Raw genomic sequence first — 72,089 nt, forward strand, 5'->3', positions numbered from 1 at the left:
TTAGAATTCTATGTGCCTATTGTACTGGTGGCATCACACCCTGCCCTCCAATTAGAATTATATGTGCCTATTGTATTGGTGGCAACACATCCTGCCCTCCAATTAGAATTCTATGTTCCTACTGTATTGGTGGCAACACACCCTGCCCTCCAATTAGAAGTCTATGTGCCTACTGTATTGGTGGCAACACACCCTGCCCTCCAATTAGAATTATATGTGCCTATTGTATTGGTGGCAACACACCCTGCCCTCCAATTAGAATTCTATGTGCCTACTGTATTGGTGGCAACACACCCTGCCCTCCAATTAGAATTCTATGTGCCTATTGTACTGGTGGCAACACACCCTGCCCTCCAATTAGAATTCTATGTGCCTATTGTACTGGTGGCAACACACCCTGCATCCAATTAGAATTCTATGTGCCTATTGTACTGGTTGCAACACACCCTGCCCTCCAATTAGAATTTTATGTGCCTATTGTACTGGTGGCATCACACCCTGCCCTCCAATTAGAATTATATGTGCCTATTGTACTGGTGGCAACACACCCTGCCCTCCAATTAGAATTCTATGTGCCTAGTGTACTGGTGTCATCAGACCCTGCCCTCCAATTAGAATTCTATGTGCCTATTGTACTGGTGGCAACACACCCTGCCCTCCAATTAGAATTCTATGTGCCTATTGTACTGGTGGCAACACACCCTGCCCTCCAATTAGAATTCTATGTGCCTATTGTACTGGTGGCAACACACCCTGCCCTCCAATTAGAATTCTATGTGCCTATTGTACTGGTGGCATCACACCCTGCCCTCCAATTAGAATTCTATGTGCCTACTGTATTGGTGGCAACACACCATGCCCTCCAATTAGAATTCTATGTGCCTACTGTATTGGTGGCAACACACCCTGCCCTCCAATTAGAATTATATGTGCCTACTGTATTGGTGGCAACACACCCTGCCCTCCAATTAGAATTCTATGTGCCTACTGTATTGGTGGCAACACACCCTGCCCTCCAATTAGAATTCTATGTGCCTATTGTACTGGTGGCATCACACCCTGCCGTCCAATTAGAATTCTATGTGCCTATTGTACTGGTGGCATCACACCCTGCCCTCCAATTAGAATTCTATGTGCCTATTGTACTGGTGGCATCACACCCTGCGATCCAATTAGAATTCTATGTGCCTATTGTACTGGTGGCATCACACCCTGCCCTCCAATTAGAATTATATGTGCCTATTGTATTGGTGGCAACACATCCTGCCCTCCAATTAGAATTCTATGTTCCTACTGTATTGGTGGCAACACACCCTGCCCTCCAATTAGAAGTCTATGTGCCTACTGTATTGGTGGCAACACACCCTGCCCTCCAATTAGAATTATATGTGCCTATTGTATTGGTGGCAACACACCCTGCACTCCAATTAGAATTCTATGTGCCTACTGTATTGGTGGCAACACACCCTGCCCTCCAATTAGAAGTCTATGTGCCTACTGTATTGGTGGCAACACACCCTGCCCTCCAATTAGAATTATATGTGCCTATTGTATTGGTGGCAGCACACCCTGCCCTCCAATTAGAATTCTATGTGCCTACTGTATTGGTGGCAACACACCCTGCCCTCCAATTAGAATTCTATGTGCCTATTGTACTGGTGGCAACACACCCTGCCCTCCAATTAGAATTCTATGTGCCTATTGTACTGGTGGCATCACACCCTGCCCTCCAATTAGAATTCTATGTGCCTATTGTACTGGTGGCATCACACCCTGCCCTCCAATTAGAATTCTATGTGCCTACTGTACTGGTGGCATCACACCCTGCCCTCCAATTAGAATTCTATGTGCCTATTGTACTGGTGGCATCACACCCTGCGATCCAATTAGAATTCTATGTGCCTATTGTACTGGTGGCATCACACCCTGCCTTCCAATTAGAATTATATGTGCCTACTGTATTGGTGGCAACACACCCTGCCCTCCAATTAGAATTCTATGTGCCTATTGTACTGGTGGCATCACACCCTGCCCTCCAATTAGAATTACATGTGCCTATTGTACTGGTGGCATCACACCCTGCCCTCCAATTAGAATTCTATGTGCCTATTGTACTGGTGGCAACACACCCTGCCCTCCAATTAGAATTATATGTGCCTACTGTATTGGTGGCAACACACCCTGCCCTCCAATTAGAATTCTATGTGCCTACTGTATTGGTGGCAACACACCCTGCCCTCCAATTAGAATTCTATGTGCCTATTGTACTGGTGGCACCACACCCTGCCGTCCAATTAGAATTCTATGTGCCTATTGTACTGGTGGCATCACACCCTGCCCTCCAATTAGAATTCTATGTGCCTATTGTACTGGTGGCATCACACCCTGCGATCCAATTAGAATTCTATGTGCCTATTGTACTGGTGGCATCACACCCTGCCCTCCAATTAGAATTATATGTGCCTATTGTATTGGTGGCAACACATCCTGCCCTCCAATTAGAATTCTATGTTCCTACTGTATTGGTGGCAACACACCCTGCCCTCCAATTAGAAGTCTATGTGCCTACTGTATTGGTGGCAACACACCCTGCCCTCCAATTAGAATTATATGTGCCTATTGTATTGGTGGCAACACACCCTGCCCTCCAATTAGAATTCTATGTGCCTACTGTATTGGTGGCAACACACCCTGCCCTCCAATTAGAATTCTATGTGCCTATTGTACTGGTGGCAACACACCCTGCCCTCCAATTAGAATTCTATGTGCCTATTGTACTGGTGGCAACACACCCTGCATCCAATTAGAATTCTATGTGCCTATTGTACTGGTTGCAACACACCCTGCCCTCCAATTAGAATTTTATGTGCCTATTGTACTGGTGGCATCACACCCTGCCCTCCAATTAGAATTATATGTGCCTATTGTACTGGTGGCAACACACCCTGCCCTCCAATTAGAATTCTATGTGCCTAGTGTACTGGTGTCATCAGACCCTGCCCTCCAATTAGAATTCTATGTGCCTATTGTACTGGTGGCAACACACCCTGCCCTCCAATTAGAATTCTATGTGCCTATTGTACTGGTGGCAACACACCCTGCCCTCCAATTAGAATTCTATGTGCCTATTGTACTGGTGGCAACACACCCTGCCCTCCAATTACAATTCTATGTGCCTATTGTACTGGTGGCATCACACCCTGCCCTCCAATTAGAATTCTATGTGCCTACTGTATTGGTGGCAACACACCATGCCCTCCAATTAGAATTCTATGTGCCTACTGTATTGGTGGCAACACACCCTGCCCTCCAATTAGAATTATATGTGCCTACTGTATTGGTGGCAACACAACCTGCCCTCCAATTAGAATTATATGTGCCTACTGTATTGGTGGCAACACACCCTGCCCTCCAATTAGAATTCTATGTGCCTATTGTACTGGTGGCATCACACCCTGCCGTCCAATTAGAATTCTATGTGCCTATTGTACTGGTGGCATCACACCCTGCCCTCCAATTAGAATTCTATGTGCCTATTGTACTGGTGGCATCACACCCTGCGATCCAATTAGAATTCTATGTGCCTATTGTACTGGTGGCATCACACCCTGCCCTCCAATTAGAATTATATGTGCCTATTGTATTGGTGGCAACACATCCTGCCCTCCAATTAGAATTCTATGTTCCTACTGTATTGGTGGCAACACACCCTGCCCTCCAATTAGAAGTCTATGTGCCTACTGTATTGGTGGCAACACACCCTGCCCTCCAATTAGAATTATATGTGCCTATTGTATTGGTGGCAACACACCCTGCCCTCCAATTAGAATTCTATGTGCCTACTGTATTGGTGGCAACACACCCTGCCCTCCAATTAGAAGTCTATGTGCCTACTGTATTGGTGGCAACACACCCTGCCCTCCAATTAGAATTATATGTGCCTATTGTATTGGTGGCAGCACACCCTGCCCTCCAATTAGAATTCTATGTGCCTACTGTATTGGTGGCAACACACCCTGCCCTCCAATTAGAATTCTATGTGCCTATTGTACTGGTGGCAACACACCCTGCCCTCCAATTAGAATTCTATGTGCCTATTGTACTGTGGCATCACACCCTGCCCTCCAATTAGAATTCTATGTGCCTATTGTACTGGTGGCAACACACCCTGCCCTCCAATTAGAATTCTATGTGCCTATTGTACTGGTGGCATCACACCCTGCCCTCCAATTAGAATTCTATGTGCCTATTGTACTGGTGGCATCACACCCTGCCCTCCAATTAGAATTCTATGTGCCTACTGTACTGGTGGCATCACACCCTGCCCTCCAATTAGAATTCTATGTGCCTATTGTACTGGTGGCATCACACCCTGCGATCCAATTAGAATTCTATGTGCCTATTGTACTGGTGGCATCACACCCTGCCTTCCAATTAGAATTATATGTGCCTACTGTATTGCTGGCAACACACCCTGCCCTCCAATTAGAATTCTATGTGCCTATTGTACTGGTGGCATCACACCCTGCCCTCCAATTAGAATTACATGTGCCTATTGTACTGGTGGCATCACACCCTGCCCTCCAATTAGAATTCTATGTGCCTATTGTACTGGTGGCAATACACCCTGCCCTCCAATTAGAATTCTATGTGCCTATTGTACTGGTGTCATCAGACCCTGCCCTCCAATTAGAATTCTATGTGCCTACTGTACTGGTGGCAACACACCCTGCCCTCCAATTAGAATTCTATGTGCCTATTGTACTGGTGGCATCACACCCTGCCCTCCAATAAGAATTCTATGTGCCTATTGTACTGGTGGCAACACACCTTGCCCTCCAATTAGAATTCTATGTGCCTATTGTACTGGTGTCATCAGACCCTGCCCTCCAATTAGAATTCTATGTGCCTATTGTACTGGTGGCAACACACCCTGCCCTCCAATTAGAATTATATGTGCCTATTGTACTGGTGGCAACACACCCTGCCCTCCAATTAGAATTCTATGTGCCTATTGTACTGGTGGCAACACACCCTGCCCTCCAATTAGAATTCTATGTGCCTATTGTACTGGTGGCATCACACCCTGCCCTCCAATTAGAATTCTATGTGCCTATTGTACTGGTGGCAACACACCCTACCCTCCAATTAGAATTATATGTGCCTACTGTACTGGTGGCATCACACCCTGCCCTCCAATTAGAATTATATGTGCCTACTGTATTGGTGGCAACACACCCTGCCCTCCAATTAGAATTCTATGTGCCTACTGTATTGGTGGCAACACACCCTGCGATCCAATTAGAATTCTATGTGCCTATTGTACTGGTGGCATCACACCCTGCCCTCCAATTAGAATTCTATGTGCCTATTGTACTGGTGGCATCACACCCTGCCCTCCAATTAGAATTCTATATGCCTATTGTACTGGTGGCATCACACCCTGCCCTCCAATTAGAATTCTATGTGCCTATTGTACTGGTGGCATCACACCCTGCGATCCAATTAGAATTCTATGTGCCTATTGTACTGGTGGCATCACACCCTGCCTTCCAATTAGAATTATATGTGCCTACTGTATTGGTGGCAACACACCCTGCCCTCCAATTAGAATTCTATGTGCCTATTGTACTGGTGGCATCACACCCTGCCCTCCAATTAGAATTACATGTGCCTATTGTACTGGTGGCATCACACCCTGCCCTCCAATTAGAATTCTATGTGCCTATTGTACTGGTGGCAACACACCCTGCCCTCCAATTAGAATTCTATGTGCCTATTGTACTGGTGTCATCAGACCCTGCCCTCCAATTAGAATTCTATGTGCCTATTGTACTGGTGGCAACACAACCTGCCCTCCAATTAGAATTCTATGTGCCTATTGTACTGGTGGCAACACACCCTGCCCTCCAATTAGAATTATATGTGCCTATTGTACTGGTGGCATCACACCCTGCCCTCCAATTAGAATTCTATGTGCCTACTGTATTGGTGGCAACACACCCTGCCCTCCAATTAGAATTCTATGTGCCTACTGTATTGGTGGCATCACACCCTGCCCTCCAATTAGAATTCTATGTGCCTATTGTACTGGTGGCAACACACCCTGCCCTCCAATTAGAATTCTATGTGCCTATTGTACTGGTGGCAACACACCCTGCCCTCCAATTAGAATTCTATGTGCCTATTGTACTGGTGGCATCACACCCTGTGATCCAATTAGAATTCTATGTGCCTATTGTACTGGTGGCATCACACCCTGCCCTCCAATTAGAATTCTATGTGCCTATTGTATTGGTGGCAACACACCCTGCCCTCCAATTAGAATTCTATATGCCTATTGTACTGGTGGCATCACACCGTGCCCTCCAATTAGAATTCTATGTGCCTATTGTACTGGTGGCATCACACCCTGCCCTCCAATTAGAATTACATGTGCCTATTGTACTGGCGGCAACACACCCTGCCCTCCAATTAGAATTCTATGTGCCTATTGTACTGGTGTCATCAGACCCTGCCCTCCAATTAGAATTCTATGTGCCTATTGTACTGGTGGCAACACACCCTGCCCTCCAATTAGAATTCTATTTGCCTATTGTACTGGTGGCAACACACCCTGCCCTCCAATTAGATTTCTATGTGCCTATTGTACTGGTGGCAACACACCCTGCCCTCCAATTAGAATTCTATGTGCCTATTGTACTGGTGGCATCACACCCTGCCCTCCAATTAGAATTCTATGTGCCTATTGTACTGGTGGCAACACACCCTGCCCTCCAATTAGAATTCTATGTGCCTACTGTATTGGTGGCAACACACCATGCCCTCCAATTAGAATTCTATGTGCCTATTGTACTGGTGGCATCACACCCTGCCCTCCAATTAGAATTCTATGTGCCTATTGTACTGGTGGCATCACACCCTGCCCTCCAATTAGAATTCTATGTGCCTATTGTACTGGTGGCATCACACCCTGCCCTCCAATTAGAATTCTATGTGCCTATTGTACTGGTGGCATCACACCCTGCGATCCAATTAGAATTCTATGTGCCTATTGTACTGGTGGCATCACACCCTGCCTTCCAATTAGAATTATATGTGCCTACTGTATTGGTGGCAACACACCCTGCCCTCCAATTAGAATTCTATGTGCCTATTGTACTGGTGGCATCACACCCTGCCCTCCAATTAGAATTACATGTGCCTATTGTACTGGTGGCATCACACCCTGCCCTCCAATTAGAATTCTATGTGCCTATTGTACTGGTGGCAACACACCCTGCCCTCCAATTAGAATTCTATGTGCCTATTGTACTGGTGTCATCAGACCCTGCCCTCCAATTAGAATTCTATGTGCCTATTGTACTGGTGGCAACACAACCTGCCCTCCAATTAGAATTCTATGTGCCTATTGTACTGGTGGCAACACACCCTGCCCTCCAATTATATTTCTATGTGCCTATTGTACTGGTGGCAACACACCCTGCCCTCCAATTAGAATTCTATGTGCCTATTGTACTGGTGGCATCACACCCTGCCCTCCAATTAGAATTCTATGTGCCTATTGTACTGGTGGCAACACACCCTGCCCTCCAATTAGAATTCTATGTGCCTATTGTACTGGTGTCATCAGACCCTGCCCTCCAATTAGAATTCTATGTGCCTATTGTACTGGTGGCAACACACCCTGCCCTCCAATTAGAATTCTATGGGCCTATTGTACTGGTGGCAACACACCCTGCCCTCCAATTAGAATTATATGTGCCTATTGTACTGGTGGCAACACACCCTGCCCTCCAATTAGAATTCTATGTGCCTATTGTACTGGTGGCATCACACCCTGCCCTCCAATTAGAATTCTATGTGCCTATTGTACTGGTGGCAACACACCCTACCCTCCAATTAGAATTATATGTGCCTACTGTACTGGTGGCATCACACCCTGCCCCCCAATTAGAATTCTATGTGCCTATTGTACTGGTGGCATCACACCCTGCCCTCCAATTAGAATTCTATGTGCCTACTGTATTGGTGGCAACACACCATGCCTTCCAATTAGAATTCTATGTGCCTACTGTATTGGTGGCAACACACCCTGCCCTCCAATTAGAATTCTATGTGCCTACTGTATTGGTGGCAACACACCCTGCCCTCCAATTAGAATTCTATGTGCCTACTGTATTGGTGGCAACACACCCTGCGATCCAATTAGAATTCTATGTGCCTATTGTACTGGTGGCATCACACCCTGCCCTCCAATTAGAATTCTATGTGCCTATTGTACTGGTGGCATCACACCCTGCCCTCCAATTAGAATTCTATGTGCCTATTGTACTGGTGGCATCACACCCTGCCCTCCAATTAGAATTCTATGTGCCTATTGTACTGGTGGCATCACACCCTGCGATCCAATTAGAATTCTATGTGCCTATTGTACTGGTGGCATCACACCCTGCCTTCCAATTAGAATTATATGTGCCTACTGTATTGGTGGCAACACACCCTGCCCTCCAATTAGAATTCTATGTGCCTATTGTACTGGTGTCATCAGACCCTGCCCTCCAATTAGAATTCTATGTGCCTATTGTACTGGTGGCAACACAACCTGCCCTCCAATTAGAATTCTATGTGCCTATTGTACTGGTGGCAACACACCCTGCCCTCCAATTAGAATTCTATGTGCCTATTGTACTGGTGGCATCACACCCTGCCCTCCAATTAGAATTCTATGTGCCTACTGTATTGGTGGCAACACACCCTGCCCTCCAATTAGAATTCTATGTGCCTACTGTATTGGTGGCATCACACCCTGCCCTCCAATTAGAATTCTATGTGCCTATTGTACTGGTGGCAACACACCCTGCCCTCCAATTAGAATTATATGTGCCTATTGTACTGGTGGCAACACACCCTGCCCTCCAATTAGAATTCTATGTGCCTATTGTACTGGTGGCATCACACCCTGTGATCCAATTAGAATTCTATGTGCCTATTGTACTGGTGGCATCACACCCTGCCCTCCAATTAGAATTCTATGTGCCTATTGTATTGGTGGCAACACACCCTGCCCTCCAATTAGAATTCTATATGCCTATTGTACTGGTGGCATCACACCGTGCCCTCCAATTAGAATTCTATGTGCCTATTGTACTGGTGGCATCACACCCTGCCCTCCAATTAGAATTACATGTGCCTATTGTACTGGTGGCATCACACCCTGCCCTCCAATTAGAATTCTATGTGCCTATTGTACTGGCGGCAACACACCCTGCCCTCCAATTAGAATTCTATGTGCCTATTGTACTGGTGTCATCAGACCCTGCCCTCCAATTAGAATTCTATGTGCCTATTGTACTGGTGGCAACACACCCTGCCCTCCAATTAGAATTCTATGTGCCTATTGTACTGGCGGCAACACACCCTGCCCTCCAATTAGAATTCTATGTGCCTATTGTACTGGTGTCATCAGACCCTGCCCTCCAATTAGAATTCTATGTGCCTATTGTACTGGTGGCAACACACCCTGCCCTCCAATTAGAATTCTATGTGCCTACTGTATTGGTGGCAACACACCATGCCCTCCAATTAGAATTCTATGTGCCTATTGTACTGGTGGCATCACACCCTGCCCTCCAATTAGAATTCTATGTGCCTATTGTACTGGTGGCATCACACCCTGCCCTCCAATTAGAATTCTATGTGCCTATTGTACTGGTGGCATCACACCCTGCCCTCCAATTAGAATTTTATGTGCCTATTGTACTGGTGGCATCACACCCTGCGATCCAATTAGAATTCTATGTGCCTATTGTACTGGTGGCATCACACCCTGCCTTCCAATTAGAATTATATGTGCCTACTGTATTGGTGGCAACACACCCTGCCCTCCAATTAGAATTCTATGTGCCTATTGTACTGGTGGCATCACACCCTGCCCTCCAATTAGAATTACATGTGCCTATTGTACTGGTGGCATCACACCCTGCCCTCCAATTAGAATTCTATGTGCCTATTGTACTGGTGGCAACACACCCTGCCCTCCAATTAGAATTCTATGTGCCTATTGTACTGGTGTCATCAGACCCTGCCCTCCAATTAGAATTCTATGTGCCTATTGTACTGGTGGCAACACAACCTGCCCTCCAATTAGAATTCTATGTGCCTATTGTACTGGTGGCAACACACCCTGCCCTCCAATTAGATTTCTATGTGCCTATTGTACTGGTGGCAACACACCCTGCCCTCCAATTAGAATTCTATGTGCCTATTGTACTGGTGGCATCACACCCTGCCCTCCAATTAGAATTCTATGTGCCTATTGTACTGGTGGCAACACACCCTGCCCTCCAATTAGAATTCTATGTGCCTATTGTACTGGTGTCATCAGACCCAGCCCTCCAATTAGAATTCTATGTGCCTATTGTACTGGTGGCAACACACCCTGCCCTCCAATTAGAATTCTATGGGCCTATTGTACTGGTGGCAACACACCCTGCCCTCCAATTAGAATTATATGTGCCTATTGTACTGGTGGCAACACACCCTGCCCTCCAATTAGAATTCTATGTGCCTATTGTACTGGTGGCATCACACCCTGCCCTCCAATTAGAATTCTATGTGCCTATTGTACTGGTGGCAACACACCCTACCCTCCAATTAGAATTATATGTGCCTACTGTACTGGTGGCATCACACCCTGCCCCCCAATTAGAATTCTATGTGCCTATTGTACTGGTGGCATCACACCCTGCCCTCCAATTAGAATTCTATGTGCCTACTGTATTGGTGGCAACACACCATGCGATCCAATTAGAATTCTATGTGCCTACTGTATTGGTGGCAACACACCCTGCCCTCCAATTAGAATTCTATGTGCCTACTGTATTGGTGGCAACACACCCTGCCCTCCAATTAGAATTATATGTGCCTACTGTATTGGTGGCAACACACCCTGCCCTCCAATTAGAATTCTATGTGCCTACTGTATTGGTGGCAACACACCCTGCCCTCCAATTAGAATTCTATGTGCCTATTGTACTGGTGGCATCACACCCTGCGATCCAATTAGAATTCTATGTGCCTATTGTACTGGTGGCATCACACCCTGCCCTCCAATTAGAATTATATGTGCCTATTGTACTGGTGGCATCACACCCTGCCCTCCAATTAGAATTCTATGTGCCTATTGTACTGGTGGCATCACACCCTGCCCTCCAATTAGAATTCTATGTGCCTATTGTACTGGTGGCATCACACCATGCGATCCAATTAGAAATCTATGTGCCTATTGTACTGGTGGCATCACACCCTGCCTTCCAATTAGAATTATATGTGCCTACTGTATTGGTGGCAACACACCCTGCCCTCCAATTAGAATTCTATGTGCCTATTGTACTGGTGGCATCACACCCTGCCCTCCAATTAGAATTACATGTGCCTATTGTACTGGTGGCATCACACCCTGCCCTCCAATTAGAATTCTATGTGCCTATTGTACTGGTGGCAACACACCCTGCCCTCCAATTAGAATTCTATGTGCCTATTGTACTGGTGTCATCAGACCCTGCCCTCCAATTAGAATTCTATGTGCCTATTGTACTGGTGGCAACACAACCTGCCCTCCAATTAGAATTCTATGTGCCTATTGTACTGGTGGCAACACACCCTGCCCTCCAATTAGATTTCTATGTGCCTATTGTACTGGTGGCAACACACCCTGCCCTCCAATTAGAATTCTATGCGCCTATTGTACTGGTGGCATCACACCCTGCCCTCCAATTAGAATTCTATGTGCCTATTGTACTGGTGGCAACACACCCTGGCCTCCAATTAGAATTCTATGTGCCTATTGTACTGGTGTCATCAGACCCTGCCCTCCAATTAGAATTCTATGTGCCTATTGTACTGGTGGCAACACACCCTGCCCTCCAATTAGAATTATATGTGCCTATTGTACTGGTGGCAACACACCCTGCCCTCCAATTAGAATTCTATGTGCCTATTGTACTGGTGGCAACACACCCTGCCCTCCAATTAGAATTCTATGTGCCTATTGTACTGGTGGCATCACACCCTGCCCTCCAATTAGAATTCTATGTGCCTATTGTACTGGTGGCAACACACCCTACCCTCCAATTAGAATTATATGTGCCTACTGTACTGGTGGCATCACACCCTGCCCTCCAATTAGAATTCTATGTGCCTATTGTACTGGTGGCATCACACCCTGCCCTCCAATTAGAATTCTATGTGCCTACTGTATTGGTGGCAACACACCATGCCTTCCAATTAGAATTCTATGTGCCTACTGTATTGGTGGCAACACACCCTGCCCTCCAATTAGAATTCTATGTGCCTACTGTATTGGTGGCAACACACCCTGCCCTCCAATTAGAATTATATGTGCCTACTGTACTGGTGGCAACACACCCTGCCCTCCAATTAGAATTATATGTGCCTATTGTACTGGTGTCATCTAACCCTGCCCTCCAATTAGAATTCTATGTGCCTATTGTACTGGTGGCAACACAACCTGCCCTCCAATTAAAATTCTATGTGCCTATTGTACTTGTGGCAACACACCCTGCCCTCCAATTAGATTTCTATGTGCCTATTGTACTGGTGGCAACACACCCTGCCCTCCAATTAGACTTCTATGTGCCTATTGTACTGGTGGCATCACACCCTGCCCTCCAATTAGAATTCTATGTGCCTATTGTACTGGTGGCAACACACCCTGCCCTCCAATTAGAATTCTATGTGCCTATTGTACTGGTGTCATCAGACCCTGCCCTCCAATTAGAATTCTATGTGCCTATTGTACTGGTGGCATCACACCCTGCCCTCCAATTAGAATTACATGTGCCTATTGTACTGGTGGCATCACACCCTGCCCTCCAATTAGAATTCTATGTGCATATTGTACTGGTGGCATCACACCCTGCCCTCCAATTAGAATTCTATGTGCCTACTGTATTGGTGGCAACACACCCTGCCCTCCAATTAAAATTCTACGTGCCTACTGTATTGGTGGCATCACACCCTGCCCTCCAATTAGAATTCTATGTGCCTATTGTACTGGTGGCAACACACCCTGCCCTCCAATTAGAATTCTATGTGCCTATTGTACTGGTGGCAACACACCCTGCCCTCCAATTAGAATTCTATGTGCCTATTGTACTGGTGGCATCACACCCTGTGATCCAATTAGAATTCTATGTGCCTATTGTACTGGTGGCATCACACCCTGCCCTCCAATTAGAATTCTATGTGCCTATTGTATTGGTGGCAACACACCCTGCCCTCCAATTAAAATTCTATGTGCCTATTGTACTGGTGGCATCACACCGTGCCCTCCAATTAGAATTCTATGTGCCTATTGTACTGGTGGCATCACACCCTGCCCTCCAATTAGAATTACATGTGCCTATTGTACTGGTGGCATCACACCCTGCCCTCCAATTAGAATTCTATGTGCCTATTGTACTGGTGGCAACACACCCTGCCCTCCAATTAGAATTCTATGTGCCTATTGTACTGGTGTCATCAGACACTGCCCTCCAATTAGAATTATATGTGCCTATTGTACTGGTGGCAACACACCCTGCCCTCCAATTAGAATTATATGTGCCTATTGTACTGGTGGCAACACACCCTGCCCTCCAATTAGATTTCTATGTGCCTATTGTACTTGTGGCAACACACCCTGCCCTCCAATTAGAATTATATGTGCCTATTGTACTGGTGGCATCACACCCTGCCCTACAATTAGAATTCTATGTGCCTATTGTACTGGTGGCAACACACCCTGCCCTCCAATTAGAATTCTATGTGCCTATTGTACTGGTGGCAACACACCCTGCCCTCCAATTAGAATTCTATGTGCCTATTGTACTGGTGGCAACACACCCTGCCCTCCAATTAGAATTCTATGTACCTATTGTACTGGTGGCAACACACCCTGCCCTCCAATTAGAATTATATGTGCCTATTGTACTGGTGGCATCACACCCTGCCCTCCAATTAGAATTATATGTGCCTATTGTACTGGTGGCATCACACCCTGCCCTCCAATTAGAATTCTATGTGCCTACTGTATTGGTGGCAACACACCCTGCCATCCAATTAGAATTCTATGTGCCTACTGTATTGGTGGCATCACACCCTGCCCTCCTATTAGAATTCTATGTGCCTATTGTACTGGTGGCAACACACCCTGCCCTCCAATTAGAATTCTATGTGCCAATTGTACTGGTGGCATCACACCCTGCCCTCCAATTAGAATTCTATGTGCCTACTGTATTGGTGGCATCACACCCTGCCATCCAATTAGAATTCTATGTGCCTACTGTATTGGTGGCAACACACCCTGCCCTCCAATTAGAATTATATATGCCTATTGTACTGGTGGCATCACACCCTGCCCTCCAATTAGAATTCTATGTGCCTACTGTATTGGTGGCAACACACCCTGCCCTCCAATTAGAATTCTATGTGCCTACTGTATTGGTGGCAACACATCCTGCCCTCCAATTAGAATTCTATGTGCCTACTGTATTGGTGGCAACACACCCTGCCCTCCAATTAGAATTCTATGTGCCTATTGTACTGGTGGCATCACACCCTGCCCTCCAATTAGAATTCTATGTGCCTACTGTATTGGTGGCAACACACCCTGCTCTCCAATTAGAATTCTATGTGCCTACTGTATTGGTGGCATCACACCCTGCCCTCCTATTAGAATTGTATGTGCCTATTGTACTGGTGGCAACACACCCTGCCCTCCAATTAGAATTCTATGTGCCTATTGTACTGGTGGCATCACACCCTGCCCTCCAATTAGAATTCTATGTGCCTACTGTATTGGTGGCATCACACCCTGCCCTCCAATTAGAATTCTATGTGCCTACTGTATTGGTGGCAACACACCCTGCCCTCCAATTAGAATTCTATGTGCCTATTGTACTGGTGGCATCACACCCTGCCCTCCAATTAGAATTCTATGTGCCTACTGTACTGGTGGCAACACACCATGCCCTCCAATTAGAATTCTATGTGCCTACTGTATTGGTTGCAACACACCCTGCCCTCCAATTAGAATTCTATGTGCCTACTGTATTGGTGGCAACACACCCTGCCCTCCAATTAGAATTCTATGTGCCTACTGTATTGGTGGCAACACACCCTGCCCTCCAATTAGAATTCTATGTGCCTACTGTATTGGTGGCAACACACCCTGCCCTCCAATTAGAATTCTATGTGCCTATTGTACTGGTGGCATCACACCCTGCCCTCCAATTAGAATTCTATGTGCCTATTGTACTGGTGGCATCACACCCTGCGATCCAATTAGAATTCTATGTGCCTATTGTACTGGTGGCATCACACCCTGCCCTCCAATTAGAATTCTATGTGCCTACTGTATTGGTGGCAACACACCCTGCCCTCCAATTAGAATTCTATGTGCCTATTGTACTGGTGGCATCACACCCTGCCCTCCAATTAGAATTACATGTGCCTATTGTACTGGTGGCATCACACCCTGCCCTCCAATTAGAATTCTATGTGCCTATTGTACTGGTGGCAACACACCCTGCCCTCCAATTAGAATTCTATGTGCCTATTGTACTGGTGGCATCACACCCTGCCCTCCAATTAGAATTCTATGTGCCTATTGTATTGGTGGCAACACACCCTGCCCTCCAATTAAAATTCTATGTGCCTATTGTACTGGTGGCATCACACCGTGCACTCCAATTAGAATTCTATGTGCCTATTGTACTGGTGGCATCACACCCTGCCCTCCAATTAGAATTACATGTGCCTATTGTACTGGTGGCATCACACCCTGCCCTCCAATTAGAATTCTATGTGCCTATTGTACTGGTGGCAACACACCCTGCCCTCCAATTAGAATTCTATGTGCCTATTGTACTGGTGTCATCAGACACTGCCCTCCAATTAGAATTATATGTGCCTATTGTACTGGTGGCAACACACCCTGCCCTCCAATTAGAATTCTATGTGCCTATTGTACTGGTGGCAACACACCCTGCCCTCCAATTAGATTTCTATGTGCCTATTGTACTTGTGGCAACACACCCTGCCCTCCAATTAGAATTCTATGTGCCTATTGTACTGGTGGCATCACACCCTGCCCTCCAATTAGAATTCTATGTGCCTATTGTACTGGTGGCAACACACCCTGCCCTCCAATTAGAATTCTATGTGCCTATTGTACTGGTGTCATCAGACCCTGCCCTCCAATTAGAATTCTATGTGCCTATTGTACTGGTGGCAACACACCCTGCCCTCCAATTAGAATTCTATGTGCCTATTGTACTGGTGGCAACACACCCTGCCCTCCAATTAGAATTCTATGTACCTATTGTACTGGTGGCAACACACCCTGCCCTCCAATTAGAATTATATGTGCCTATTGTACTGGTGGCATCACACCCTGCCCTCCAATTAGAATTATATGTGCCTATTGTACTGGTGGCAACACACCCTGCCCTCCAATTAGAATTCTATGTGCCTACTGTACTAGTGGCATCACACCCTGCCCTCCACTTAGAATTCTATGTGCCTACTGTATTGGTGGCAACACACCCTGCCCTCCAATTAGAATTCTATGTGCCTACTGTATTGGTGGCATCACAGCCTGCCCTCCTATTAGAATTCTATGTGCCTATTGTACTGGTGGCAACACACCCTGCCCTCCAATTAGAATTCTATGTGCCAATTGTACTGGTGGCATCACACCCTGCCCTCCAATTAGAATTCTATGTGCCTACTGTATTGGTGGCATCACACCCTGCCGTCCAATTAGAATTCTATGTGCCTACTGTATTGGTGGCAACACACCCTGCCCTCCAATTAGAATTCTATGTGCCAATTGTACTGGTGGCATCACACCCTGCCCTCCAATTAGAATTCTATGTGCCTACTGTATTGGTGGCAACACACCATGCCCTCCAATTAGAATTCTATGTGCCTACTGTATTGGTGGCAACACACCCTGCCCTCCAATTAGAATTCTATGTGCCTACTGTATTGGTGGCAACACACCCTGCTCTCCAATTAGAATTCTATGTGCCTACTGTATTGGTGGCATCACACCCTGCCCTCCTATTAGAATTTTATGTGCCTATTGTACTGGTGGCAACACACCCTGCCCTCCAATTAGAATTCTATGTGCCTATTGTACTGGTGGCATCACACCCTGCCCTCCAATTAGAATTCTATGTGCCTACTGTATTGGTGGCATCACACCCTGCCCTCCAATTAGAATTCTATGTGCCTACTGTATTGGTGGCAACACACCCTGCCCTCCAATTAGAATTCTATGTGCCTATTGTACTGGTGGCATCACACCCTGCCCTCCAATTAGAAATCTATGTGCCTACTGTATTGGTGGCAACACACCATGCCCTCCAATTAGAATTCTATGTGCCTACTGTATTGGTTGCAACACACCCTGCCCTCCAATTAGAATTCTATGTGCCTACTGTATTGGTGGCAACACACCCTGCCCTCCAATTAGAATTCTATGTGCCTACTGTATTGGTGGCAACACACCCTGCCCTCCAATTAGAATTCTATGTGCCTACTGTATTGGTGGCAACACACCCTGCCCTCCAATTACAATTCTATGTGCCTATTGTACTGGTGGCATCACACCCTGCCCTCCAATTAGAATTCTATGTGCCTATTGTACTGGTGGCATCACACCCTGCGATCCAATTAGAATTCTATGTGCCTATTGTACTGGTGGCATCACACCCTGCCCTCCAATTAGAATTCTATGTGCCTACTGTATTGGTGGCAACACACCCTGCCCTCCAATTAGAATTCTATGTGCCTATTGTACTGGTGGCATCACACCCTGCCCTCCAATTAGAATTACATGTGCCTATTGTACTGGTGGCATCACACCCTGCCCTCCAATTAGAATTCTATGTGCCTATTGTACTGGTGGCAACACACCCTGCCCTCCAATTAGAATTCTATGTGCCTATTGTACTGGTGTCATCAGACCCTACCCTCCAATTAGAATTCTATGTGCCTATTGTACTGGTGGCAACACACCCTGCCCTCCAATTAGAATTCTATGTGCCTATTGTACTGGTGGCAACACACCCTGCCCTCCAATTAGATTTCTATGTGCCTATTGTACTGGTGGCAACACACCCTGCCCTCCAATTAGAATTCTATGTGCCTATTGTACTGGTGGCATCACACCCTGCCCTCCAATTAGAATTCTATGTGCCTATTGTACTGGTGGCAACACACCCTGCCCTCCAATTAGAATTCTATGTGCCTATTGTACTGGTGGCAGCACACCCTGCGATCCAATTAGAATTCTATGTGCCTATTGTACTGGTGGCATCACACCCTGCCCTCCAATTAGAATTATATGTGCCTATTGTATTGGTGGCAACACACCCTGCCCTCCAATTAGAATTCTATGTGCCTACTGTATTGGTGGCAACACACCCTGCCCTCCAATTAGAATTCTATGTGCCTACTGTATTGGTGGCAACACACCCTGCCCTCCAATTAGAATTCTATGTGCCTACTGTATTGGTGGCAACACACCCTGCCATCCAATTAGAATTCAATTTGCCTACTGTATTGGTGGCAACACACCCTGCCCTCCAATTAGAATTCTATGTGCCTACTGTATTGGTGGCAACACACCCTGCCCTCCAATTAGAATTCTATGTGCCTATTGTACTGGTGGCATCACACCCTGCCGTCCAATTAGAATTCTATGTGCCTATTGTACTGGTGGCATCACACCCTGCCCTCCAATTAGAATTCTATGTGCCTATTGTACTGGTGGCATCACACCCTGCCCTCCAATTAGAATTCTATGTGCCTATTGTACTGGTGGCATCACACCCTGCGATCCAATTAGAATTCTATGTGCCTATTGTACTGGTGGCATCACACCCTGCCCTCCAATTAGAATTATATGTGCCTATTGTATTGGTGGCAACACACCCTGCCCTCCAATTAGAATTCTATGTGCCTATTGTACTGGTGGCAACACACCCTGCCCTCCAATTAGAATGTTATGTGCCTATTGTATTGGTGGCAACTCAGTGCCCTCCAATGAAATTTGTTTGTAATAATGTTCCCCCAAAGTCACATTCTTCAGTGAATGAATCTCTACCAGTGGAATTGGCCTTTCCATTGAGTCTGTGGCACATTCACCCAGAGTAGGGGTTGATCTTTTTGATGTTCAGCCCTCGGTAGGATTTGAACTTGGGTCTATCGGCCATGAGTCTGATGCGTCAACCACTATGCTACCAGTGACCGATTAGATTTGTTCACTATGTCTGGACATCAATTTACTATGTAATAGTTTTAATGTAAACTTTGAACTCACAACTAATACATTTCTACTACAGACAAAAATGGTTAGAATAAAAACTAAAAAAGATACTCAACTACAACACATACATGTACAATGACTAAAACATCATATTCGTCCATTCTTAAGGAGAGATGGGAGCGGCTTATCACTGTTGTCATAGCAATATCCTAATATAGAATTACATGATTAATATAGTATGTAAAGTTGTTGAAATTAATTTTTATCCTATTTATAATTATCCATAAAAATTATCAGCGTGTTCAGTTTGTAGAATAAAATCCTAATAGTTAAGTTGAAACATCCATAATTTTTGTTTTTAATTCACATAACTGGAATGCCAAATAATTATGTACATGATTGAGAATGACAAATTACATATTGTAGTTCAGGATAAAAAACAAACAAAAAACTATTATATCACAAATTAATAAATGCTATACATTGTAGTTCTACCAACATTTAAAAAAAAAATTGAATTCTGACCAAAGTCAATAAATCTGATATAAGAATATATTAGTTTTCAAAGTTAAACTAACTAGGAAATAAACAGTATATTTGTTCATAATAGAGATGTAAACACAAAATTTGACAATATAGATGATGCACAAGGTACAAAAAGTTGGTTTATATTAAACATTACGTGGTTCTACTGGAAGTTTATTCAGATTATGCACTGGTGATAATTCCACATAGAGGATTACTAGTTGATATTATGGTAATGGGTAATGATGTTCTGGATGTGTCACCAAAGGCCCAACAGTTATATCTCAGTGGTCTGATTTTGAAGTTTAAAAAACAAAAGTAACTTTTTTTTTACACGAAACTGTCACGAAACATTCTTTTTTATCAAATTTAGTATTATCAAAAAAATTGCCCTCAAATCCAAAAAGGTTAATTAGCACTGCAACATTATCCAATGTTGTCATGGTAACACATTTTGAAGGACTATATATATTATTTTAAATTGGCAGCAATTGTATTCTAAGAATCAATATGAATGTAAGTATCATAGTTTATGATGGAATCATTATTATTCTGCTGGTTCTATCTTTATTCTCTTTGTCATTGGTTCACTACTTTGGTTGGAATCATCATCTTCAACCTTGATGGTGATCGGAAGATCAGCATCCACTGGTTCTTGTTTTATGGTGATAGTGGGCTGCTCTTTTTGTGCCTGGGCATCGCCAGTAAAGATGATCTGACCATCTTGAGTGACTACCCACTGACCGGGCTTATCACTGCTGGACATTGGGATATGAACCGGGGTATCACCAGATGCGGTAACAGTAGCTGATGCAGACCCAGATGTAGACGCCACTGGAACCTCTCCATCTCCTCCAGCCAATTCTTGAGATGACGATGGATTCTCAGAAGGTGTCTTATTGTTGTCGATGTCGATGAAGAAGGGATGTTTGACATTTGGTGGGAAAGCCCATTCCTTCTGTGCTTGGTAGAACATCATGTAAGGATGGCTGTCGGCATTCTCAAAGTAAGTCTGGTCAGTGACATTTCGGCAGGACGTTCTATTCTTATGCAGGTGATGACAGTTGACTTTGTTTCCCTCCTCCAACATTAAACTGACTGAAAAGATGCCAGCTTTAATTGAAGGACCTTCATGACTGATGACTGCGTACAAACGATACGATATCACTTCATCAATCGATTGCACCATCAATGCATGTGGAATGAGAACATTGGCCATGGAATTCTTCAGACCAGTCTCGCTGAATCGTGCAATACGTACCATGAGTGTAGCAGGAAGTGACGTAATACTGGATTGGTTCTTTACAAGTGCAGGAGGGCATCCGCAAGGTGGCGCAGGGCAGACTGTTTCCTCGGTTTTGAAAAAAGCCTTCACTGCTTCTTCCAAAGAGAATGTGATCTCCTGGGGCCCTTGGAAACTGACTCCTAACATGTTAGTAATTTTAGGTGCTGATACATGGCTGGGATTTCCAGAACAAACACTCACCTCTCTTTTAAAGATGCTGAAGAGAGAATCAGTGACATCACTACCAAACAGACCTTGCAGCTTAAAATTCACTGCCATGAAGTACTCCAAGGCATCAAATTCTCTTTCAGTGTTGAAGGTACGGTTGCCATGGAAATGCTCTGATGCAAAACCATCTTTCACAGCGTTAGTTGTGGTCCCGTTGGTAAAGAACAAAGCATCCAGAATACAATAAACACAGCTAGGTTTTGGTTTGGTTTGTCCCCCAATATATAGATGACTACACGGTATAGTCTCTTGTAGAAGTTGATGCATTGGCAATGTCTGGCGTAACACTTGTAAAACCGTTGTGAGATAAGTCTGGTGTTGACTATAGGGAATCATCAGAATACGATCCTTGGCCAACAACTTTTTGAAGACAGGTAACTGCTCATTACGACTCTGTTTCTTACGTAGACCAGCCTTGAGTTTTTCTGCTGCTACAGCTGGACTAGAAGAAACTGTGGCAGTTGCTGAACCACCAGCAGCACTGCAATAAATAAACATCAAAGAAAAGTTAGAAAGAACTTCCATAGGTAGAGTAAATATATAAAAATTAAAAAACAAGACTCGACCATTAACCCTTATCTGATTAAGTCAATGTAAAGTGCATGGGGTTGACAGGATAAGGGTTAAATAAGCACCCAGTTGGCTGATGCAGCTTTGCACTTCAATATGAGAGAATATATAGCTTCAAATAGCGAACGCAACAAACGGAAGTGATGGAAATTGAATTTAGTGAAAAAAATAAACTAATCATTGAAAAAGTATTTAACACTTTTCACAGTGATAAACAGTTTACCTAATTCATATATTATATTCATATTGCTAACTCACCTGACAGTATGCATTGTATGTACTGACATATTGCTAACTCACCTGACAGTATACATTGTCTGTACTGACATATTGCTAACCCACCTGACACTATGCATTGTCTGTACTGACATATTGCTAACTCACCTGACAGTATACATTGTCTGTACTGACATATTGCTAACCCACCTGACAGTATGCATTGTCTGTACTGACATATTGCTAACCCACCTGACAGTATGCATTGTCTGTACTGACATATTTCTAACTCACCTGACAGTATACATTGTCTGTACTGACATATTGCTAACCCACCTGACAGTATGCATTGTCTGTACTGACATATTGCTAACCCACCTGACAGTATGCATTGTCTGTACTGACATATTGCTAACTCACCTGACAGTATGCATTGTCTGTACTGACATATTACTAACCCACCTGACAGTATACATTGTCTGTACTGACATATTGCTAACTCACCTGACAGTATACATTGTCTGTACTGACATATTTCTAACTCACCTGACAGTATACATTGTCTGTACTGACATATTGCTAACTCACCTGACACTATGCATTGTCTGTACTGACATATTGCTAACTCACCTGACACTATGCATTGTCTGTACTGACATATTGCTAACTCACCTGACACTATGCATTGTCTGTACTGACATATTGCTAACTCACCTGACAGTATACATTGTCTATACTGACATATTGCTAACCCACCTGACACTATGCATTGTCTGTACTGACATATTGCTAACTCACCTGACAGTATACATTGTCTGTACTGACATATTGCTAACCCACCTGACAGTATGCATTGTCTGTACTGACATATTTCTAACTCACCTGACAGTATACATTGTCTGTACTGACATATTGCTAACCCACCTGACAGTATGCATTGTCTGTACTGACATATTGCTAACCCACCTGACAGTATGCATTGTCTGTACTGACATATTGCTAACTCACCTGACAGTATGCATTGTCTGTACTGACATATTACTAACCCACCTGACAGTATACATTGTCTGTACTGACATATTGCTAACTCACCTGACAGTATACATTGTCTGTACTGACATATTTCTAACTCACCTGACAGTATACATTGTCTGTACTGACATATTGCTAACTCACCTGACACTATGCATTGTCTGTACTGACATATTGCTAACTCACCTGACACTATGCATTGTCTGTACTGACATATTGCTAACTCACCTGACACTATGCATTGTCTGTACTGACATATTGCTAACTCACCTGACACTATGCATTGTCTGTACTGACATATTGCTAACCCACCTGACAGTATACATTGTCTGTACTGACATATTGCTAACTCACCTGACAGTATACATTGTCTGTACTGACATATTTCTAACTCACCTGACAGTATACATTGTCTGTACTGACATATTGCTAACTCACCTGACACTATGCATTGTCTGTACTGACATATTGCTAACTCACCTGACACTATGCATTGTCTGTACTGACATATTGCTAACTCACCTGACACTATGCATTGTCTGTACTGACATATTGCTAACTCACCTGACACTATGCATTGTCTGTACTGACATATTGCTAACTCACCTGACAGTATACATTGTCTGTACTGACATATTGCTAACTCACCTGACACTATGCATTGTCTGTACTGACATATTGCTAACTCACCTGACACTATGCATTGTCTGTACTGACATATTGCTAACTCACCTGACACCATGCATTGTCTGTACTGTACTATATTGCTAACTTACCCCACACCAGGCAATGTTGTCTGTACTGACATATTCTCCCAACACAAGAGAGGTACTTCTGTCACACTATTTACTTTGACTTTTGGTATAATCAGTGTGGTATCTCCTGTCATCAACTGCCAACAATCACTTGATTGCTAGAAAATAAATATAAAAAAATTATAAATCTTTTAAACAATTCATCGTATTGTCATAAATGTAAAGGATTCTGATTTCAGCAAAAATCCTCAAATACGAGCAATGTTCATTTTTTGCATTCTGTCTTCCATTAAGTGATAAGAGTTTATAAATATTTTGAATAGAGTAGGGCCTAACCCTCTTTTAGCCAATATATATTTTGTGTTATCCTACAGATACCATAAAAACAACATGTGAAAATAGAGGGCATTTTTGTCTGATACCTTAAAATACCATAGCCATTTTTGCACATTGTCCCTTTTGGTTTTACATCTCCCGAACTTTAGGTTATGGAATATTCTTACAACTTCTTGTATGCATAATATCTATTATTATACATCTGTCACCGTAACGCCATAAGTTACAGCGTGCCGTAATTTTGCGGTATTTTACGGGGTATTTTCATCCTACCATATTAGTAAATGCGAATTCCAAATATGGAATGATTACACGCATAAGCGTTCTCTAATAATAAAAATAAACATGGCTGCCACCAGGATTTAACCGGACTCCATACAAAGAAGTTCGCTGATTCTGTTCTAAACTTTCTAGATTTTGGCATTCCCGTGATGTATCCTTGGTAGGAAAAGATGTATAATAATAAGATATAATAATAAGGTTATTACGAAGATACCTCGGGGTATGCACTCAGACAGTACGCTGTTGCATCGACCTCCGCTGCGCGTCGGTCAATACTGCCGCTGTACTGTCTTCGTGCATACTTTGAGGTATCTTCATAATAACCTTATATTATGAAATACACGAAAGGTATTTTTCTAGTCATCACTAAAAAATCACACATGGCTTTTTATGGATTGGGCTATATTGCTGTTGGTATGGATTTATGGTTTATTATGGTATCAGCTATTATGACAATTATGGCTTTTTTCTGGTAAAATTAGTTACACTTAGATTGAATATGGTAATTTATGGCATTTTATATGATACTTGATTGTGTAATGGTATATTATGGCTTCAGATTTAAAATTTTATGGTAATACATGGTGTCAAGAGTTCACCAAACCATATGTTACTATACCACCAAAATTTCATTAAAATTTGATACACAAGTGCAAATCTGTTTAGACTAATGGCATATTTTTGCTTCTAGCTGTCCAGACGTTTTTGTTTATCATATTTATACTTAGTTTTTCTTTAGCCAAAATATATCAGTGGTCAAACTGTAGAAATGTTCATTTCTTTTGATAAACAAATTCTTCTAGTGCCGCTAGTCTATAAACAAATGAAGATCATTAACATTTTAAAATGACAGCTGTTTTAGCCCATGAAAAGTTTACTACACGGGCAGTACATGTAAATGCTAAATCTGTTGACAACATTTTGAGTTTCAAAATATATTCAGAGTATAACAGAATTTGATTGTCGCATTTAGGTAATTATATTTTCCCAAATGTCTAGATAAAACCTGAAGCCATATTTTACCATAACATGATATTTTATGGACCAACGATTTCCTTTCCCAAGCCATAAAAACCAATATTGTCTGGCTGAATACATATTCCTTCTGAAAACATAAAGTACCAATTTTGGGATCCTGAGATTATGATAAAATAAACATGTATTCCCCAAACCATATTTTACTATAACATGGTAATTTATGGACCAATGATTTCCTTCCCTAAGCCATAAAAACCCATATTGTCTGGCAGAATACATATTCCTTCTGAAACCATAAAGTACCAATTTTGGGATCCTGAGGTTATGATAAAATAAACATGTATTCCCCAAACCATATTTTACTATAACATGGTATTTTATGGACCAATGATTTCCTTCCCTAAGCCATAAAAACCCATATTGTCTGGCTGAATACATATTCCTTCTGAAACCATAAAGTACCACATCTGTAATTATTACTGTAGCCATATAATGCCATAAGATAAATGCCCTAAGTTCTGCACAATCTGAACGTATAAAATACCATATAATTGATTTTAGACTGGAAACACCCCAAGCAATACAAAACCATATTTTGGGGGTTTTTTTTGGACCCCCCCCCCCCAAATTCAAATTCTCAAGTACCATAGTTACTTGATAAACCATGACTTACTCTTTTAGGTAAGTTCATTTTATTCTCTGGTTTCATGATTTATTAACAGAATTCACAGCTGTCATGTTTATCTTAATTAGCATATTTTTGTTAATCGTACAATTTAATTTATGCGTCTGAATTTCATGAAATGATCTATTCTAAATGGAAAACCAAGTTTAGTGTCAATTTGATTACTTAAAATGCAGTAATTGACAATTGAAACTGGTTGAAATTACACAAAAAGTCTTGGCTAGTTAGTGTGAAATGTATGCAGGAAGAGGGTAAGAACTTCCTTGTTTTACTCCATTATCAAAGTTTGAATTCGTCACTAAGATTGTAATTTAATTTGATGGTAGAGTTTTTATTTGCATACATAACAATACTCTTTATTACATTGTATACTTTTCAGTGAATGTTATTATTCATCAGTATATAATGTAATACTGTTTTCCATATTGTTTCATATCATTTTTTGAGGTCTACAAAGCAACAGTAAATTACGTTGTAATAGTACAAAGAGATCTACTATTCTATGTTTTGACGAAATCCTGCCTTATTTGAAAGTATTATAGAATTACTGTCTAGGTATTTTGATATTCTGTTATTCATTATCATACTAAACACTTTGAAAATTACGATACCAACTAATAATTGAATGCATCTCTCTGGCTTCATTTTTTTTATAGACAGTTGTGAAGACACACGTGTTTCATATTTCTGGTGTGTTGCTTTCAGCAAGTTACTTTCATCAACTGTTCCAGTAGCATTATTGTTTTTTAATTGTTTCAATGTTTATATGGTTTCTGTCAGTTTTATTGGATTTATATTTGGGTTGTTCATTTCATTTTCAAATCATTCCAATTTATTCTATTTCTTTTATTCTATCTGCAGTTTCACTTAATAAATTTGGCAATTAATTAAAAAATGTTCAATTCATGTTCATGTTCAAGTGTAAGAAATTTCTTAATTATTAGGATAAATAATTGTTATCATTTTGCTCAGATCTGGACTTCCCATATTCAAACAGTATGCAATCACATTGACCTGTACTTCATGCTAGTTGATATTCCCACTGTACTGCGTGTTATATACGGCATCACTGCAATACCTTATATTATTGTGATTATACTTAGCAGTCATATCAATCATTAAAAAGTAATATCAAAAAGACCAAAGAAAAACAAGAGAAAATTGAAAGCATTGAAAGCCGTATTTGCATAAATCTTGCAAATAATAATTGTTCACTACAGTCTGACTCATTTCCTTAACTACATTGACCCCCATCCAGCCTCACTTCCACTCCGCATCCACCTCTCCAAACCCTGCCTCACCCAAACCAAGAGTAAATTGAACTCACCCTTAGATAGGTCTTAAAAGCAACAGTTCCATTATCTTGTTTGACACCAGTCACAAAACCATATAATCTGTAGTCGTTGGAAACTCCCTTATCAGTTTCAAGATGCATTGAAATGTCTGGTGATAAAAAGATCGGCTTATTCGGCGCATTGTCATCTGGCTTTGACTTTGATTCATTTTCATCTTGTATCTTGGCAGGGAAAGCAATCAAACATTTCGGTAATTCGTGAATTGAAAAATTTCCATACTCGATTGGTTGTTTGCACTTCAGACACATCGATGGGATACACTGTCCGAATATAGTGCGCCAGGAATTCAGTGTATCTTTTATAGATTCCTGGATCTCTTTATCTGGTTCGATGTTGACACCATGAGTTGTGACATTCTGGATGTTATGAAATGCACAGGCTTTGCAGTCGACAGATCGTTTCAAAATCGTCAAAAAGGTACTTCGAAAGCCGGAATTATCGCCCATGTTGTCTTGCAGGGCATGCACGACCGTTTGAAAGAATGCTTGTGGAACAGATTTTGGCAGCGTGCTTCCAGACATTAGCTTCTCTCTGATTTTAAGCATAAACGTTTTACGAAGCTCAAGCTGAAACTGAGGATTAATTTCACTAAAGACGATGCAACGCAGAAAACAATAGATGCAATCTGAATCTTCACACTTTGCATCATCCTTCAAATGTTGTGTGAATAGAGCATTCTTGTAAGCTGAGCTGGCACGTAACAAAGCAAATATACTATTAGCAAGTTGTAACCACTCATCATCACTCAGATTGATTGATTTATCACCCTTCTTTCCAGGTTTCTTCTTTTTACCACCTTTCCCTTTCCCTTTCTTTTGCTCTTCTTCTTCCTCTTCTTCTTCTTCTTCCTCCTCCTCCTCCTCTTCATCACCTTCTTCCATACTTTCCTCCTCCTCCTCTTCTTCTTCTCCCTCCTCTTCCTCTTCTTCTTCCTCCTCCTCCTCCTCATCTACAGTGGCATCACTCTCAGGATCCTCTTTCTCTTTCTTAATTTCTTTCTCCATTCTTCCCGCTATATTTTAGGGATATCTAAAATTGAAATAAAATGAATAATTAATATCCAATCAGTGACAATATAATCTAAAATTCATCATCATAAGGTAGTATTGTACTCTTACATTTAGAAAAAAAAACCATCTTTAAATACATTACACTATTAATCATCTTTCAGCTTTGCGTACCGTAATTTTGTGGCACAGCACAGGATATCTGCATCTTACTACATTTGCAAATTCCAAATATATTACGATTATCAGTGTTCTCCCCAGGATGTAAACAGCGTGGCGGTCCCACCACAGTGCCTCGATTTGCCGCCACACCGGTCTGACACCGCCACGGTGATTAGCAAGACCGCCACAGTGCTTTTTTTCATTGGGGATCTAGTCACGCTGGTCGGCCCGACCGGCACTAAAAATTAGCGATCACCACGGAAACGCGTCTGACTATTGTCATATTGTTATTATACTTACGTACCGACCGACAAACATCCTGCAAGTCGTGGATAATAATTTATAAACAATAGACATAGTCGTGCGATGTGGTAGCGGCTTTAAACAATACAAGTCATATTTGTAAAAATTAGCACCTCTTTGTTTGTAAGTAAATATTTTCTGACGATAGATAAAGTCTTTAGATCGATAGCTAAAATTTATTCAAAATCAATTCCACCTCGATGTAACATGGGCAAAGCGGAGTTCACGATCAGTTTACGCTACTCAAGAAAAAACAACGTGTTTATTGCGTGATTGGGTAAAATACATTTGAACTGTTATCATCGTGAATCATGTAAAAACTCTTCTTTCAAGACTTCTTTTACCTTTCAAAAATTGCTAATCACCTCTTTCGAAAACCATCATGCTGTTTTCATCTGAAATCCATACCAACACATCGTGCTACGACATCACTTTACTTCCGCAATGTAATTTTTATGATCACGATCATTCGGAAAACTTCGGGTTCTATCGGCATTACCATGCGGCATTCTGATTGGTTAATGGAGTTTTTGACCCACCGGGTCAAAGGACACATGCGATCAACTAACGCGTCACAGCTATCATGGCGAGTCGGTGTTTTTCACCGAAGTGATCGAGTGATCAAAAATAATTTCTCTCGATAAAACTAGTTAAAATTTTACGTTTTTTTCATATAAAAAAAGAAGTATTTCATTTTTGCATGGCATCATGACTGAGTAAGAGAAATTATTGGTATAACCGGTGTATAACATCGCAAAGTAAGTTATGTCACGTCGTAAAAAATAATGGTCTAGAAAAAATAATGTTTCGCGTTGACCAAATATAATCATGCAAAGTATAAATTCAAAGTGTTTTAATACATTGGTGAGAGGTCGAATTTTACGTGAACAAGAACATGCACTAAGAAGGAAAAGCAAGTCAAAGTCGAAACGGAGTGCATCATGGACATGACACAACACACGCTGCGACAACTGAGTGATTAGCGACATAATTTTGGGACGCAATTGAACTTGAAGTACTCCTTTGCGAAACTTGCTGCGCGGTGATGCTGGCATCAAGTGTGTGTTGACCGAAGTTTGACCCCAAGTCACACGCTGAACTGGCGCGTTACCTTAGCAACCTTTTTCTTTTGCGGTCCGCGCGTCGATCTAGTAAAATTTTTATTATATCCGACGGTACTGTAATTACACAATTTGTATGCAACTCTGTACTGGCTTTGAATATATCAATGTCGTTTACTTAGTGCACTGCTTTTCTAATTACGCAAATTTGTTTACAATATTGTACCAGCTCTGAATATTTCAACTTTGTATTAATGTATTGCTTTCATGATAATTACGCAAACTCAAGTTAATTTTTACTATTGTTAGGGCACTGATGTGGGGTATTGGGTCTGTGAATATTTCAATATTACCGACTTGATAATGCGTTGCATTCGTAATAATTACGCAAACATAAACATTGGCGCATTTAAATCATTAAAAATGATAGTAGTCGGGTATCTACGGAAAGTCGAGAAAATATTTTAAATACTTGTGATTCACCAATGTTCCAATGGTGATTTTTTTATTCGAAATGAAGTGAACATGTAATATAAACCATACCACGCGTCAAGTTCAATTTTACAATAATATAATAAACTCTGGACAGCGCACTTCGATCGCAATATTCACGTACATTTCGACTGAACTCTAATAACCACACGTTTGAGTTCACGCACTGACATTTAAATTCGGGCCACCCAGCTTGACGCACATCAATATAGTTACTTGTCTTGTGTTCAAAAAATCGTTCAACTCTCACAAATAACATGAACGCGAAGAGCTAACTGGGGGTTAACTGAAAGAGAACGTCTTTTTTGGAGAAAAAACACGTCAGTACAAGATTATGTGTACAAGGTTAGCTTTATAGAACGTACATGATCGCTTAACTCTGTGTTTTTTAATAATCATGTCGCATGTGAAACGCAGGAGACATTTTAGTTCGCCCATTTCTTGTTTACCGACATTTTGTCTGGAATGCGATACAGACAAAGTATAAACAGTACTGATAACAACCAAGAGGCTCGAACCAGGAAGGCTTGGATATTTTAAACTTCGTAAATAACATTCTTTTCAAGCGTAGACTTTATTCGAGTAATAATACGCAACAACAATTCGTTTACAGCATTGGTTTTATTGAAGTTTTAATGCTTTTCGGCTTCACAGTGAATTATTTTAGCGTCATATTTGAAATAGCACGCTCGATACAAGATGTCGGACGGGAAAATTGGGGTCTGTAAAAATGTTTGTTGGTTCAGTCAGGCAATGTGTGGACCAAAACATCGCCCACTATTTGAAACATCGCCCATGGGTGGGGTTTAGGATGGGCGGGGTATCAGCCGAATCCGGTAATAACTTCCAGAACCTTGATTTAACCGTAAAGGTCATACCGTATTTATCCGGGTATAAGCCCAGGGTCCTGAACATGGAAAATCACCAAAAAGAAGGGGTGGGCGTTTGTCCGGATATCCCCGGCAAAAAAACCCTGAAAAATAGCGAAAATTGGCAACACGCAAATCAAACTGCGACAGGGAGTAAAACGGCAAATAAAACATGCAACAAAAATAAATGAACAATATGCAGCCTTAGAAGTGTAACAAGAAATAATTTATTGCTTAGAATGTGACAAATAAACCAGAAATAATAAAAATCAACAGTGAAGATTCATTTGAATTAGAATATCCCCGTCGACAAACACGTGTGAATTATTTCCAGTTTTGACAAATACCGGATCAACAGCCATACAAGATCAATAATAATTTACGCAGTAAAATTACGAAAGTTCATAGTTGTTAGAAAAAACACATCTACCGGTAGATCTCTATTTGTACGTTCATTGCTATCTTCGTAAAAGTCAAAACCCTGAAATTCCAAGTCGGCGTCACTGTCGCTATCGAACAAAATCCCTATAGCTTCGTCTTGAAGTTCGTCGATGTCGTCCTACACAATTTGGACTTAGCACATTCAATCCACAGATTTCGCTGTCTGGTAGCTTGGGCACTTTTAATTCACGTCTAATCAGAATAAAGAGAGAAGAAAAATGGGTTCTCGGCAAACGACTCGCACGATGCTTGTGTTTACCGTCTGCCAGTCATCTTTGACCTTTAAGCATCCGCTTTACCGATTGGCTAAGAATGACATGTTTCATCATAGAGGTCAATTCAACATCGCTTTCTTATCAGACTAGGCGTTCATCAATCATTGCGAAAGTTACCATTCAGCAAGTTTAATATATGGATATCGCGGTGGGCTTGAAATAGGAAGATTTTTTTTTTTTTCCCCCAAGGACAGAAGAATAATTTCCATGACATTTATAGTGCCAAAACAACGTGCTTTGAACCAGGTACGGATTGCTACAATATTGCAACATTGGTTTCATTGTCGTCGACGCTAAAGCCGAACGAGTGCAATGCTTAGCTTAGCGGCTCGATCTCCTTTTACAATTTGTTTAAACCAAACAGCCAGCCGTTTTTAGGGCCACGACATATTTCAAAAAAAAGAAATACCGTTTCTCCTTTCATATACATTTTTTTCACTCACTGGCTGTTATGTTTCTGATAAAAAATCTTGAAAAAATAAATATAAACTACGTAAACAGTGGTGAACGCGCTGCTCTATTTATGTCACAGCTATTTCGCGTTCACTCCTCGTTTTACGCAATTGACATTTATTTTTCAATTTTTTTTTATCAGAATCACAACAGACTGCAAGGACGTAAACTGTTAATACAACGAACAAAAATAGGTTTTTGTTTTTTTATTTTATTACAGGTGTAGATAAAACACCCCTGGGCGTTTGCTAGGATATGACCACAACTCCTTTATTTTATCAAAAGTGTGGGTGGGCGTTTGTCCGGGCATGGGCTCTTAGCCGGATAAATACAGTATTAAAACTTAGAATTTGGTGCGATTTAATTAATTAAAATATCGCAAAAAGGGGAATTAAGAAAGCTGGTCATTGGAAAGTCCGAAGCAAAATTAGAATGCTGACTGGTTTGCTATGAAATAGTTGGGTGAAACCAAAACCAACAGAAGACTTCAAACTAATAGTGGGGGAGACACGTTGAATATAAATAGAAGATCATGATGCGATTGCCTTTTAATTTATTTCATTCAATCATATAAATTTGTTTATATTAAATTGCAAAGTGTAATGTACTGACACGTACAGTATGAAATGTCAAGACACAGTCGATGATACGCATGGTGCGTGTCATATCTTCGTAAATGAGCACATTATATCGATCATACACCCTCGTTAACCCTTTTCCGGTCAAGTCGGTGAAAAACCGCCGTCAATATGGGTATGCTAGAATTTCCCACTCCAGGTAGCTAACTGGTTAAGTCGTTGAAAAACGGCCTGTTATTTAGGTTGCTCAGACGGTCAAGCGTTTATAATACGTTGTACGGAACCTGATATTTTACACTTGCGAAATTATGGAGGGAGAGAATTTGTTTTCGATTACGCCAAGTCAAATAAATTAACCAAGTAATAAAGAATGTAATTCTATACTCTTGTCTGCTCATTTCACTATTTTACCGTCACAACGCGACGTTTGCGACGACGTAAAAAAAACGCCTTGACCACATTGCAAACTGCAGCATTACAACCGTATTTGAACGACACGATTCACGGTTATAACGGTAGTAACGTATTTTGACCAGCTTGGCAAATAGTCCCGGCACTTAGAATGAATAGCATAACGGATTGCAACGGCTGAGCTTGGAATGTCGGCAATCACCAACGTGAAATGACCGGGACAGCTGGTGGGAAATATTAAAGTCCACGTGATTTCACCGTCTGAGCTACCATATGCAATTTTATGTGTATGCAAATTGTAACCAATCTGTGTTCGAAAAAATAACATATTTATTTACATAACAATAAATATTCAAATTGTGGGGAGATGCAGTCTTGTGGACATCTGGTCGTTCAGTATAAATATGGCCGAAGAAAGTGAGATAACGCCCAGACTCGCTGTGTGCCTCCTTTCCGACACATACGTTAATATGCCGTCCTATACAGATAGAAAGTGTTTTATGAAGGCAAGAAGGAAACTGAAGAAAACGCGTCAATCGTGCAGTGGCACGGGGAGTGATAAGTTTGACATTGACACGACAGATTTTTCACCAGCAAAGCGTGGAAAAAGAAAGAAATCCAAAGCAAAGGAAACATTTGACGTCGGTGAGTTACCAGCCGAGCGTACCACGGACACCAGTGATAATAGTCCACTCAAGAAAAGGCGTAAAAAGAATAAGAACAAACGCAAGTCGGAGACTGTCTCCTCTGTCAATGAACATGCGATTACAGAAGAAAACCGTTTGAAGGACTGCAGGGGCAAACCAGGAGGCAAACGTAAATCGAAGACGAACCGTAAAGTGGTTGAATCGCCAGCTGCCGACAAAGCAGATGCCGAAGAAACGGAAGTTAGTCACGCTGAAATACAACGTGCCGTCGAAGATGTGATACAATTTTTGCAAGACAATGTTTGCGATTCGGAACCGTCGACATCCGCCACAACTGCCAACGCAGAAAAGCAGGGGCCTGAACATATCGACCCAGCGAGTACGCAACAAAACGTCGATGTCACCAAAGAAATGGTACAAGAAAATGTATGCGGTACAGAACAATCAACACTTGCGAGTTTCCCCGAAAAACAAACTATTAAAAAACGTGTTGTGTATGCACACGCATCGCCAATGGACACGCGTGATGATGAACTTGTATTGGACGAAAAAACGGGTGAGCTACGACACAAAATACCAGATGATTTCATAGTTGCAACTGACGACGATACAGATTCAGAAATCGATGAAGATCGTGCTGAGAATGACGATTTTTTAGAGCAACGTTACCCACCTGTACTCGATAGCAACATTGAAATTGAATCCGACACAGAAATTGGTGCTACATTCGATTATGTTGCCTCCGGCACTGGTGAATGGAGAATGGCCACGGAGGAAGACGGCGATATATTTACTATTCCAGTTTTTGAAACCGAACCTGGACCAACTTTCGAACTGCCTTCATATGCTCGTGAGGTGGAATATTTCTACAAATTTATCCCACCAGAACTGATAGAACTGGCTTCTACCGAGACTAATAAATACGCCAAATATCATCAAAAATGCATTGCAAAAAAATTAAATGCCCGCTGGCGTAATACAAATTTCATTGAAATGCAAGCATTCTTTGGTGTGATGATATGTATGGGTGTTGATCACAAATCAGCAATCGACGATTATTGGTCGAGTGACCCCTTTCTGCAGAACATGGGAATTGCATCAGTAATGACTCGGGCCAGATTTCAAATGCTAATGCGTTATTTTCATTTAGCTGATCCAGTAAATGACCCACGGCGGGATCCTGACATTGAACGTCGCCGTCAATGATCAGAGGCCGACCCGTTGTATAAAATCAACCCGTGGCTGAAACCCGTACTCGAAAATTGTCGGCGATACTACCAGATGGGACAGGAAATTTCGATTGATGAGGGTATGATTAGATTCAAGGGACGGTCCAAGTTTAAGCAGAGATTGCCCCACAAACCCGACCGTGATGGCTTCAAAATATGGCAGGTGTGCGACTCGACAACGTCTTACATTGCAAACTTTGAACCATATTTGGGGGTGAAATATAAAACTACAATTGAGGGGAGAAAGAAAGAAACTGGGACAATCAAGAAGACAACACACCGGTTGCTACAGCCCTTCACAGAAAAAAACCATATTCTTTTCTGTGATTCGCTTTTTACGTCAGTTAACACAGCCCTTGAATTACAAGACAAGAAAGTGTACATGGTCGGTAGTTTTAGCAGACGAAATCGGAAAACCATGCCGCCGCAATTAATTCCTGAAGGAAAAAGCAAGAAGCTGAAATTGAAAATTGGTGAAATGAAAGCAGCAACTAGACCGGACGACACTATCAATATTACTGCATACCAGGATGACAGCGCGCAAATATTGATTTTAAATACAGTCTATCCCCCACTGGCTACGTCGGCAGAAGCAGTAGATGACGAGAGACACGTGCCTGTATCGTTACAATGTTACAGACATCACATGGGTGGCGTGGATCGTTCTAACCAAAGGCGAAAATACTATCACACGGGCAGAAAAAACAATCGTTGGTGGATCTACATGGCCTGTTACCTCATAGATGTTGCATTGGTCAATGCTTATGAATGTTTCAAGGCATTGAATCGCACGACTAAAGTAACGCACAAATTCTTCAATATCCGCACAGGTAAACAACTGATTGGTGGACACTCGAGTAGAATTCAAAAATCCATAAGAGAAGTTGGCTCTCTTCCAAGTAACACGTCATTTATTCGTAGTGAAAACATGGATTCGCACGAAATATGCAGACTATCCGGGCGTCAAAAATCGTGTAAGCAGTGCAGCAAGGACGGGAGAAAAACTGCGAGTGGCCGATTATCAGAAACATCAAAAGGATGCCCAATTTGTAAAGTTCACCTTCACGCGGGCGAATGTTTCGCTGCTTTTCATCACAACATGGCACTGAGGGGAAAACGCACCGTGGGAACACAAACACGAAGTACAGAAGAGCAGCCCTCGACATCAGGCAGACGCATGGGAGCAGCCCGCCGGGGTGGACGACTAAGAAAGGCGTACAACAAATAAATTTGGGACTTATTACAGCGTCACGAACTGTACAATAGTTTGAGTTGGTGAAAATACGTTATCGTTAATTTAGTTTCATGCTCAGTCGGTATTTATACGTTTTAATGTCAGGATAGTTCATCGGGTCTAGTCTGTGGAAATACGTTTCTGCGCGAGTATATATACACGCCAAGTCCCTGCAGTTACATTCTCGCTAGTTCGTTTTATTTCAAGTCGTTAAATATATACGTTGAAATATTTAGTTGGTTAATGTGGTCATGTCGGTGAATATACGTTGCCGTGTGAAGGTAACCCCGATCAAGTCGTTGCAGTTACGTTCTCGTTCGTTTCAGTCTCAGTTTGAGTCGTTAAATATACGTTGTAAGTGTGGACTTACTCATACGGTCAAGTCGGTTAATATACGTTAGAGCTTGAATATAACATCAGTTAAGTCACGGAAAGTACGTTGTAATATGTTACACATGTAGTTCAAGTCGTTGAATATACGTTGCAATTTGAAATGTACGCTAACGGGTCGAGTACGTCAAACACGTTTTCCCCCGTACATGTCCCAAATATCCCCATACTCCAGGACGCGTTTTTTTTCTTCTTACTTCGAACTTGCAGTCATGTAGTGACCTTGTACTTGCTTGTAATGTGTTTTCAATTAAGCAATATTTATTTCAATGTTTAACACGTGTTTATTGAGACTGTACAAAGGGCAAAACATCGTTACTTAACGACAGTAAAAAATGTGTATTGAAATAAAACGGTGATTTTTTTTATACGAGAAATTGTTGTCCATGGTGGTAATGAAGTGTGTATGCAAACAGATTGCAAAAAATGTGAAAACTGTGGTCGATACAGTCTGTTAACTATGGCCTATTTTTGCAAAAATGTCTGGCAGGATAGCATGCACAGATGCTGGCTACTGGAGTGCATTGAATCATGACCGTTTTTCAACGACTTAACCTGATAGCGTGAAACTCCCCTGACCGGAAAAGGGTTAAAGTGGTTAGAACTACATGTAACTACTTCTAATCATGTGACCATCTCGAGACGCACATGTAACACGTTCTGGTGTTCTGAACAACATGGCGGTGACAGTAACGTTACATAGATTGTCATGAATGCTAGTAAATCAGTACATTCCATTTTTTGACGTATTTTTTTTCTGCTACCATACTTTCCACAGTTCATTTTGTTGTTTCAACAAATTTTAGATGGCGTATATATTTATATTATATATAACCTTCCATAATATAGTGCTCCCTTAAAGCGCAGTAGACGTCGATTTTCCTACAATCCAATGCGCTCTTCAAATGGAAATCACAAGCATGAGGTTTGACCTGGGCGCGACTTGCACTGATTGCTGCTGGTGACTCCTTCGATATCTTCCAATCACATGAAAATTACCTAATTAAAGCTTGAAAACGTGTCAGTTCATACTCTATGATCTGCATAACAGTCAAAGTCGCCATCTTTGTTTATATGAGACCCATATATCTCGCACATGCGCAGTGCGACAACTGCCGCGCTTTAACCAAAATCAACATGTAAATGTGTTTTAAATTGCTATAATTTTAAATTGTCTATACGGATAAACTGACGCAAGGTCAATCATAGGTCAAATCCAAAATGGCGCCGTGAACACAACGCTCATGTTCTCCTATTTATCAAAATGACAAATAGTGTAAATATGACAATAATTAATTAATGATTTGAACGCATTTGAAAATACCTACTCTCTGGCATTCAAACTGCAAGTGTACATCATTAAAATGACGTCACACTGTTGTAACAAAGACGCTCGGTCATTCACTTGTGATCAACTTTAATAACAATGAAATACTGACCTAAAAGTACGACAATATGGCATCACACTCACATTTTTTTTTCTGTTTTTTATAAAATACTAAATTGGAGGAAACACTCACCTACGATCAGTTCGATTAAGTAGACGGGCCTTTGGGCAGCTACAAATTTTGAAATCTACTAGACCACGAGTTCGATTGGGCCACCTAACTGCCTCATAACGAAGTCTCGATATTAAAACAAAAAAACGTTCTATAATATCTATTTTTTTATTTAACAAATTCACTTAAAAGGCTTTTATGTATAAGATGGGACTTTTTTAAGTCGAGTTATCGCTGATATACGTCGAAATTGAATGCGTGACATATAAAGGAAGCCATACAGGAGCCATGAATCCCGCGCCGTATAATTGAGGTCAGAGGTTATGCCGGGGTTTCACCTGGTTAACTTGAAGTACTGGCCGATTTATATGGATTTTAGAGCCCTCATGTGACTGTGGTTAATCATCGACGCTTACAGTTAAAAAGCGTTGTTCGTCACGACGCGTCGTGTTAGATATGGGAGTCACGGGGACGTATACAACGCCTGTGAAATACATTGGGGGCGGACCATTTGATATCCTGGGGGGCATGAAGATTGAAATGAAGCCGACTTTTCCCCCCTATCTGATATGGATTTTCTTTTTTTTCAGCAGACCTTGTCTCTAAATTGTACATGCATATAGTGTGGGGTTTTTTGTCAAGCATTGTCATAGAATTTGTTTTTTCACAAAATCTTCCTGCTTCCAGGATATCAAATGGTCCGTAATTCTAACGCGTGCTGTTCGGTAATCACTACCTGCCCTTTACTGTAATTATCGATTCTATTTGTCTAATTATCGAGCCTATTTCACTTTGGCTGAGCGTCATATGCAACATAATATGTAACATCGAGTTACAAAATTGTAAAAAAATTGTAAACAGAACTTCAAGTTACGGGCAACATACCGGATTCTGCCATGAATTCGCCCATTTGAAAAATCGAAATTTTTGGGTATTTCTATTTTCATTGAAAAATCAAACTCACAAACTTTCAACCACAGTCAGCTGGCATCGGTGTCGCTGGGTGTATATGATAGAGAAAAGTTGTGCAACCAAATTTGCCGAGATCGCAGTTTTTCGCCGATAACAAGACAAAAACTCACGGTATTTCAGCATTTTTGTAATAAAACATTATTCTCAATCAATAATCCGCCCAAAACAGGAATATTTCTACTAATTCTTGTGTTTTTCGACGTTTTTCGAAAAAACTGCGTTTAGGCTGCGAAAGTAGAACATTCCGGAGGGGGTAAATGGAAGAGCCACATTTAACGCGTACAAATAGAACGTGTATTTTGACCTCCATGTTGCCAACCAATGACTGGACACGATACGTTTGCGGTCGTTGCCAAAGAGCCCTGCGTCCATCGCCTGGTGATGCTCTTCCGTTTCATCCCCTCCGGAATGTTCTACTTTCGCAGCCTAATCGCAGTTTTTTTCGAAAAACGTCGAAAAAACACAAGAATTAGTAGAAATGTTTCTGTTTTGCCTTAGTTATTTTGTTATCGGCGAAAAACTGCGAACTTTGCAAATTTGGTTGCACAACTTCCCTCTATCATATACACCCAGCGACACCGATGCCAGCTGACTGTGCTTTCAACGCCGTCAGTTGGGCCACCCATGGAAGTATAAACATTATACACCTCCATGGGCCACCCAAGACGAAAGAAAGTATTGCAGAAACTAATCTAAAATTTGATACATTTTATTTCTTGCAGAATCCGGTAATTTTTTTTTTTTGTTTTTGTTTAACGCTTAAATAAGTACACCATCATCGTTTACTTTATTTGAGAGTTTATTATGGTGATATGAATGGCCGTCGGCTCAACGACAATCGCTGCAGTTCGACGTCCAACAAGGCGACACAACAGTCAAGGAACAAAATTGTGTCTTTGGTAGTTAGAAAATAGTATGCTTGTTTTGTGATTGGAGTGACAAAAATGTCGTCAGGCATATGTTATAACAATATTTGCAAATCCATACCCCGAGATTTTCAATGAGAGTAAATAACAGTACACTTATTAAAAGGCGGTGGTCGTCGCGCCGCGTCCTGTTCGATATGGGACTCGTATCGATGTGTACAACGCGACGACCACCTCCCTTTAAGCGATTCGATTCTGACTGACCCCCATTTCTTATACAATCGCAACTTTGCAACCTGGAACAAATTTACTTCCATGTTCATGAGTATTAACAAGTATTGAATATACGTCGACTTAAATAGAAAGTAGGCTTGTTCTGATAATCAATATGCATTTTTATATAAAAGCATACCCCCTACAAACATGTTTTAACTACATATATTTAAATCAAACTTTAACTATAACACTCTTAAGATAATATAACCTATTATAAAACAACAAACATGATTGCTAAAGGCTCCAATATATCATTCTCTGTAATAATAATAATTTAAATAACATTGCAACTATAAATAGTTTAATTTGATAATAAATTTGACAAAAATGGCTTTGTGGAAATTCAGTTTTGAAAAGGGGGAATTGGGATTCTGAATTAAAACATCAATTATTTCAAAAGAGGGTCATTTTAAATTCGAAAATGTCGCCAAAATTATGTACAGAGATCATTATGTAATAGTCCTACATGGCCATCGATCACCATGTGTTTGATGTGACATTTTGAACATTAACTAATCTACAAATGTAGTTGTAGCAAACAAATCAAACCAACCACCAGCAACTTTTGCTTTACGAATACTGAAGCCATTACAAAAATGCGACTCGACCCCGGCTGACTTACTATATTATGTGCACAATCTTCTACCACAATAGTCGAAATAATGTTGCACTGTCATTATAGCATTAGTTTGTCTGATTAGGAAGTTACTCATTCTATGAGATGCATCATTGGAGTAACACAATTCACATGTGGATTAATTCATTATTTTCGAAATGAACTATATTACAGTGCAATGCAATAAACATATTTCAGCGTTGTAGTCATTTAATCGATACAGTCATTTCACGATTACACTCATTTCACCATTACAGTCATTTCACAATTGCACTCATTACACTGTAGCAGTCATTTCACCATTACACTCATTTCACCATTACACTCATTTCACCGATGCAGTCATTTCACCATTGCATCCATCTCATCATTGCACTTATTTCACAATTACACTCATTTCACCATTACACTCATTTCACCATTACACTCATTTCACCATTACACTCATTTGACCATTACACTCAATCCACCATTACACTCATTTCACCGATGCAGTCATTTCACCATTGCATCCATCTCATCATTGCACTTATTTCACAATTACACTCATTTCACCATTACACTCATTTCACCATTACACTCATTTCACAATTGCACTCATTTCACCATTACACTCATTTGACCATTACACTCAATCCACCATTGCACTCATTTCACCATTACACTCATTTCACCATTGCACCCATCTCATCATTGCACTTATTTCACAATTACACTCATTTCACCATTACACTCATTTCACCATTACACTCATTTCACTATTGCACTCATTTCACCATTACACTCATTTCACCATTACACTCAATCCACCATTGCACTCATTTCACCATTACACTCATTTCACAATTACACTTATTTCACCAATACACTCATTTCACCATTACATTCATTTTACCATTACACTCATTTCACCAATATACTCATTTCACCATGGCACTCATTTCATCATTACACTCATTTCACCAATACACTCATTTCATCATTACACTCATTTCACTATTACACTCATTTAACCATTACACTCTCACCATTAAACTCATTTCACCATTACACTCATTTCACCATTGCAGTCATATGACCAATACACTCATTTCACTATTGCACTCATTTCATTATTGCCCTCATTTCACCATTACACTCATTTTACCATTGCATTCATTTCACCATTACACTCATTTCACCATTGCACTCATTTCATCATTACACTCATTTTACCATTACACTCATTTCACCATTGCACTCATTTCACCATTGCACTCATTTCACTATTACACTCATTTCACCATTACACTCTCAACATTAAACTCATTTCACCATTACACTCATTTCATCATTGCAGTCATATGACCAATACACTCATTTCACCATTGCACTCATTTCATTATTGCCCTCATTTCACCAATATACTCATTTCACCATGGCACTCATTTCATCATTACACTCATTTCACCAATACACTCATTTCACCATTACACTAATTTCACCATTGCAGTCATATGACCAATACACTCATTTCACCATTGCACTCATTTCATTATTGCCCTCATTTCACCAATATACTCATTTCACCATGGCACTCATTTCATCATTACACTCATTTCACCAATACACTCATTTCATCATTACACTCATTTCACCATTGCACTCATTTCACCATTGCAGTCATTTGACCATTACACTCATTTCACCATTGCACTCATTTCATCATTACACTCATTTCACCATTGCACTCATTTCATCATTACACTCATTTCACCATTGCACTCATTTCACCGATACACTCATTTCACTATTACACTCGTTTCACCATTACACTCTCACCATTAAACTCATTTCACCATTACACTCATTTCATCATTACACTCATTTCACCATTTCAGTCATATGACCAATACACTCATTTCACCATTGCACTCATTTCATTATTGCCCTCATTTCACCATTACACGCATTTCACCATTGCACTCATTTCACCGATGCAGTCATTTTACCATTGCATTCATTTCACCATTACACTCATTTCACCATTGCACTCATTTCATCATTACACTCATTTTACCATTACACTCATTTCACCATTGCACTCATTTCACCATTGCACTCATTTCGCTATTACACTCATTTCACCATTGCACTCATTTCACCGATGCAGTCATTTCACCGATGCAGTCATTTCACCATTGCACTCATTTCACCATTGCACTCATTTCACCATTACACTCATTTCATCATTACACTCATTTCATCATTGCACCCATCTCACCATTATACTCATTTCACCATTGCACTCATTTAACCTATATTCATTTTACTATTACAGTCATTTCAGCATTGCACTTTTTCCACCGATACAGTTAGTTCACTATTACAGTCATTTTACTATTGCACTCATTTCACCGATATGGGCAATTGACTATTACAGTCGTTTCACCACCGTACTCATTTCACAATTGTGCACTAATTTCGCAATTTCACTTATTCATGTTTTGTTAAAATCTATTTAGATGATCCGGAAACTCAATTTATAGTTGTTTCTGTTCAATCCAATATTAATTTACAAAAATCTTTCTGGGAATTATAAATAGACGCAGAATTCTTCAAACGTTCCTGTAATTTCTGAGCTCCGTCATATACAACATTATAATTATTTAGGGCATAGGTTATCTTTTTTTCCCATTCTTTAATATCGTCTTCTAACTTCCGGTCAGTAACACCAACATTCACAATCAGCTGGCCAGCAATGTCAGGGAAGTGTTCTTCGATGAAGAGTGCCATGCCCGAGTTGGCAGTGACTAGAACAGGAAGTCCAGCAGCCATCGCTTCTAAACCTACTAAACCGAAAGGTTCGCTGCGGGATGGCATGATGAAAAGATGCGATTGCTCCAGGTCATTCTGTATTTGTTCTTGTGTGCCATACGGTAATGGATACACTTTCAAATTCGCTGACGTCACCTCACGAATGACAGATTTCCAAGTTTCTTTTGTGTTATCATCGTCAGGAAAGCCCCGGATGACCCATGTCGGAGGATTTTTATGCATCTGACGATGTATGTCCGCAACTTTGCTAAGTGCAGCAGCGACAATATCATAGCCTTTCAAATTCCCAACGCCCTTTACTCGACCAGCAGTTAAGACTTTTCTATTGTGATGTTTTTCAGGTCTTCTAATGTTAATGTCATAGAATTCCTTGTCTGGATGAGGAAGGAATTGCTTATGAGAAACGTGTGCAGAGACGAAATTGGAATCATAATGATTAAAAATGCGCGGACCGACTGAAAACACCATATCAGATTTTTTTGCTTGAGTAAGAATTTTGGTTTCGTTTTCCTCCAATAACTCTGGAGTCCATTTTTTATGCATCAATGTGTCAATAGGAATGACGTGTACAAAAAGGAACAGTTTAGCATCAGGAAAACAGATTTCCTTTAGATCAATTGCCTCTTCCCCTGTAATTGGGATATGTCCGATAATAATGTGCAGATCAATTGTACATAATGTAGGGAAATGAATGCTACGGTATAAACCCAACCACATTTTGCTTGGTACTTGTCCTTTATCAACGGCCACTATTAAGTGTATGCCTTTGTTTTGTGCATCTTGTTTGTCCTCAGGAGTAGCAGTAAGGGCAGTCACGTAAACATTAACCCCGGGTTGTTTGGCAAGGTAAGCTATCTGGCGGTGAAAACTTGACACGCCTCCCTTTTTTGTACTCCATTCATCATTAAGTATAAGAACATTCCTTGAAAATAATGCATATAGTTTTCAGAATTAGTTTGTCAGTTCTAATACAAAGCAACAAATGCCTTCATATGATAAATCGTAACGATATTAACAATGCAGAAATAGAACAGCCCAAATTAAGGTGGGTCTTGAAGCTCCATGTGAGGTCGAACACAGTCAGTCGTCCAGTACATCATTACGAACTAGTTTATTTGTATTAACTGCATACGTACCTCGGATTCTTTTTCTCGAAATTTACTGAAACATAATGAATATTGCTACTGTTATAGTAATATAATATTACTTTATTTATAGCTACTCAGCACTTAGGTTTTATTAGTCACCTTCGGACTTTAGGGCCTATGCTTTGTGAATGACTTATAAATCATGTGAGTGTGACCTATTTGACGAGGCAGTACATACTAGTTTATGATTAAAAGAAAAGTTATCTATTTAACTTAACCTATTAATTAGTAAACCATATATAGTTATTTTTCATTTACTGCTACCAAGGACGACGTGAGTATTGTTGCATGACACTGTTTTGTATTTGAATAAAGGGAAAATGTCGCTAATTTTAGAAAGGTGTTTTGAGTATGGCAGTTACCTGTTGTATACAGTCCGGTTGTTTTGATGTTTAATATATACATTTCGTATATATTTACCTTGTTTTTTGAAGACATCTTCAAATCTTTTTATTTTGATAAATGTTTTTGGTTAAAATGGATAGTCAAATTGTTTCTATATTTTATATGTAGACACTTTGGGTGGACCTCAGTTAGATTTGTTAATTTCGTGGCGATACCTTCAATTCTCTGATTTTATTGATTATATTAGACATTTTTTGGGAAACAACACTCATTTTAACTAACTATATATTTGATCTATATCAGCCGACAGATTGCTTATTAGTATTTATAGCATACATCATCGTGTAGAAACACGTGGTTTAGAGTAGTTGGTAATTTAGCCACACAAGCAAGAAAAGACGATGTTTTCCCAAAATGGTTTCAACGTAAAAATAGATCGGTCAATAATGATGTATAGGTAATTTGACAGCCTATTTGTGCTTAATCTTTTGTAAGGGCCGAGAGTGAACAGTTCCACTTCAGCTCGTAGACTCAGACTGAGTTGACAAAGATAGAGTAACCTATCTTTAAGTAGATCAAAGAAATGTATTGAAAAAAAAATAATATCAGTTCATACACCTACGTAAAATGAGTTTTTACATATCGATGACTTACTTACCTTTATTCTCTTCTTTTCCATTTCGTGGTGCCCATACTATATAAATTAGCACGGCCAAAACAACTATCGGTATGCTTTTCAAAAACAAATTCATCGTAGTATCTATAAAACCATTGTCAAAATCACGAACAAAATAAAATAATTTATGGGTATCAATTTCATTAGGAATTCACAGAACGGAGGAAATATGACATGCCTTTGCTTACTGCTTGGCAACGTGAGTTGATAAGTAAACCCACACATACCATAGCACAAATCACAACAAAACGAAACTATTGAAAAAACACCATAGCATGACATTTTTACGAACAAATGACGAATGCGCGGGTTCCAATGTAGTATGTTAATCCCATGACACAATGACAAGTAATTTGTCCGTCTTTGAAAACTATAGTCCGAGTTATAACAAATTGAACAGATTGTGATTATTTATATGTAATGCGATGTCGACCTGATATGAAGAAAATACACTCTACAAAAGAACGGACATTGCCCGAAATGTCTAGTTATTTTGAACACTTAGGACAACAATTACGAAATATTTCCCACATTTCTATGTATGCTACTTAGAATGACATCATGAAAACATACTTACATAAACAAAACTGGCTTGGCTTTCGGTATTGGCAGTATACTGCGAAGGGATTAAACAATGGCCAGGCTTACTACGTATATAATATGTAACTAGTAAACTGATAACCCAGCATGCATTGGGCCAGAATGACCAACATTCAATAATTTGACCTGAAGTACGTAAATGTCTAGCCTGACAAATTTGCGTGAGTTGCGCCCTCCACGGTGCTCCAAACCCTACATAGTGGGGCCTGATTCCGTTCGGCCGGCGAGAGCGCCACTCACGCCTACATGTCAGGTTAGTAAATATCATGCTGTGGGTGGACGCACTACGCATTTTGACTACTCCATATATATTTACAACATATTCACAATAATTTTAACATTTTAGTCAAAAATAAATAGTAATAAATTTACTTTGTTTACCAGGTGTTCGTGTTCTGGTCAGAGAGTTTACCCTTCACAATCACGATCATGACAAGCCTATTATTTTGAAGAACAAATAATGGGTTCCTGTTTAAAAACGGCAGCAGAATAAATAAAATAAATGTTGGAGCACATGTATTTTGACTTTGTCATGTACAGGGCATCCAAGATGTAATTCAGACAGTGAATTGCTGAATACCAGTAACGTGCAGAATCAAATCATGCGTGTTCCCTTTCTACTGATCCTTTGGGATTTGGTCAAAAAATGGTGTCAAATGGAATTACTGCCTGTGTATATTACAAGACAAAACATATCAGTTTACACACTTATTACCACGGCAGACCAGAAAATATAGGATATTATCCACATTTGAGTTATATCCCTCAATCATCAAAGTGGGATGCAGACACCCACGGGGAGGGGCCATTCATAAATGAACAACTTCGAAAAAGTAAAAACACTCTTATATTCTAAAAATACCAGGAGGATACGCTGTGTATATGACGTGTTTGTTCATGCATGGAGCAAAAAAAAAGATTTTTAGCTCCATGATTCAGGTAAAACATCAAAGACTTTCTCTGAGAAAAAAACCTCCATGCTCCATCTTTTGGGGCGTTTTCCCGGGCATGCGAACTTCGAAAAGTATACCCCTTTCTCTGTGAATGCACATGCGCAACCTTCACTGCACTGCCAGGTGTGAACAATATTTTCAGTGAAAACCAACCACTTTTGAAACCATGTCCCCGTGGACTAACACAACTACAAAGAGTACTTGTTCAAGTCAAAACCCCTCCAAAAATTCATTTGTGAACAGTTTTACAAAAAAACAAGGCTTATATAAAATCACAGTCATACCCAGCTGCATACACTCGCAGTGCAGCGGCAGGACCGGCTAAACATCAATGCAGGGGTCACGACTATTGAATACCAAGTTAGGGACACCGAAATACAATCAGGTCGAGGCGGGACGAGCGTGAAGTTTGCAGCAGATTCGGATTCTAGTAACACATCTAGGTAATCACATGAACCACAGCCCTTAACACCAGTCTGTGCATGAACACACTAGTCGTGATCTATCTATTAATCTTTCCGACTGTTTTTCGGTGTTGTTATTATTACATTTTTGGGTAAGAAATGTATCACTGAAATTTATTTCAATAGACTGTCGTGTTGTACATTTTACTTGTGCGTAGCGGAAAAATTGATTGCTGTTCAGAGCTCATTATTTTTATACTTTAAAAACTACTAATTTTTATTAAGTGATTATTCACCAGACCCTTGACATATAATCGAATTGCATATGTTTGTTTGTTGATTATTCCCTAAATCTGTTAGTCAAATCTGAATCTAATATGAAGCCGAATCCGAATCTGCTACTAACGTTATGCTCGTAACTGTGAATTACTAGTAGTTTGTTTTCGATTTCTGTCAATCTCGAGTGCAACTCGCCAGGTATGATTTCGTCTTATCTCATTCTTAGATCCTCATTAGTGTATAGGAGCAGTGCATCTACTATGTACATACAGAACAGTTGAATATAAAGTGACAGAATCACGGGGTCACGCTGTCGTTGACGAATCAAATGATTCCAATGATGCTCGATGATTTAGAGTAACACCATATTATTATGATTTAAAAAAAATTATAATTGATGAGTCAGTATTTGTTCAGTTGTTTGTATTATATTTCTTTGTACGTATGCACGTAAAATAATACAAATATCATAAAGATATCTGAATTCTGCATTCAATCTTTATGTCCAGGGAAGACGCCATTTTGAATCGATGTATGACGTCACGCGTTTACGTTTGTCTTTTTGAATTCCACAATATATAATGAGACCTAACATGTGAGCTGTAACATTTGTCGAACATTTGAATTTATGTGGTGGCTGGAAAATTTGTTGAAATGATAAATTACCAGCTAGACATGGCACTGCAAGAACAAAACGATGGCACATTGAAAAAAGAGGAATGTACAGATTAGATAGTGCATCCTGGTTGGCACACAGAGTTGGGTTTGATGTGGGTCACATGTGATATATACTGTAACATACTTTATTTTAGCTGAAATTAATTTTCGCTGACAAGGTGTTTTGTATGGAATTTATTTAAACAAATTTTTGATGAGTTGAATGTAAAATATAGGAAAACATGTATACTGTAAAACATGTTTAAATAGCTATACATGATATTTTAATAGGGAATTTGACTATGCATGAATTAACTGAATCATAATTTAGCTAAAGTGTCAACAATCTCATTTTAAATTAACTACATCTTGAATTAAATTAAAACTACAGATTAGCTAAATTAGCTAAACTAACATGCTAGCTAAAAGACACGTTTTACAGTATTCAATGGATTTTACTTTCACTGAATCATTCCTTCAGCAAAAATAGCGAAAATTAATTCCAAGCAAATTAATATTAATTAATTAACATTTTTACAGTAATTCATCATCATTAAGACAAACAGCATTACTGCTTGTGGTGATGTTTTAGCGGGAGCAATTAGTTTTGTATGGGGTCTTCTACATGTATGTGTCATCAAATCACAATCCACAGAGGATTTACATCCAATATCGTGACCCACATCAAGCATGACAAGACAATATGATTGGTGCTTTAAAGCGCGATAGTCGTCGCGCCACGCATGCGCGAGATATATGGGTCTCAAATAAACATAAATGGTGACTTTGAGTACAAACTGAGACATTTTCAAGCTTAAATTAGGTCATTTTTAGGTGATTTGACGGTATCGAAGATGTCACCAGTAGTATTCAGTACAAGTTGCACCCAGGTCAAACCTCGTACTTGTGATTTCCATTTGAAGAGCACATGGGATTGTGGGAAAATCAATGTTTATCAACACAAATGTCACACATGCGCAGTACGGCGACCGCCGCGCTTTAAATTGTTTATTTGAAGTATTGTTAAAGGGCGATAGTCGTCTCTTACCGTGTATTTGAATTTTATGTAAATCAACACAGGTTGTGTACGACGCTATGGATCCCATATTGAACACGGTGCGGCCACTGACTTTTAATTTTATAGTAATCTCCTACAAGGGAACAGCGTCCTCTTTTAAATTGCTCCGAAAATCGAAACACTAAACTAAACACTACAGATCTTGAACTGTGCAAAACTGTTTTGTTACTCCTTTTCAAAAGTTGAAATATGTCTTTTTTTCTTTTTTTTTTTATTTTATGCAGCAAATCAAAAAGAGGTATCGTGAAAACAATATTTGGGTATAAAGAACCGGAAAACTAGCGCACTAATAATAATTCTGAATCCATGGGTCATAGATGAAAGAAAATAGATACACAAGAGTGAACAAATGATGAATGTGAAAGAAAGAAAACGGGTGAGCTACTTAGCTTTGATGTCTTCCTAGATAACTAAACAAAGTTAGTTATGACTGTTTGGCCTTGAACATTGTTTGTGTAGTTTTCGTTCAAATTTGTCTATTCATTTGTACCTGCTATTTATCTTCATTGAAACAAAGAGAATATGGTAATATGTAAATTGGTAAGTTTTACAAGGATGTCTGCCAAAGCTTGTAGAATCTGTATGTTTCAATCCAGTACACATGGTTTTGTTTTTCTGGTACATGTAGTGATGTAGGATTTCACATGCAAACAATGTGTACTGTAAAATACTTTTTTTTTGCTTGGAATTAATTTTTGCGATTTTCGCTGAAGGAATGATTCAGTGATAATAAAACTCAGCGAATATACCTTTTTTTTCTTTATTTTACATTTGACTCGCCAAAAATCAGTGAAAATAAATTCCATACAAAACACTAAAAAAATCATTTCAGCGAAAATTAATTCCGCCTAGAATAAAGTATTTTACAGTAAGTATGAATTACATGTAAGTTAGTGAATTCATGGTATATAACAATAATTACTATGCACATTGTAATTTTCAGATTGTTGCTGAGTTACTATCTCAACATAGTGATAAGCCACCGCATGATGTGGAGGAAAGGAAAAGGGTAAGAATAGGGTTAGTTATATAGTGATGCATTCTGGGAGTTTAGGCACAACTGTAGAATTAAGGTGATTATATCATTCTTTTTCAAAGAGCTCCTTGTGATTAGAATACCAAAAAATGTCTGCCATCACGCACACCAACATTTATATCAGTGATTGGTCCTCGTTGTCCATCTGTCATCTATCAACAATTACATTTCCATCTTCTTTGAAACTACAGGGTCAATTGCTCAGTTATTTGGTGTGTAGGAACATGTGCCTCGAGTGGATCTCTGTCAGATTTGTATATTTTGTGACGACATCTTCAATTCTCTAGTTTTGGCAAATATTGTTGCTATGTTTGGTGAAAAAAAATGTTATTTTCGACTTTTTTCTGTAAACTACCTGCTCAGTTGCTTTGATAGCATGGTTATTCTGTGACGATATCTTAAATTCTCTAAAATGTTATTGTTGATTTTTTCTTAAAAACCACTACTCGGGCTGTTTATCAGATGCACAGGTCGATTTCATTCATTGGCCGACAAACTTTGCATCATGATCATGCATATTCGATTTACAGGTGCATGTCAATTTGTTTGTTTTGATTCAAACTAGAATGGTCAACTGGCAGCCATTTTGTTTTTGTTCATGTCTGATTTAGATTAAACTGCACATATGTACTATCCTGTCTAAAATCGTAGTCTGTAAACATGTCTGAAACTGTTTCTCAGAGATGGACTGGTCTATTTCATTCAAACTTTGTGTCATGATCATGCATATTGAGTTTCAGGTGCACGTCAATTTGTTTTTGAGATTCAAACAAAAATGGCTGACTGGCAGTTTTTATTCATGTCCGATTCAGTTAATAGTTTGCGTACAAGTACTTGACTCGAGGATAATACTGTAAGGTTTGTTATTTTGTGATTTAATTTGTTAAATTGATGTTCATTTTGTATAATGCACTCTAAATATTATGTGCACTAAATGCCAACTTTATTCCTTACAATATTTTTTAATGCATTCCAGTCACCGCAGCATTTATTGTTAAACATCTCATTTTTCATGCTTGTTGATCTGCGCAATATTCAAAATCGTATCTCGTGCATGAGTGGCTCTTTGACCATCATTAACATTTAACAAATTTTGAAGTCAGATGCTTTGCTTCATTGTCAGTACGTCTGAATCTGTATGAGAACATTTGTGGTCTACCTTGAGTCACTTACCTATAATATGATGATTATGTCCTGTATGTGCTCTCTAAAGTATAAAAGTACACTATAGTATGGCTGACACTATGGCATTAAATTCTGTTATGGACATGTTGGAATTCTAAACTGGAATGGCCCATTAAAAATGTGTTTTATACAACCTTGAGGTGGAGGGGGGGGGGGGGGCTGTATAAATTGCAGTTCAGTTTTGTTTATCTATTTGCACTATATTTATGCAATGGGAAAACAATCACTAAAAATGTCTATTACAGTTTATGCATTACTATTATATAATATATATGGAGTTAAAATATGCACTGTAACTTTGTTTCGCAGTTTGATTAAATTTTCAGTAGTTTTACATAAAGTGGTTAAACTTGTCATTTAAACATACATTTCTGTGATAAAGCTCACATTATTTGTTTGAATTCAGTATAATGCTGGCATTTGATTGCCCATTACATTTTTCACCCAGTGAACCAAATATTTTCTGCAGCAATACATTACTGTAGCCACAAGTAATCCCCATAATTGCGATTTGCTACTAATGATGGACTTCGTATTTAATACAGAACAGGGACTATGTTTCTCAATGCTTGTTCTTGAAGACCTTTTCTCAGCAGTCATCAGACTCACTGACCCAACTGGATTTATGTGTTTCCATTTTTACTCAACATCCGTATAAACTCAGTGATGTTAGAGGGAACACTGTTGGCACTATATTAATGGTCATCTGCTTTTGTCTGTTACAGATTGTCAATGAATTGCTGGCACAGCACGATGAGAAATTAAAAAAAAAAAAATCATTTGGAAACAAATCTTATCACAACTGTGAAAGATTAATATCTCCCCACACTGCGTCAAGGAAAAGATCAGCTCCGCTACCTGTGGTAGAACCGTTATCAATTCCAGATAATACTGTATATGTGGAGTCAGTCCCGATGGTAAATCCTGTCTTGGAAATGAACAAAAGCACTCAACCATGTCAGAAGTTAATCTGTGCATCAAGCGTACAAGTATCTCCTCTCATTGCTTCTCAGTCGTTAATCACTATAAATCCTGTACCAGAGAATGGTGTCCACACAGCCATGCCAATAGAAATGAATATGGATACCACCCCCATTGAAAACACTGATTCAGTTTTTCCTGTCAATCTTTCCGATGTTTCAACAAAGCATGATGGGATCCCTCTTGTTGGCTCAAATCCATCTTTACCAGGTATTTCTCTGATGAACCAACCTTACTTGCAAGATAATTCACCTTTAGTTGTTAGTGTTGTTCTCGATGAAAGTAGTGTTGAATCTCCAGAACATGGTAGTCACATGAATGCCAGCAATGAATGCGAATCTCTGCAACAATTACAGCCATGCAGTATAGTCACCAAGACAACCAAAGCTACTACCATTCCTAAACACAAGTCAAATGCTACAGCAAAAATGCAATGCAAAAAGGTAATTTGCATATATAGTTTTTGAATTAGTGCAATTATGTAAGATTTCCTGTAAACTGAGAACAGGAAAGTAAAATGCTTGTTTATATTTAAGTGTATTGGTAGTACACAAATACTCCACTACATATTTTATCACATAATTTAACAAGATATTTATTATAAATATTTCTGTGGTAGAAACACAGATTTAATTTTTTTTAGTGAATTTGTTTTTGATAAATTCAGTTGTTGAGTAATACTGTGACAACAAAAATGGTACATCCTGATACATTTTTCACCTTGGTGTCGTAGATGAAGTTCAAGGTATACATGTATAAGAGGAAAATGTCAGCTCTCATTGTTGGTATTGTTGACTCCATAATAAATCTTTTTTTTTGGTTGCGATAGTTCAGACAGTTTTCATATTAATCAATTTTGCTATGTGTTCTATGTATATTTTTCAGGATATTGGTTAAGTTTCATCTAAAATTGTTTGTTTTTTTGGCTGCAATAACTTAACCAATCATCTTAAATTTAAAAATTTTATCAATGAAATGTCAACCAAGTTCAATTTTGGTGTGACTAGCAATTGCAATGTTCAAAATATGGCGTAAAATTTGACTAAAATAAGTTGTTAATAAATTATTATGCATAATAATACGTGAACAAAATGAAGTCATTTATACTGCTATTAATAAGACCCACATGTTAGTATGCTCAAAAGGATCTGTCAATTAGATATTAAGTGTTGTTTTTATTATGAGTACCATAAATTTAGTAAATGGCAGTTCGGGTTTTTAAAAAAATAAAATGAGACCAAAAAACCGCCCAGGGCAATTTTTCGTCAGTTTTTTAAGGTGTTTATTTTAATCTTTTTTGATGCTTAAAAGTTTTGCCGTAGTTGCCTATTGATGTTTATTGCAACTAGCGTAAATTAGTTAGTTTTGTTTTGACAATGAGCTGTTATCGCTGTAAACAATGTTAAATTATTCTTCAAATGCTCATTTTATCTTTTGAAAACAACTAATTTTTTTATTTGAAAACAAATCATGCCTCTTTCCCATCAAAATCCATGCCAAAAGATCGTACTACAACATCGGCAAATCACTTTCGTGCTGCGTTCAATAACATTAACATATTTAAATGAGCTATGGTAATTTCAACATGTTGGAATCATCCATCGTTTTCATTGGTTAATTATCGATTTGACCTGTCGGGTCAAAGAACACCATTTCAGGTCGAAACATGGCGGATATTCATTTTTACAGCATTGAGCATATGGGGCCCGCCCAGGGTCCCGTTGTGGATCCATGAGGGCTGATTTTGCCTCTGAGATGAGGGCGTTGGTTGAAGGACTTTTGGGGCAGATTGCGTCCCTGGCAGGCCGGGTAGACCAGATGCAGTCGGAGCTTTCAACCAGCCAAGGTTCGCCGCGTGGTACCGGACTTAATAACTTGCCTTCAAGTCCGAGCTCCGCTGTGGGTTTCGACTCCCTTCTCGCCGACCCACAGGCGTTCCCAGATGCACTCTCGAACACGCTCTCGCCTACATATTTAAGCTGAGAGGTGGCAGTTCGTTCGCGTCGGATACAGTGGGTACTTCGGGCGGTTCCTCAGAGTCCGCAATGCGTAATGACTCGGTGAGCCACGCTGTTGGGGTGATGCAGAATATTATCAGTCCAGGTGACACAATGTATATTCCCCCACCCTCGATCCTAAAGCAACCATTCACAGTCACTTCTACGCTGATCTTCGGGTAGGCTCACCTCATGGAAGAAGAGAACCCCCCCTCTCGCAACTGCCGAACCCATGGCCACAGATCCCTGTCGCATGCAGATTGCGTCGGTGCATTCTGGCTTGGAGACAGCGGGTAACCAATCCCTGGACGCTCCAGGTGGTGACACTCGGTTACAGAATACTACTGACATCTCCACCGCCCCTGTCACCCCCCACCCCCGTTGGGGGCACTGCCAGGGGATCCCCGCAAGGTGGAAGCAATCAGACAGGAAGTAGACAGTTTACTAAAAAAGAACGCCATACACAGAATAGTTCAGCCGGTGCTAAGTCCGGGCTTCTACTCGAATGTTTTTGTAGTACGAAAAGCTACAGGCGGCTGGCGTCTGGTTCTGGACCTAGCAGACTAAATCAGTATGTGCTTCTCGACCGGCTCCGCATGGAGACACCATCCAGTGCCCTACTCTCCATCCACCGGTTCGACTGGCTAGCCCCTTCAGACTTAAGAGATGCATACCTGCACATACCGATGCACCCAGCGAGTTACCCCCTCCCTTGATTTGCCCACCTGGGCCAAGTATTCAAATTTCAGGTGCTCCCCTTCGGGTTATCCACAGCGCCCTACGTGTTCACTAGAGTGATGAAACAGATAGTACTGCTGCTCTACCAAATGTTTGTACACATCAATCCATACCTAGACTACTGGTTGTTACACAACCCAGACAAGGGGTTATTAGCCAGACAAGTAAGGCTAATGCAGGATTTACTTCACCAGTTGAGCTTTCTAGTAAATCAGAAAAAGTCCCATCCCGACCCGACTCAACAGTTGGTGTTTCTGGACATGGAGTTCGACACCGAGGTAGGCCTGGTTCGCCCATCTCAAGCACGTTGCCTAGCGCTAAGCAACCTAGCAGAACGCCTAGTCACCGTTCCCTCAGTGTCCCTCCGAGAACTAATGCGGCTCATCGGAATGATGACCTCCGTTCGAAGGGTAGTTTCCCAGGCCGCACTACGCAGCCGCCTGGTGCAACGCTTGTTATTGGAACACCTAGCTCACCTGTGGGAACTAGACAGGCGAGTATTGATCCCGGACCAAGCAAAGGAAACCCTGTTCTGGTGGTCGTCACTGACCAACCTCAGACAGGGGGTCCCCTTGGACCCACTCGTCACAACTATGACTCTGGTAACAGACGCCTCCCTCCAAGTGTGGGGAACACATCTATTGGACAAACAAGCCCAAGGAATATGGCTCCCGCAGTGGGTTCGGGACCACTGGCTCGAGCTGAAAGCAGTACACCTAGCACTATCACGCTTTCAACCCGAAGTTCAAGACCACAGAGTCCTGCTCCGCACAGACAACACAGCGGTGGTCTCCTACATCAACAAGGAGGGGGGACACGTTCCCCATCGTTGTCGGCCCTAGCGACCGTGGACACCTTATCGATCCCGTGATCCCACATTGATGCGTACGCCTTTCCTCCCTTCCCGCTAATTCACTGGGTAGTGGAGAAACTTCGACAAGAGCCCACCTGCATATTAACTCTGGTGGCGTCCAATTGGCCGACCAAGGCCTGGTTTCCGCTTCTGCTGGAAATGATAGTCGAAACACCAGTAGTGCTTCCAGACATACCGGACTTGCTGTCCCAACCGGACGGCGCACTGCCAACAAGCCCAGCAGTGTACCACTTACATGCATGGAGGCTCTCAGTAGACTCGCGCAGACGAAAGGTCTATCTAAGCAGGCTGCCAACGTCCTGGCCAGGGCGAACAAGGATTCCACCAACGCTGCCTACGACTCGAAATGGTGAGCATACACTAATTGGTGTAGTGGAAGAGAGATTGATCCATGCCATCCCTCTATCGGCCAGGTAGCAGACTTCTTTGTCCACTTGTTTGCTGAAGTAAGTTTGTTCTACGCAGTGAATGTTGGTACAGGTCAGCCTTGTCCCCCGCCATAGAAAACTCTTTTGGGTCAAGTCTAGCCGATTGTCGTATTATTAAGAGATAATTTACTGCTTTCCATAATCAGAGGCCGAGGACCCGTGCAAGGAAACTGCCCAATCAGGATCTGTCGGTTGTTTTAGCAGCCCCTAGGCACACCACCTTTCGAGCCTCTCTTTTCAGCACCACTCAAGTTTTTGACGTGGAAAACAGTCTTCCTACTGGCCCTCGCCTCAGGTAGAGACGCCAGTCAGAGCTAGGCGCACTGTCCTTCGCGGACGGTTGCGCCGCTTTTATGGACAATCAAGTTGTTCTAAAGACACGAATCAGATTTCTCGCCAAGAACCAAATCCCAGGACACGATCCTCAGCCAATTGTCATCCCTCGGCTGTCAAATATTGTCGGTCAGAGGATCAGGAGAAATTGCTTCTCTGCCCGGTTCGAGCGTTGAACTGCTACGAGAACCGTACCAGGCTTTTCGAGACGGGGAACCAAACACATGTTTGTGTGTTACGGCCCTGGCAAACAGAATAAGCCGGCCTCCCCGACTTCCATCGCCAGGTGGATTACTGCGACTGTACTGGAGATCTATAATACATTATCCTCCCCAACACAGACCTTGCAGAGCCACCAAGTACGAGCACATGAGGTCCGTGCGATTGCTAACTCTCTAGCGCTAGCGTCAGGCACCCCCCTCAAACACATTCAGAGTGCAGGCTTCTGGAGAACGCAGAATGTCTTCATCAACTTCTACCTAAGGGACACCCAATCTATTGAGCAGGGTCTCTTCAGATTAGGCCCATCATAGCGGGTCAGGCTTTGATTACCAACCCAGCCCGAACACCCGCAGGGCCCCTGCGCATAGGCGATATAAAGTCAGTCTCAGCATTCTTGCGGACAGATTGTCTGTACCACTAGCACTTCCTGGAAGCTCCCAGGTTTCGCTTTTTTCGACCTACGCCCTCATGCAGAACTGTTTCGGTCCTTATTTCAAGCTTATTACCCCCAAAATCGAGTTGGGGGTCTAGCTTTCTCGGGCACATCGAACCCTGTCACCATAGCAGCACTTTGGCTTTTTGCTTCGGGGACAGCACAGGTAAGGTAGAACACCACCCTTCTTGGGTCTTAACTAAGGTATGGAGTTGATTATAGTTTGTTTTCATACCGGACTGGGAAAAGATTTTCATCATTTTTTCTGTTTGCTCGGAAAACCCGCCACCTATCGACGTCTGACTCTGCCTACAGTTCAAAATAGTCATCTTGACTGACTGGAGTCTATGGTGGGTAATAGAACGTAGTGAATTTAGGCAGAGGGTTCTCCGAACCCGCCCATTCACATAGTTCATACCCACCATAGACTCCGGGTCCCACCCCCCACTCTTTCCGTAGCATTGGTCTAAGTCCTCGAGGCGGAGAGAAAGGAACCAGAGTGATTGTACGGCCGTCTATGGCGCTGCCATGTGGCCTCGGTCACGTGGTTTCGTGACGAAGGGGAAAGAGAATCTTGGGGTCATGAGGCTTCCCCTGACCTAGATTCTATCTCTCCGTCACCGGCAGAATTGCTGACTAATGCCTACAGTTCAAAATAGTCATTTTGACTGACCGAAGTCCATGGGGGTATGAACTATGTGAATCGGCGGGTTCGGAGAACCCTCTGCCTAATTTGCTACTAAGGAATGCAGTTGTTTTCGTTGTTATCTGAAACTTCTTTTAGAATATACTTTCGTTACTAATAAAATGAAACAAAATAATTGTATTTGGCGTACGAGGTTCGTTAATGTGATTTTTTTTGAGAAAGATGTGCGGTCTACTTTTTAATCCAGCTAGAAAAAAATGTATACATTTTTAGATTAGCTTCTGCATTAGTTTCTTTCGTTTTGGGTGGTCCAACTGCCGGTGTTGAAAATCAGCGTAGGTGGATTTTTCAATGAAAATATAAGCCCCCTAAAAATATTTGATGACAAGTTTTTGAAAATTTGAACCCCAAATAAGGGCCCACCAGCCATGAAACTGCCCAGGGCGATTTTTCGGATGGGCGAATTTACGTCAGAATCCGATATAAATCGTAAAATTAACAAACATTATTATTTGTGATATTATATTTTTCAGAGACATTGGGATTAATACAGTGCATGTAGTATTATTTGAAAAATGTGAATATTACTTAATTATTTTATGCAATTACATTGACCTTGTGCATTTTCGGTCAGAATTGTTCACACGTAAATTTTTGCTAGCGTTGTTCAAGCAAAATGATTACTGGTAGATATATTATTCTATTGTTTTAGGACTCTTATAATCAATATTGCCTCCCAATATTGAATCGTTAGTTTGTATCCATCCATTCATTTATTATTGAATTTAAATTCTGAATGGGCAAAGTTGTAATATGTTTTAAGGTGGGTGATTTTTTGACCTCATCCTCTCTACCTCTTCCACACAAATATACTCTTACAGGTACATGTATTAATCATCAACAGACAGGTTGTCATTTGACTTCCCTCTATATACCTGGTAAGGAAATGTACATCAAGTTTTTCAGAGCCGGTTCCATAAATTTTAAAATATCTATAAATAGGCCACATTTCTCATACTTGTTTGATATTGCTAACTTTTCAGATGCCATTCTTTGCAAGAATATCTTTTAAAAAATGGACTTATGAAGGAAAGAAATATTGTCATTATCCATCTTCTAAGTTTCTTCTTATGTACGGTTTCAACCCGCATACGTGTCTTGAAATGTCTTCAAACCACTGTCGAAGATCAGCCATGAACTGCCAGGCACTCACAGTTGCTGATTTTATGGAGCTCTACTACACAAGTGAGAAAATAAAGGACTATAAACTCAACATCACTATTGACAATATCAAGATTTCAAAACATTATCTTCTTATGTTGCTGTGGTTAGAACATTTCTTCGGGGTAACCATCAGTTCTTCAGAGATTCTTTCTATTAGTTGTTTGGTAAGAGTGAAATACGAGGCTTTACTCCGTGTTTATAAAAGATGCAAGGGATGCAATGACTTCAAAGAACTATATAAACTTATTACTTATCTACAAAGTGATGTTTTTACAGCTACCACTGCATCAAAAGGAATACTGAATAGATGTAATTATGCTAAAGCCTTAGGGTCATTTTGCAAGAAAAGCATCTACTGTTGTGAGACTTGCCAACGTGAATCTTTGAAAGCCAAGCTTAACCAACCCGTATTAAAGACAAATGAAAACAGTGAACGGCAAGGGTCGAATAACATTCATACTGACACTTCTCTTGATTCATCATCTGCAGTTAACCAATCACAGTCAGTTGTGTATTCGTATGTTGTGGAAGATGGCAAAGTGGTTTTGGCATCCAAAACTTTTGGCAAGCCTAGAATGAACTCTAAAGCTATGCAAGTGAAGAAAGAGCCAGTGGATGCTGGGACAAAGTTGAACGCTCATTACAGTGAAGCGTCAAATGTGTGTGAAGTTGCGAAAAAAATCTTGGCATCGCACATTCCTGAAAAAAGCTACACACGTACGCCAAATGTAATATTAAAGCGAAGAACTTGTGTTCCCGACTTTGGAAAATCTTATACATCTCAGGTATGTAAAAAGAAGTTCTGTAAAGTTGTGAATAGTTGTCATGATTGTACATCTGGTAGTTGTCATGATTGTACATCTGGTAGTTGCCATGACTGTACATCTGGTAGTTGTCATGATTGTACATCTGGTAGTTGTCATGATTGTACATCTGGTAGTTGTCATGATTGTACATCTGGTAGTTGTCATGATTGTACATCTGGTAGTTGTCATAATTGTACATCTGGTAGTTGTCATGATTGTACATCTGGTAGTTGTCATGATTGTACATCTGGTAGTTGTCATGACTGTACATCTGGTAGTTGTCATGACTGTACATCTGGTAGTTGTCATGACTGTACATCTGGTAGTTGTCATGACTGTACATCTGGTAGTTGTCATGACTGTACATCTGGTAGTTGTCATGACTGTACATCTGGTAGTTGTCATGACTGTACATCTGGTAGTTGTCATGATTGTACATCTGGTAGTTGTCATGATTGTACATCTGGTAGTTGTCATGACTGTACATCTGGTAGTTGTCATGACTGTACATCTGGTAGTTGTCCTGACTGTACATCTGGTAGTTGTCATGACTGTACATCTGGTAGTTGTCATGATTGTACATCTGGTAGTTGTCATGATTGTACATCTGGTAGTTGTCATGATTGTACATCTGGTAGTTGTCATGATTGTACATCTGGTAGTTGTCATGATTGTTCATCTGGTAGTTGTCATGACTGTACATCTGGTAGTTGTCATGACTGTACATCTGGTAGTTGTCATGACTGTACATCTGGTAGTTGTCATGACTGTACATCTGGTAGTTGTCATGATTGTACATCTGGTAGTTGTCATGATTGTACAACTGGTAGTTGTCATGATTGATGATTGTACACCTGGTAGTTGTCATGATTGTACACCTGGTAGTTGTCATGATTGTGCACCTGGCAGTTGTCATGGTTGTACATCTGGCAGTTGTCATGGTTGTACATCTGGTAGTTGTCATGGTTGTACATCTGGTAGTTGTCATGATTGTACATCTGGTAGTTGTCATGGTTGTACATCTGGTAGTTGTCATGGTTGTACATCTGGTAGTTGTCATGGTTGTACATCTGGTAGTTGTTATGATTGTACATCTGGTAGTTGTCATGATTGTACATCTGGTAGTTGTCCTGACTGTATATCTGGTAGTTGTCCTGACTGTACATCTGGTAGTTGTCATGACTGTACATCTGGTAGTTGTCATGATTGTACATCTGGTAGTTGTCATGATTGTACATCTGGTAGTTGTCATGATTGTACATCTGGTAGTTGTCATGATTGTACATCTGGTAGTTGTCATGATTGTACATCTGGTAGTTGTTATGATTGTACATCTGGTAGTTGTCATGATTGTACATCTGGTAGTTGTCATGACTGTACATCTGGTAGTTGTCATGACTGTACATCTGGTAGTTGTCATGACTGTAATCTGGTAGTTGTCATGACTGTACATCTGGTAGTTGTCATGACTGTACATCTGGTAGTTGTCATGACTACATCTGGTAGTTGTCATGACTGTACATCTGGTAGTTGTCATGACTGTACATCTGGTAGTTGTCATGACTGTACATCTGGTAGTTGTCATGACTGTACATCTGGTAGTTGTCATGACTACATCTGGTAGTTGTCATGACTGTACATCTGGTAGTTGTCATGACTGTACATCTGGTAGTTGTCATGACTGTACATCTGGTAGTTGTCATGACTGTACATCTGGTAGTTGTCCTGACTGTACATCTGGTAGTTGTCATGATTGTACATCTGGTAGTTGTCATGATTGTACATCTGGTAGTTGTCATGATTGTACATCTGGTAGTTGTTATGATTGTACATCTGGTAGTTGTCATGATTGTACATCTGGTAGTTGTCATGATTGTTCATCTGGTAGTTGTCATGACTGTACATCTAGTAGTTGTCATGACTGTACATCTGGTAGTTGTCATGACTGTACATCTGGTAGTTGTCATGACTGTACATCTGGTAGTTGTTATGATTGTACATCTGGTAGTTGTCATGATTGTACATCTGGTAGTTGTCTTGATTGATGATTGTACACCTGGTAGTTGTCATGATTGTACACCTGGTAGTTGTCATGATTGTGCACCTGGCAGTTGTCATGGTTGTACATCTGGCAGTTGTCATGGTTGTACATCTGGTAGTTGTCATGGTTGTACATCTGGTAGTTGTCATGGTTGTACATCTGGTAGTTGTCATGATTGTACATCTGGTAGTTGTCATGGTTGTACATCTGGTAGTTGTCATGGTTGTACATCTGGTAGTTGTCATGGTTGTACATCTGGTAGTTGTTATGATTGTACATCTGGTAGTTGTCATGATTGTACATCTGGTAGTTGTCATGACTGTACATCTGGTAGTTGTCATGACTGTACATCTGGTAGTTGTCATGACTGTACATCTGGTAGTTGTTATGATTGTACATCTGGTAGTTGTCATGATTGTACATCTGGTAGTTGTCTTGATTGATGATTGTACACCTGGTAGTTGTCATGATTGTGCACCTGGTAGTTGTCATGATTGTGCACCTGGCAGTTGTCATGGTTGTACATCTGGCAGTTGTCATGGTTGTACATCTGGTAGTTGTCATGGTTGTACATCTGGTAGTTGTCATGGTTGTACATCTGGTAGTTGTCATGATTGTACAGCTGGTAGTTGTCATGGTTGTACATCTGGTAGTTGTCATGGTTGTACATCTGGTAGTTGTCATGGTTGTACATCTGGTAGTTGTCATGGTTGTACATCTGGTAGTTGTTATGATTGTACATCTGGTAGTTGTCATGATTGTACATCTGGTAGTTGTCATGACTGTACATCTGGTAGTTGTCCTGACTGTACATCTGGTAGTTGTCATGACTGTACATCTGGTAGTTGTCATGATTGTACATCTGGTAGTTGTCATGATTGTACATCTGGTAGTTGTCATGATTGTACATCTGGTAGTTGTTATGATTGTACATCTGGTAGTTGTCATGATTGTACATCTGGTAGTTGTCATGATTGTACATCTGGTAGTTGTCATGACTGTACATCTAGTAGTTGTCATGACTGTACATCTGGTAGTTGTCATGATTGTACATCTAGTAGTTGTCATGATTGTACATCTGGTAGTTGTCATGATTGATGATTGTACACCTGGTAGTTGTCATGATTGTACACCTGGTAGTTGTCATGATTGTACACCTGGCAGTTGTCATGGTTGTACATCTGGTAGTTGTCATGATTGTACATCTGGTAGTTGTCATGGTTGTACATCTGGTAGTTGTCATGGTTGTACATCTGGTAGTTGTCATGGTTGTACATCTGGTAGGGAAGACAATAGAATGTTATCGTCTGTATTTGTCATGATTGTACATCTGGTAGGGAAAACAATGGAATGTTATCGTCTGTATTTGTCAGGATTGTACAACTGGTAAAAAAGACAATAGAATTTTGCCATTTGAGGTTGACATGATTGTACAATTGATATCAATAGATTGTGGCATATAATGAATGGAACACCACAGATTCTAAAATTTTGTGCAGCATTGTCAGTGACTTCAGCAAAATTTTGTTATCACGAAGGCCATCAAATCATAAATGTTCCTGGCAGCAAAAATTAAGCGGGTTTAAGTATACTCTGTGGAATACTTTATTTTCGCTGGATTTAATTTTCGCTGAAAAGGCTTTTTGAACATTTTGTATGGAATTTATTTTCACTGATTTTTGATGAGTTTAATGTGAAATGTAGGAAAAAAAGTATATATATATATAATGGTCTTTATTTATAATAGAAGGCCATCGGCCCATAATATCTACATACATTATTTATATTTGAAAATAAAATTACAATTTTTAAACAATTGACAATACTTGTAGCTCTTTTCGCAATTTCATTGCGTGAAAAGTAAAGGCTCCCAGTCTTTGAAGAAGATCTGTATTTTTTGTACCCATTAATTTGTAATATTTACTGACTGTTGGGGGATTAAAAAAGTTAGCATGAATATACTTTATTCTTAAATTAACAAAAAAGTCACAAAAAAAGTATATTCGCTGGATTTTATTTTCACGGAATCATCCCTTCAGCGAAAATAGCGAAAATAAATTCCAAGTGAAAATAAAGTATTCTTACTACAGTATTTCAGTCTACATTTCCAAAGATATGCTGATGATGTAAGGAGCTACATGTATAAAAGTTAATTATTTCGATGGTGATTGGTTGTATATTATGCATGTGTAGTATGGTTGTAATGGTGTATGTTAAAGCGAGAGGGTCGTCATCTGCACCCAAACGACAAAATAACAACACATGCTAAAAACGCAAAGGCTCATGGTAGACGCTTGTTTGTAAACAATGACACGCTATGGCCATTTGACGTTTGCGGAGGTGACGACTCCCCCGCTTTAATTCATGTACTCTGAGTGATGTTGCATGTTTTATTTTTTTGTTTTCATATCACAGGCACGGATATTTGCTAGATATGCTATAGAACATACAAAACAGAACCAATGCGTGAAAGTGGATTATTATACTCTACCGTCCCCTAAGCTCTTACTGTTGGCTGGTATGTGTTACGAGACCTGCAAGACAATCACCACCTCTACTTGTCGACCATCTGCTGCAACGTTTCCTTCACTGACATTCAAAGATCTTCTAGAGTTGAGGTGTACAGCAGAGAGAGTGTGCTCTATGAAGGGTTTATACATCACTATTGATGGCTTAGTGACCAATAATTCAATGTCGATATTAACAGGGTGGTTGAATCACTTCTTTGGACTGAACCACTCGATAGCCTCTATCAGGGAGTTACTTGGACATGCTCAAGAGACATATTACTGTTATTTGTACAGACAACCTGATCAATATCATCACAGTAGTTGGCATGATATGAAGAAGTACCTGAATTCACAGATATCTATAGTGGTGAATTTTGCTGCACAGTATTCTATTACTTCTGATGCTGCATTCAAAGAGATGCCGTTTTCTCAGATTCTGGCTAAGAGCGCTTATGCTAACATTCTCTGTGTTGTTGCGGAAACTAATAATGATATCATTATGTTTGGGTCCAATCATGATCATTCGTATTCAACTGACAGGCAGCCTATCATGTAAGTGATTTTGTTACAACTGTGTGTTGAAAGTTCTTCTCTAGAGTATGGTAATAATATAATACTATCTTTATTGATATTATTCACTTTTAATAGAACATCATTTTCCAAATCACACTGTTTCGCTAAAGCCCGCCATTCATACCCAGCCCACAAACCCATGCTGCAGTTAAATTGAGTAATTTGATTGGATGTGCAAATGAGCTGGAACCACCAATCAGCGTTGCTGTATTATAAATGTGAACATCTGTGGTCATCACAGATTAAAATAATGGCGGCGTGTCCACGAGGAGTGGTGGTATGACCTGTGTACCAGTATGTTTAGGGTGATATGACCTGGGTACCAGTATGTTTAGGGTGGTATGACCTGGGTACCAGTATGTTTATGGTGGTATGACCTGTGTACCAGTATGTTTAGGGTGGTATGACCTGGGTACCAGTATGTTTACAGTGGTATGACCTGGTACCAGTATGTTTACAGTGGTATGACCTGTGTACCAGTATGTTTAGGGTCATATGACCTGGGTACAAGTATGTTGATGGTGGTATGACCTGGGTACCAGTATCTTTACGGTGGTATGACCTGTGTACCAGTATGTTTACAGTGGTATGACCTGGTACCAGTATGTTTATGGTGGTATGACTTGGGTACCAGTATGTTTAGGGTGGTATGACCTGCGTACCAGTATGTTTACAGTGGTATGACCTGTGTACCAGTATGTTTAGGGTCATATGACCTGGGTCCAAGTATGTTGATGGTGGTATGACCTGGGTACCAGTATCTTTACGGTGGTATGACCTGGGTACCAGTATCTTTACGGTGGTATGACCTGTGTACCAGTATGTTTACAGTGGTATGACCTGGTACCAGTATGTTTAGGGTGGTATGACCTGGGTACCAGTATGTTTATGGTGGTATGACCTGTGTACCAGTATGTTTACGGTGGTATGACCTGGGTACCAGTATGTTTACAGTGGTATGACCTGTGTACCAGTATGTTTAGGGTCATATGACCTGTGTACAAGTATGTTGATGGTGGTATGACCTGGGTACCAGTATCTTTGCGGTGGTATGACCTGTGTAACAGTATGTTTACAGTGGTATGACCTGGTACCAGTATGTTTATGGTGGTATGACTTGGGTACCAGTATGTTTAGGGTGGTATGACCTGGGTATCAGTATGTTTATGGTGGTATGACCTGGGTACCAGTATGTTTATGGTGGTATGACTTGGGTACCAGTATGTTTAGGGTGGTATGACCTGGGTACCAGTATGTTTATGGTGGTATGACCTGTGTACCAGTATGTTTATGGTGGTATGACCTGGGTACCAGTATGTTTACAGTGGTATGACCTGGGTACCAGTATGTTTACAGTGATATGACCTGGGTACCAGTATGTTTAGGGTGGTATGACCTGGGTACCAGTATCTTTACGGTGGTATGACCTGTGTACCAGTATCTTTACGGTGGTATGACCTGTGTACCAGTATCTTTACGGTGGTATGACCTGTGTACCAGTATGTTTAGGGTGGTATGACCTGGGTACCAGTGTTTAGGGTGGTATGACCTGGGTACCAGTATGTTTACGGTGGTATGACCTGGGTACCAGTATGTTTACGGTGGTATGACCTGGGTACCAGTATGTTTATGGTGGTATGACCTGGGTACCAGTATGTTTACGGTGGTATGACCTGGGTACCAGTATGTTTACGGTGGTATGACCTGGGTACCAGTATGTTTACGGTGGTATGACCTGGGTACCAGTATGTTTACGGTGGTATGACCTGGGTACCAGTATGTTTACGGTGGTATGACCTGGGTACCAGTATGTTTACGGTGGTATGACCTGGGTACCAGTATGTTTACGGTGGTATGACCTGGGTACCAGTATGTTTACGGTGGTATGACCTGGGTACCAGTATGTTTACGGTGGTATGACCTGGGTACCAGTATGTTTACGGTGGTATGACCTGGGTACCAGTATGTTTACGGTGGTATGACCTGGGTACCAGTATGTTTACGGTGGTATGACCTGGGTACCAGTATGTTTACGGTGGTATGACCTGGGTACCAGTATGTTTACGGTGGTATGACCTGGGTACCAGTATGTTTACGGTGGTATGACCTGGGTACCAGTATGTTTAGGGTCATATGACCTGGGTACAAGTATGTTTACGGTGATATTACCTGGGTACAAGTATGTTTATGGTGGTATGACCTGGGTACCAGTATCTTCACAGTGGTATGACCTGGATACTAGTTTGTTTATGGTGGTATGACCTGTATACCAGTGTTTATGGTGGTATGACATCGGTACCAGTATGTTTATGGTGGTATGACCTGGGTACCAGTATGTTTACAGTGGTATGACCTGGGTACCAGTATGTTTATGGTAGTATGACCTGGGTACCAGTATGTTTACAGTGGTATGACATGGGTACCAGTATGTTTATGGTGGTATGACCTGGATACCAGTATGTTTATGGTGGTATGACCTGTGTACCAGTATGTTTACGGTGGTATGACCTGGGTACCAGTATGTTTACGGTGGTATGACCTGGGTACCAGTATGTTTACGGTGGTATGACCTGGGTACCAGTATGTTTACGGTGGTATGACCTGAGTACCAGTATGTTTACGGTGGTATGACCTGGGTACCTGTATGTTTACGGTGGTATGACCTGGGTACCAGTATGTTTATGGTGGTATGACCTGGGTACCAGTATGTTTACGGTGGTATGACCTGGGTACCAGTATGTTTACGGTGGTATGACCTGGGTACCAGTATGTTTACGGTGGTATGACCTGGGTACCAGTATGTTTACGGTGGTATGACCTGGGTACCAGTATGTTTACGGTGGTATGACCTGGGTACCAGTATGTTTACGGTGGTATGACCTGGGTACCAGTATGTTTACGGTGGTATGACCTGGGTACCAGTTTGTTTACGGTGGTATGACCTGGGTACCAGTATGTTTACGGTGGTATGACCTGGGTACCAGTATGTTTAGGGTCATATGACCTGGGTACCAGTATGTTTATGGTGATATTACCTGGGTACAAGTATGTTTATGGTGGTATGACCTGGGTACCAGTATCTTCACAGTGGTATGACCTGGATACTAGTTTGTTTATGGTGGTATGACCTGTATACCAGTGTTTATGGTGGTATGACATGGGTACCAGTATGTTTATGGTGGTATGACCTGGGTACCAGTATGTTTACAGTGGTATGACCTGGGTACCAGTATGTTTATGGTAGTATGACCTGGGTACCAGTATGTTTACAGTGGTATGACATGGGTACCAGTATGTTTATGGTGGTATGACCTGGATACCAGTATGTTTAGGGTGGTATGACCTGGGTACCAGTATGTTTAGGGTGGTATGACATGGGTACCAGTATGTTTAGGGTGGTATGACATGGGTACCAGTATGTTTATGGTGGTATGACTTGGATACCAGTATGTTTAGGGTGGTATGACCTGGGTATCAGTATGTTTATGGTGGTATGACCTGGGTACCAGTATCTTCACAGTGGTATGACCTGGTACCAGTATGTTTACGGTGATATTACCTGAGTACAAGTATGTTTATGGTGGTATGACCTGGGTACCAGTATCTTCACAGTGGTATGACCTTGATACCAGTATGGTTATGGTGGTATGACCTGGGTACCAGTATGTTTATGGTGGTATGACCTGGGTACCAGTATGTTTAGGGTGGTATGACCTGGGTACCAGTATGTTTATGGTATGACCTGGGTACCAGTATGTTTATGGTATGACCTGGGTACCAGTATGTTTACGGTGGTATGACCTGGGTTCCGGTATGTTTAGGGTCATATGACCTGGGTACTGGTATGTTTAGGGTTGTATGACCTTGGTACCAGTATGTTTATCATCGTATGACCTGGGTACCAGTATGTTTATCGTCGTATGACCTGGGTACCAGTATGTTTATCGTCGTATGACCTGGGTACCAGTATGTTTTAGGTGGTATGACCTGGGTACCAGTATTTTTATGGTGGTATGACCTGGGTACCAGTATGTTTAGGGTGGTATGACCTGGGTACCAGTATGTTTATAGTGGTATGACCTGGGTACCAGTATGTTTATGGTGGTATGACCTGGGTACCAGTATGTTTACGTTGGTATGACCTGGGTACCAGTATGTTTATGGTGGTATGATCTGGGTACCAGTATTTTTATGGTGGTAAGACCTGGGTACCAGTATGTTTACAGTGGTATGACCTGGGTACCAGCATGTTTATGGTGGTATGACCTGGGTACCAGTATGTTTATGTTGGTATGACCTGGGTGCCAGTATGTTTAGGGTTGTATGACCTGGGTACCAGTATGTTTACGGTGGTATGACCTGGGTACCAGTATGTTTACGGTGGTATGACCTGGGTACCAGTATGTTTACGGTGGTATGACCTGGGTACCAGTATGTTTACGGTGGTATGACCTGGGTCCCAGTATGTTAATGGTGGTATGACCTGTGTACCAGTATGTTTACGGTGGTATGACCTGGGTTCCAGTATGTTTACGATGGTATGACCTGGGTGCTAGTATGTTTACAGTGGTATGACCTGGGTACCAGTATGTTTATGGTATGACCTGGGTACCAGTATGTTTACGTTGGTATGACCTGGCTACCAGTATGTTTAGGGTGGTATGACCTGGGTGCCAGTATGTTTACGTTGGTATGACCTGGGTACCAGTATGTTTATGGTGATATGACCTGGTTACCGGTATGTTTAGGGTCATATGACCTGGGTACGGGTATGTTTACCGTTGTATGACCTGGGTACGGGTATGTTTACCGTTGTATGACCTGGGTACCAGTATGTTTACGGTGGTATGACCTGGGTGTCAGTATGTTTATGGTCTTATGACCTGGGTATCGGTATGTTTAGGGTCATATGACCTGGGTATGGGTATGTTTACCGTTGTATGACCTGGGTACAGGTATATTTACCATTGTATGACCTGGGTACGGGTTTGTTTACCGTTGTATGACCTGGGTACGGGTATATTTACCGTTGTATGACCTGGGTACGGGTATATTTACCATTGTATGACCTGGGTACGGGTATGTTTAGTGTGGTATGACTGGTGTATAGGTGTATTAAGTTGGTATCATTTCTGTACCAGTATAACCTTGATATGGTTATGTTTAGTGAGGTATAGTCAGGATATGGATACATGTATGTTTACGGAGGTATATCCAGGGTATAGGTATGTTTAGGGAGATTTAGTCATGGTATGGGTATGTTTACAGAAGTATAACCAGGGTATGGGTATGTTTTGGGAGGTATAACCTGGGTATGAGTATGTTTACGGAAGTATAACCAATGTATGGGTTTGTTTGGAGGTATATCCATGGTATGGGTATGTTTAGATAGGTATAACCAGGGTACGAATGCATGTAATAATAATAATCTTTATTGAAACCGTATCCCGGAGTGGGATCTTAGTTGAAAATACAATAAAGTAATACAAAAAAGATAGCAAACAAAAAAAACACAAGACATTCAAAGACAATAGAAAATAAAAAATAAAATTAAATTATTTGGCGGTTGGTTGAGGCAACTGGCATTTTAAGATTTTTTCTTGTCGTAATTTGAAACAAGTGTGGATGAATTTTCCTAGTTCAATGATTGTTTTGTCATTTTTAATTTTTAGTATATTTGTAAGTTTTTCGTCATCCGTCCCCAAGTTGCTTATATTGTATTTAATATTCTTGAT

General features: G+C 40.7%; 3 protein-coding genes across 3 annotated transcripts; 1 reads left to right on the forward strand and 2 right to left on the reverse strand.

The window, feature by feature from the left end:
* Positions 1–19,357: 19,357 nt before the first annotated feature.
* LOC102808032 (uncharacterized) lies at positions 19,358–38,581 on the reverse strand. Its single transcript, XM_085506595.1, has 4 exons — positions 38,470–38,581; positions 27,562–28,618; positions 23,975–24,111; positions 19,358–21,861 (listed from the first exon to the last, which is right to left on the reverse strand). The coding sequence occupies exons 2-4, from the start codon at positions 28,591–28,593 to the stop codon at positions 20,415–20,417; spliced, it is 2,616 nt and encodes an 871-aa protein (XP_085362721.1). The 5' UTR covers positions 28,594–28,618; positions 38,470–38,581; the 3' UTR covers positions 19,358–20,414.
* Positions 38,582–43,908: 5,327 nt separating this feature from the next.
* LOC144352159 (uncharacterized) lies at positions 43,909–48,300 on the reverse strand. The gene is made up of 5 exons (XM_078009350.2): positions 48,194–48,300; positions 46,934–46,972; positions 46,339–46,440; positions 45,324–45,348; positions 43,909–45,109 (listed from the first exon to the last, which is right to left on the reverse strand). Exons 1-5 carry the CDS (start codon positions 48,201–48,203, stop codon positions 43,909–43,911), a joined length of 1,377 nt encoding a protein of 458 aa, XP_077865476.2. The 5' UTR covers positions 48,204–48,300.
* On the forward strand, positions 48,265–53,751 carry LOC102807919 (uncharacterized). Its single transcript, XM_085506053.1, has 6 exons — positions 48,265–48,352; positions 48,674–48,790; positions 50,552–50,703; positions 51,271–51,336; positions 53,274–53,714; positions 53,740–53,751. Exons 3-6 carry the CDS (start codon positions 50,677–50,679, stop codon positions 53,749–53,751), a joined length of 546 nt encoding a protein of 181 aa, XP_085362179.1. The 5' UTR covers positions 48,265–48,352; positions 48,674–48,790; positions 50,552–50,676.
* The last annotated feature ends 18,338 nt before the right edge of the window (positions 53,752–72,089 follow it).

Source organism: Saccoglossus kowalevskii, chromosome 12 (assembly GCF_978046115.1).
Source record: "Saccoglossus kowalevskii chromosome 12, keSacKowa6.1, whole genome shotgun sequence".
Taxonomy (NCBI): Eukaryota; Metazoa; Hemichordata; class Enteropneusta; family Harrimaniidae; genus Saccoglossus; species Saccoglossus kowalevskii.

Excerpts from the sequence above, each read along its gene's own strand:
- LOC102808032 (XM_085506595.1), bottom strand. The coding sequence starts at position 28,593 with ATGGAGAAAGAAATTAAGAAAGAGAAAGAGGATCCTGAGAGTGATGCC. Across the intron at positions 24,112-27,561 it reads CTTTTAAGACCTATCTAAGG|CAATCAAGTGATTGTTGGCA; the intron begins GTGAGTTCAATT and ends TTTATTTTCTAG. Across the intron at positions 21,862-23,974 it reads ACAACATTGCCTGGTGTGGG|TGCTGCTGGTGGTTCAGCAA; the intron begins GTAAGTTAGCAA and ends TATTTATTGCAG.
- LOC144352159 (XM_078009350.2), bottom strand. Across the intron at positions 46,441-46,933 it reads GCCAAGCCAGTTTTGTTTAT|ATACTACGATGAATTTGTTT; the intron begins GTAAGTATGTTT and ends ATGGTTTTATAG. Across the intron at positions 45,349-46,338 it reads TGGAAAAGAAGAGAATAAAG|TAAATTTCGAGAAAAAGAAT; the intron begins GTAAGTAAGTCA and ends ATTATGTTTCAG.
- LOC102807919 (XM_085506053.1), top strand. The coding sequence starts at position 50,677 with ATGATGAATGTGAAAGAAAGAAAACGG. Across the intron at positions 50,704-51,270 it reads ATGTGAAAGAAAGAAAACGG|ATTGTTGCTGAGTTACTATC; the intron begins GTGAGCTACTTA and ends TGTAATTTTCAG. Across the intron at positions 51,337-53,273 it reads ATGTGGAGGAAAGGAAAAGG|ATTGTCAATGAATTGCTGGC; the intron begins GTAAGAATAGGG and ends TGTCTGTTACAG.